Source organism: Camellia sinensis, chromosome 5, assembly GCF_055761805.1.
Source record: "Camellia sinensis isolate YWXY chromosome 5, ASM5576180v1, whole genome shotgun sequence".
NCBI classification, from domain to species: domain Eukaryota; kingdom Viridiplantae; phylum Streptophyta; class Magnoliopsida; order Ericales; family Theaceae; genus Camellia; species Camellia sinensis.
The window spans coordinates 66,001,477-66,073,565 of NC_138965.1; the positions used below are offsets into that span (position 1 = coordinate 66,001,477).

A 72,089-nucleotide genomic window follows, 5' to 3' on the forward strand; every position below is an offset into this window, starting at 1 on the left:
CTTCACATGTGCTGGATTGGACTGATTTAGAGGTAGACATGAATGCCTCGTATGAGGAGGGACTGGTTCAAGTGTTAGATGCTCGGAAACAAGTCTTGCAAGACAAGACTATTCCATTGTTTAAGGTGTTGTGACGACACCACGAGGTTGAGGAGGTGACATGGGAGCATGAGGTCAAGGTCTAAGAGAAGTATCCATACTTGTTTGTGGATGTTTGAGTATTTTGTAATTATTTTGTGTTTTATTGTACTATTTGAACATTATGAATGTTTAGAGATTTGATATCAATACGTATTGAGTTAAGAAGTTGTGATTGTCTATACTATTGAACCTATATTCATGTTGCTGTGGAACTTTGTGATTATGGTTATTGATGCAATTCTATTTCGGGGATGAAATTTCCTAAGGGGGGATGTTATAGCAGCCTGGGTTGAGATTCGACCCTTTTATACTCTTTAATTTAGAGTCTGGTATATATTATTGCTGTATATAATCCTTTTGGTCTTATTGTTGATTTTGAGTGGTTGTTTGGAGTGTTTGGTTTTGTTTGGAACAAGTTAGGATTTAGTGTTTCAAGGGAAATTCTGTCTATTCGTTCATGAGTTCACTTGAGTGATCTTTTGTTTCTTCTAAAATTTGTGTTTACAGTCAGAGCTTTTAGGAGTAGGGTGTTCTTTGCTCGAACGATCTCTTTACAGGCCTAAATTGCTGTAAGTGGGTCATTCTTTGCTCGAGTGGTGATTAGTTCACCTGAGCGATCTGTTCTGCAAGGTTAATGTTTTGGGAGTTTGGTTTCTTTGCTCGAACCATGGTTTGGTTGCTAGAGCAGTGTTCTGCGTATGGCACTCCAACGGTTTTTGTGTATAAAGCTGCGGGGAAAAGATCTTTTCTTTTGCTTTTTGATTTCTCTCTCTCTCTCTCTCTCTCTCAAAGGTCTCTAGACCCAATTTCTTTACTCCATCTCTCTAGTTGTTACCTAAGCATCCCTCTACACTCAAACCCGTTACTCTTGCCACCTTGGTGTTTTAGAATAAAAGATAGAGCTCGGAGTGGTGATCATTTTAATTTGAAAGGTTCTAGTTTTTGCCTCCGTCAACTTTTAGGTTTTGTTCATCTTTCTTTCTACTATTAAGATAGGGACCTTTTTAATATCTTTGCATGATTTTTAACCTAGCTATGTGCTTTTGAGTATAGTAGTGTATGGGGTTATTTGCTTTGATTTGGGTTTCGATTTGGGATTATAAAAGAGGAGTTTTCCTAAAAAATGATATTGGAATAGTTTGGTATTAAAAATTTGGGAAGTTGCTTTTAAAATGTGAAATGTTGAAAAGAATTTTTGTTTGGGGGTATTTGGAAATCTTTGAGCATCCATGATTTGAATGAGAATTGTTGAGATTTGAAATGATATTGTAATAATATCCGTTAGGTTGGAAGTGGAGTTAAACATGTATTGTTACTCCAAGTATTGAAATTCTATATTTATATCTATCTCTTGAATTTATCTTTTGTATAAAGATATTTGTTTTGGGCTATTGGGAGATGATAGTTTTGATTGTGGTAGAAATTGCATGAGAACTAGGTTAACTAAAACCATTCACTCATGCATCCCTCATTGAACATTGTTTCATATTTGTACATTTAAGATGTTTTTTTTTTGATTTATTTTTTATTTTTTTTATAGAGAAAAAAGGGTGCATACCTTGGAGAATTTGGTTAGAGGTTAGATTGTGGTTTATATTATGTTGACATATGTGTCCATTGTGAAAGTCCAAAAATTCGCACGGTTAGGTGTCGATCCTTCTGGTTAGTATCTGTAAAATGACTTTGGTAATGCTTGTATAGGCTACTGATAGACATGTACCTAAAAAGTCCCAGTGTATGTATCCACTGTCCTGTTTTCTATTTTGAAAGTAATGGTTTATTAATTGGTTTATAAACATAGCATTGCATTGTTTGAGAAGGAAAATGCGTCGTTTTGGTAAATGACATTCATGTGCATTCACCATATGATTTTGTTAAGCATCATACAGTGTATTAAATTAATCTCTTCTATGTTTTAGCTCACCATATGTAGAAACCAACTTTCAGGTGCTGATGGTATGCCTCCCTCCAAAGACTTAGCTTGGGAGGATTTTGGAGTTGAAAGTTCATTTATTTTTGTGTGTAAATATCTTTTGTACAAGCCTAGAGCTTTTATTTGTATTGGGTTTGCCCCACTTTTGTTGTAACCAAGTATCGTTTTGGAAATATGTAGCCATTATAGCATGAACTTCTCTTATTTTATTTTATTTTTTATTTTCTTGTTCTATGTGTATTCGTCACATGTTATACATTCACAGTTTAAGGTTAATGAATGTATTAATGCATGTGATGTTATTTTTGTAATACATTAAAGGAAATAATGAGAGAGAGAATGTTTTGATAATATTATTTTTAATGAATGATTGAATCTCACGGGCTTTCATCTTTCTGTTGAGTATTACAAGGGTATTTGTTGAGTGTTATGAATATATTTGTGGGTGAATTATTCTAAGGGTCCTTATAGTTTGGGCCTTGTGTCACTTTAGTCCCTGACTTTTTAATTGTGACACATTTAACCTTGAATTTTGAATCTTGTTCCAAATAAAGACCATTGAAGATGCCATTGTACAATTTTAAGGGTAAAGTCGTCAATTTGATAAAATACAAACTAATTTGAGAAAAATAAATGTCAAAAAAATATTTTTGAATTTTTAAAAATTATTTCTACCTATTAAAGATAAAATTATGTAAAATTAATAAATTTTTCAGACATTTATTTATTTATTTTTTCTACCAAAATAATTTTTATTATGTGTTTGGATGATCATGTAATGGGTGGTTGTTTTTATTTTCATTAAATTAGTTTCTATTTTTTTAAAAGTCAAATATGGCGACAACTTTGATATCATTATTAAACCAATCCATTAAATCAAAAAATCCAAAACTAAAAACATTTCATATATTAAATATATCGATTACACATTGAAAGCCTAACAATCACCCATTACATGATCATTATCCAAACACATAATAAAAATTAATTTGATAAAATAAATAAATAAGTAAATGTCCAAAAAATTTATCAGTTTTATATAATTTTATTTTTGGTAGATAGAAATTATTTTTAAAAATTCAAAAATATTTTGTTGACATTTATTTTTGTCAAATTAGTTTATATTTTATCAAATTGATGGCTTTGCCTTTGAAATTGAGCAATGATATTTTCAATTGTTCTTATTTGGAATAAGATTCAAAATTTAGAGTCAAATGTGTCACAATTGAAAAGTTAAAAACCAAAGTGATACGAGCCCCAAACTATAAAGATTGTTAGTATAATTTACCCTATATCTATTTGTAAATCAAAACACAAAACATGCAGCGGAATAAAATCATCAGATCATACCTTTTGATGATTGAACCTCGTGGATAAATCACGTGCTTCCAGAATCAGATCAATCAATCCCAGCAGTGGGGTGATATTACAATGGTGAATATCACCCACACAAACCACAGTGCAAAATGACTTTGATCGTTGTTTCTTGGGAGAGAGTCAGAATATGGGTTGAAACAGACTCAACGTTGTTTCTCTTGGATTACCCATAACCATATAACAAATATTTAATATATTATAATATCTATCCATATCAGTTAAGATACAGATAATATCTAATATATATATCTATCTATATCAGTTCAAACTGATAACGTCTGTTTCAAGAGTGGTTATCCTAAATAGGTTTGATTTCAAAATCAAAACCTATTTGGATAAGGATTCAAAATCAAATTTTAATGGTCATGCCACATGGGCGCCCATTACTAACATCTCCCACTCGCACATGAGTTGGCATGACACTGCCACATCTCTATCTCAATCTCCCCAAAAACGAACAATCTCATACTAGCCACTGCACCGTGCGACTGCTGAGAACACCTGCATGTGGGAGCTCTATACTAGAAACTCAAAATGAGCCAGCATAGAGACATCAACCCAAAAAGAAAAGAAATAGTGTCTCATATACCCCAGACCCATCTAATTACACCGGTCCAAAAAACATCTCTAATCCCTCAAAAAGAGCATGTTTGACCCTCTCAATTCTTGCAATATATTCACACTCAATTCGCCTCTCATACAGAGCGATGTGAGTTGCCGGCAGTGAATATACAACAGTGGTGTAATACTAGATGATCTTCCCTTTGCACTCATGCCATTTAGTTTAGGATTGACCGCTTTCCCAGTGATGTCCCTTAAGGCCGAATCATGCATGACCGCAGGCAACATACCAAAGTAGCAGAACATCAACCCCTTACCTTATGACATAGTCAAAAGTCACAAAAGGGTACATAAATGAAAGTCATATCAATAATGACTCGTAAGACTCACACGGTGAGGAAGCAGGGATCCATTCTCTCACCTCATTACTCGGTCGCTAAGCACATATAGTATGAATATATGTTACGGTGGAGTAACTCTTCCATAAAGAGTGACGTCATACTCGATACACCGTACAGATATTAGTCTAGTCGCTTTCTAGCGCCTAACCCGAATTCTCTATTTGCTCGCCTTCTAGGCGCCAAATGAGATCTCGTATCTGGCTAATCATAACAGGCACAACATGGAAAGTGGGTACTAACATCCATGTTTGGTCCTTAACACGACCTCATCTTGGTTATAACCAAGGCGACATACATAGTGGATGATTTAAGCCTCTCTTGGCTCCGAATAAAAATAAACCACCAGTCTCATCCTTGCTCGCTCCCAAGCGCCAAGGGCGATTGCTCGTGTGAGTGAGCCAATCTTGCCTGCTGACATCATCATCTGCTAATCATTATGACACAAACCATAATAGTGTCAACATCCCATCATCTCAAAATAAGTGATCGATTTAAAAAAAAAAAAGACCACAGCTTGCGCAATTATGGATTCCAAACATAAGCCATATCAGCACCTCTTGCGATAAGTATATACAACAGAATCCACCATGTGCGCCTCACATGAAATGATTTAAGATCACTATCTCTTGCGCAATAACCTCTCATAAAGATATTTTTGGTGACCAATTTGCGTTCATTCTTAATGCGCCCAACTAGCGCAGATGCGCCCAACTAGCGCATTGAATTTTACAAGGAGCAAATTAATATGCTTCTAATAAAGCATTTTATCCACAGTCTAATGAGCAAGGTCAATGTCTAAACAACTCAGTTAACCATTTATCAAAGATAAAACTTATCATGCCGAATACGCCCACATAGCGTACTTTAGGCTCCCACAACAAAGAAAAAATCAAGGAATATAGGTCATCTGTTTCTCCTAAAGACAATCTGAGGATTCACTCAATAGCTAAGGCTCTGGCTTTTACCGATAGGTAAGTCAATGGGTTTGCAATTTTGCATCTAGAATCGTTCTAGGATATTCCTTATGTAAGTCATTGAAGACAAACCGAGAATTTTCCTAAAACAGTCCCTAAGGATCGTACATCCGAGCATATGAATTACATCACCCATGTCCATCATATCTAAAATGGAGGACTGCCCACCCTAGGTGGCGACAACCTTATAAATTCCTGGCTCATAATGACTAAGTAAGGAAAAACTTCTTTTGGACCATTGATCATGCCTCAGTGGTCTTCATCGATCATCGTTGCCCTATCATGGCTTGACGAAATCTAAGAACCACTGTTTGGATAACTGCTTGTAAAAGATTTATTGGAACTAGCAACCTTTTTGCGCTCCTAACTTTTCACCATAAAAGCAGAAGGTAAATCCCTACGGATCTACTTATCCAATTCTCTAATGAGAAATCGGGTCACAGTGTCCACAAATCAATGTTCCGAACTTATGTCAATTATAGCCTAAGTCAAAATAACCTCACTCCCCAGGAGGAAGTCTTCTCATGGTCTACACTTTCCTCAATGGTGCGACCATTCGGTATCTAGCGAGCCTTATGCCTCAAAAATGACTATCCAAATTACGCATAACTTTATAACAGTTTTGCGTCATAATGGAAAGTCAACCAAATTATAAAAAATGGTTAATCCTCAAAGACTTTGTCTTAAACTGCGCAGCATTGATCCACTTTCAAAAAATAGGGGACTAGAGCCTTAGGCATTATCCTAGGCTCTTTATCATCTTGCGGAGCAATCATGAATGTTTCCCTCTCAATCACCCAGTGATGACGTGGAAAATTTTCACATTTGCTACCACGCAACTAAAAATGTAGAGTATTCTGCTCTAATGGAGTAATCCATTAGTAGACACATCGCTCCCACTGTCCCTAGGATATTGGAAATTTCTTTCCATTCTCAACTAGGCTACATAGAGCGCTATGCTTGGAATTCTCCATCTTATAGAGTTCCGAAAACTCTATTCACGTCACCTTTACTAATAAAACTTTATGTGACTTAGTTACACTACCACAAAGCTGCTTACCTATATGCACATGACCCGGAGGGTTTGCATGACCGCATACAATAATGCGCCACACGACCCTTTGTGTTTACAAGACAGCATACAATAATGCGCTATAGAACCCTAGGTCTTAACTTCGCAATCTTATGAGAAGTAGAATAAAGATAAGCTGCTTAATGGTTACAGATCGCCCATAGATGGCTCTCTGCTAACCCATTACTCAAAATGGAGTGTAAAAACTGATATGGAGGGCACTTAGTTAGGGATATAGGCAACAAACTAGTGCAATTCCCAATTGGGAAACATTTTGCGCCATTATCTACCTAACATTAACAATATTTAATTCCTTATCTCTACTACACCAGTGTGTTGTTGAGTACTACGAATAATCAATGTTCTAAGCATCCATCTCTCTTCACAGAGTTTTTCTGAAAAAATAACTCAAATAGATACTCGCCACCTTGGTCAAAACTAAAAGCACAAAAAACTCTTATCTAATTGATCTCGACCTCATATGTGCAATGTCAAAAATCATCTCAAAACTTTTGACTTATGGGAGATCAAATAGTCTTGACTCAGATGCGTATCGTAATCTATAAATGTGTTGAGATTGAGGCTTAGCTATTGTACCCTCACACATATCTAGTCACAAAATATCATAGTGGACTAAATGCGCCAAAACAAATGACCTTCTGCGGCTTTCCTACTTACTTGTGCGCACCCATTGCGAACAAAGTTACACATTCACATGAGAGCAGGATGTCATAAGCGAGTGGGCCCGAGAAGGCCTACTCAAACCATCATGTCATCATCTCATTAATGTGATTAAGTATAATAAGCCACTGGTTCATGACCAATGTCATAAACTAATTCCAATCATCTTAATGTGTGAGTTCTCGAAGACAAGTTTTAAAGGTTTAGGCCCAACTAGGTAATGACTCACGACTAAGTCATATTCACTAGATCATAAAAAGGATGTCATGGAGATATCAACTGCGCCTAAGTCGCAAATTTAACTAGTAAGTGCTAATCCCCTGCACCTTCAAGTCAATTTTATTCTCCATACACTTTAATACATCTAGTTGAAAGATGACGATACTCCTGTTGCCATCTCTATTTCTCGCTTCATAGTTACTTGCAATTAATTCTACTATCCACAAGAAGGAGAGAATAAGCTATCAACTATGATAGCTCCTGAAGTAACTTAAGCGCGAATTAGGCTAAAGAGTCTAATTCAACACAATGCTCTTACAAGCGATGCGTTAAATTCTTAGAGTCATAACAACCTTGTCAGCCTTAACCTTTTCATTACTATGCTGCAACGTTTGCGCTTAGTGGTAAATGTTATTCAAAACGTTAGCCTTGTAAAGGAATCACACAAAGAAGCACCTCATCCATGTTTCACACTCAAGTGTGGAAACAGTAAGTGTCCACACTTAGACAAGTTGGCAATGCTAATAGATTTTGCAGCCACTAAGCGCTAATCTTTTCACTCAGTGTTAATAGATTTTGCAGCTTCTAAGCGCTAATCTTTTAACTTCACGTGATATTTCAACGCACACTATTATAGTGCATGAAATTTCGCTCAATCCACTCCCAATAATTGGGTAGAGAGCAAAACACTGCTCGTACTGGCTACTCGTCTTACACTTAATGACTAATTTATTTAAGCTCGCATTTCTTGGATGACGTGACTCTTGAATGTTACTTCATCCAATGATGTAACATTATTTACAAGTCAAATTACAAAGTCAATCCGCGCAACTCATTAGTCAAGATCATATACAGATCTATTGAGGGCTTACTAATTTCATAACTCCAAAACTCGCCAACTAAAACTATGTAGCGTGCCGCTAACTATAGCGCACACATTAGTTTTTATTGTGCCAAACAAGGCAACAAAAACACGGCGACTTTGAGTCATGTTTCCTTACTTTGGCTCAATTAAGGTTTGACCTAAAGTCTCCAAGACTTTTTCTCATCTAAAGAATGGGATTAGTTTGTTCACATTTGAACATCTCTACTAAGTCTAGGTCAACCAAATTAACTTCCATAAGCTAAATCAATTTAGAGAGAAATTCGCATTGGGATTAATTTGATTAGCATAATATAATTTTGCCGCAAAAATCTAAATTAAATAGTGACAATATTACACAAGTCGCAAGATCGAAAATCCGCTATGCTCGTAATCATCTCTTGCGCCACAAGTGACAATTATCCAAAATTTAGTTTAATTTATGCGCAAAATATTGGTTTTCGGGAGTTAATCTACAAAGATTTCTCTCAACCGAATAACCTCCCACTGACTATGGCATATACAAAGCATGATAAATTCCATACTATAGCATTTTAATGTAAATCTACAAATAACTCATGCTATATTTATTTAATAATGGAATTCTAATAAATAAATAAATAATCATGCTCTTCTAATTACAACATATTACAAACCCAAAAAAATATGCTGTATTCAATATTTAAATTATGCCATAACAGAAAGTACATCATCCTGAAATTTTCTGGATTTTTTTTGGTATTTTCTGGAATTTTAAATAACTAATTAAACACACATAAAATTAGAAATAAAAAATCCAGAAACTAGTAAACAGAAACAATATTCAGATTATGCCATAATTAAAATGTACATTGTTCTGAAATATTCTGAAATTTTTCTGAAATATTCTGGAATTTTAAATGACTAATAAATACACATAAAATTAGAAATAAAAAATCCAGAAACTGATAAAATGAGACAATATTACCAGTAGATATTAAAACATTTCAGAAGTCCATAATAAAAATTTCAACCCCAGAAAATTATTTATGCAATACCAGCATCATTTTAAAGCATAAAAAATGAATTATTAACACAGAAAAAATATTTTTTATTTTCGTAAAATTTTCAAAATTTTATAGAATGTAGAAAAATTAATTCTGAGTCTAAGGGTACCAACCATGCTTAAAACAAAGCTATAACGAATATATTATGGCCCATTAACGCAATTCAGAATTAAAAAACAAACAAACAGAGCCTTAGAGCCAAGCCAGGCGGGAAAAACGGCTCGGCTCGGCTCGGCGCCGCTCAGCGCAACTCGGCTCAAGGATCGGCTCGGCGCGCGGCTCAGCCTCGGCTCGGCCCGCGGCTCAGCCTCGGCTCGGCGCTCGGCTCCGCACGCGGCGCGCGTGCGGGCGCGGACGGCGCGCCTGCGTAGACAGCACCGCCGACGCGCGCGTGATGACGCGTGCAGGCGCGTCAGAAGGGCATCCGGCGCGTGTAGGCGCGTGGAAGCGCGTGGGCGCGCGTGGCTTCGACGTGGTGGCGCGTGAATGCCACGCGCCGCCTTCCAAGGTACTGACAGTTCCGATTTTTGTACTGCCGGACTCCTTTTTCCAAAATAAAATCATTTATGCTCTAAAAAATGACATTAATGATCATAAAAATGAAATATTTTGGATCTCACTATCTTTTATAAATATACATATGATAAAAGAAAGCACGAAAATATCCATCAATGGCTCTGATACCAATGTAAATCAAAACACAAAACATGCAGCGGAATAAAATCATCAGATCATACCTTTTGATGATTGAACCTCGTGGATAAATCACGTGCTTCCAGAATCAGATCAATCAATCCCAGCAGTGGGGTGATATTACAATGGTGAATATCACCCACACAAACCACAGTGCAAAATGACTTTGATCGTTGTTTCTTGGGAGAGAGTCAGAATATGGGTTGAAACAGACTCAACGTTGTTTCTCTTGGATTACCCATAACCATATAACAAATATTTAATATATTATAATATCTATCCATATCAGTTAAGATACAGATAATATCTAATATATATATCTATCTATATCAGTTCAAACTGATAACGTCTGTTTCAAGAGTGGTTATCCTAAATAGGTTTGATTTCAAAATCAAAACCTATTTGGATAAGGATTCAAAATCAAATTTTAATGGTCATGCCACATGGGCGCCCATTACTAACACTATTGTTATTATTTTGGGACATTACACCAAATACCCAATCGTACTCAATACATGATCAGTGACCAGTTTCACCCACCTTATCCAGGCACAATCACTTATTTGGGCATATTGGTGCAAGTTATTGGCGTGATCCACTTGGTCCATGTACAGAAAAATTCCACGTCATTTAGAGAGACAAATCAACATTTCCTAACATGGAATATTTCATAGAGTTTATCAAATGACCATAGGTATTAATACAAGATAATTTCATACAATTTATCAAACGATCAGCATAAACAAATGGAGTACAAATTGAAAGTAATTAAAATAAAACTCTTTACGAAGAGATTTAGATAAGCATATTGTATACCATCAAAATTGCTTCAAAATAATTCTTCCGTCACCAACTTCAATCATCTGATATTGCTTCATAGATCTCCAAATGTAGTAGTTTAAAATTTTAAGACATAAGATATGTAAGGTTTAATAAAATCTATAACACCTCTCTTTGATGAAATTACTAACTCTCACACTAAATACTCCCAGTATAAACTCAAAATTTTGATCACAAATTAAAAAGAGAAAGAGAGAGCCAAAAGCACAACGAGGGAGAAAGAGAGTTTGATAATGGAAAGGATGAGAGAGGTGATGGCTCAATTTATAGGGCATTAGACTTGGGCCAAAGAAAAGATTTAAAAAAAAAAAAGTAAATAAAAAGGAAAAGAAAAGAGACAAGGAAATAACAAAGGGAACGGAGGTTATGGGGATAGGCATGGCATTATCAAATCAAAAAGACAATAAGCATGGGAAAGAGAATCGGGTGGCCGGCTCATTCAAATATTTTTTTTCCCCTCTTTTTCTTAGTGAAGAAGAAAAATGGGAAATAAGAGAAAATTTGTTTTTAAAAAGAGATGAATAATAATGACGTGAAGATAAAAAGAGAGAAAATAAATATAAGGAAATAAGTAAATTTTTATCTAAAAATCTCACCACTAAATTATTATAATAAACCATCAATACTTTTCACTAAAATATTATTACTTAAAAAATACGAGATTTCACATATGGGGCTCTAGGGATCAATAATTAGTAGAGGCCGATATTTTATCGAGTGAGTAGGAGTGTTCGATTTATAACATTCCCTTACCATACCTAAGATCTCGAGTCAAGACTTTCTGATTCTAACAAAAACATTAGCACAAGTCAGGAGTTTTTAGTTTTTTTAAAAAATTAGGTAGCGACTCCAAATCTGATAATATGGTCTTTATTTGGCTTTTCTTATGATCAGTAGATTTTTCTATAAATTTTCTAGATTTGGATGCTCACTCGCTTCGCATTACACATATTGTAAACGAGACAGAGAGTGAATTGTCAGACCCATCAAATATCCTCTGAAGTGATCCCACAACATGCGAGGGCTGTAATACAGCATACAATGATGCCCAAGTCCTGAATTTTTAATTAAACGACAATGGTTAAATTAAATAAAATAACTAAATCCAAGATAATTGCTAATAGGATATCAATAACTTGTCAATGGGGCAATAAACTGTCTCCCCAACACATATCATATCCAAGATGTAATATAATATTAAGTTCTATTTTAATACGCCCCTGCGTACTCCAAATTACATGTCAGGACTTTATTAGCCATTCGTCAAAGCCATCTACCAATCAAATGTTGGTAGAGCACCATCTAGCCTTGCAGGTAGACCACCCAATAACTTCTCCTTTCACTGTGGTTTTGCGGTGGATTTATAGCTACCGTAATGATATGCTAACAATAAATATAGTGTTAATTGCATTAAGTCCTTAAACTATTTGTAAATATTATTTTACCCTCACATATATAAATATATATATTTGGACCTCTCAACTATAAAAATTTATCACTTTTATCCCTTTTAGACCACCTACAAAAAGGGTTTATTTGTGTGATTTTCAAAATTGAGGGAATTAATATGTATGAGTTCATAAATGGAAGGAAAGTGATATTTATTAATAGTCTATGGGGTCTTGGTGTAATTAACCCATAAGTACATATAAAAATATCTAAGCATAGTAATAAGGAATTGCTCCTCTTCATACCATTATTTTTAATATTATTCCATTCTTCATTTTTCAGCCTTACTTTGGACCCACAATGATCCAAATCGTGCAACTCTTAAATCTTGTAGCGAAAATTGTCTATGAAAAAAAATTAACTTTATTGAATATCAATGAATAGATGAACAAATTAAAATATGGTGCATAGACTGTTGAGATTATTGTTGTGGGCATTTTATCAAATGCCCACAAAATAGAGTATGGTGAATAGTGGTGAGAAAGTGAGCCATTCTCATAATAATGTGATAGATTATAAATCAATTTAAAAAGTAATGTACGACAAATTAATACATTTGTCAAAAATTAACTTATATTTCTAATTGCGATTTGGGTATTCATGTTGGCATGACCCAAGTTATGTTTGGAGAACCAATTATGAATAAGGCCTCGTTTGGTAAGTAATGATTTTAGCCAAAAAGTAAAAATTTCACCAAAAAAACTAAAAAGCTAACAATCTATATTAAAAAGTCAAAAATTTTATTTTCTTTCTACTTTTTACATATCTTTTCGTAAAAAACTAAAAAGTCATCCTAGACATATTAGTTTTTTTTAATGTCATATTTTAGCGAAAAAGTTAAAAAGTTACTAAAATAACCTGTTCCCAAACGAGGCCTAAGGTGGACCTTGAGTTTTATGGAGCTCTTTTACATATTTATATTCACCCTGGGAAAAAAGTTGAGCAAAATGGTAAATACCAATATATATATATATATATATATTATTTTCTAGTAACAATATGCAATTTACTATCATATAAAAATTATCCTTACACAATTTACTTGTATATATAATTAAGATAGGAAAAAATCATTACAAAAATTAAAAAGGCTAAAATTTTGGTCATATTATTTTATAGTTTAGTAAAATCTAGTTTATAATAAGAAATGAAACACCGAGCAAAATATAGTTTCTTAAACATCAGATTTCTCACATTTTTAATCGTAAAATTACCAATGAAACATGCATAATCAAATATGTACCATATATTTTAATGGATAACAAAGCTATTTCATTCAATCTTGTGACATATGTAGACACCCCATTTTCTTTTTTTTTTTGTTAATAATATTATTCTTTATGAATGTTTTGTTTTAAAATGAAATATTCATATTAAATCATATCATTTTGTATAATTCTACTCACACTATACAATTTATCTTCTTGCACCATTTTTCTAGTTACACATTTTACAAAAATTGAAAATTTTTGTTTGCCTCTTTACACTTTTCATAATTTCAAGCTAATCTCATTTACACCCTTAATTTTTTCAAATCCTAATCTTAGGGTAATTCTATTTCTATACACCAATTCCCCTCAATTCACACACTTCATGAAAAATTTCCTTAAATAAAAATTATCTTAGAATGAAAATACAATAATACCCTTATCTTTTTTCACCCAAACCCTAATTCTAAAACATCACAACCATTCGCCAACACTAGTGTCACCTCTCCCCTCTGTCATCCTCTCTTGTTGCCTCTTTTCTTTTCTTCGAGCACCTTTCATCATGAACCATACACTTCCATAAGTCCTATCATTGCGAGCCACCCACTTTTATGAACTCCTTTCGCCGTGAGCAACCTCCACTGAGAACCTCCCACTGCCACTACAAACATATCTCTGCAAAATCAAATTGGTTCAATAGTTGGTATCTGAACCAATATCATTGGTTAGATGGTTGATTTCTTAATGGTGACAATTCTTTTGACACTAGTAGTTCAAACAATAATAAATGTACACTTTGTGTGTGTGTGTGTGTGTAGATCTAGAAGAAGAGGAAGAGGAAGAGGAAGATGCGATGGAAGGGAAAGGTGAAGGGCTTGTGTAGATGTCCCCGAACGTCTCGGGAGGATGAGTCCCGTTCTGTTTGTTTGTGGGTCTACTACAGTTCGGACTCTCAAATTGTCATGGTTCTAAATCTGAACCAAAGAGTCCAAATCCGGCAAATCGTTTTGAGAAAACAGATTTTGAAAGAAGTGCCAAACAGGGACTGCTTTGCCAGATACAGAGTCGCCACCTAAATATTTTATTTTGGGGGAATTTAGGAAACCCTGACTCGTTTGCCCAAGGCCACGTGTCCGTCATCACCAAAGTTGCCTCGGCTCGGGAACTTGGGTACGATTGGGGAAGGTCAGCTATGAGCACCCCCTTTCGCCCGATCAAAGATCGGCCTCTACTGCCATGATATCTTGTTTTGAAAACATTATGTGTTCTTATCCCGATTATTAGCCTAGAATTACTATGTTATGCGCACAGCACAAAAGTATAGACTAGATCGCTTAATTTGGAAATAAGCATTGCATATCCGTTTGTTTTGAAAAATGTTTTGGAATTTGCTACTCGCAAGTAGGCTAAAACACGGATTTCAATGAGCTATTCCAACTCGGACAATCCAACCTTCACCCACAGGCATTCAGGCAATTTATAACACATAAGCATCTAGCCACATGGTAAGCATGCTGTCATGTCAACATCCATACGCATGCGGTATGCTAAAGTATAAATACTTACATAGTACTCCAAGCCAAAACAGGGAACTCGTTAGCAAATCAATGTATGATCCAAGTCCATGTTAAGTGCCTAATGCAACGCATACAAAATGTCACTAGAATAGGCTCGGCTAATCTAGAAGTGGCATGTGAAATGCACCAACATCATGTATTCAAGTTAGATTTGAAATACTAATGCAGTTAGCATGATGCGCCGAGCCCGGTGCATGCAATACTGATGAATGATGCACGCATGCATAGCATAAGGTATGCTAAATTAAACATGACCTATTACTAACCATCAAAGCAGGTAAGTAAAAGGGAGAAAGAAGTGGGGGTTGGAAGACATGCACACACTCACCCACACTTATTACAAATTCGCCCTCGCTCGGAGGGACCGAAAGAATAATACAAATTAACTAACTCGTAAGCTAATTAATTATTACAAATCACCTAATTAATTAACAAATTAACTAAGCTAAGAAAAGCAATAAAAAAGGGGCCTCGGGAAGAGGGTCCAATGCACGCATGCTCGGGTCTTGCTCAGAAGTCCAGTGCCATGCACAAGCCGCCTCTGTTTTCCCTGCTCTGCTTCTCTGAAGACTGCCAAAGTCTCAGGATGTGCTCACTGGATGTTGGGGAATGCCACCGGCTGGAGGGAATCATCATCGGCTGTGATTTGGTGTCGATCGGCCAAAAATGAATCCATCGGCCACCGATGGATTGCCGGTCGGCACTCTGTGCAGTCGATCGGCAAAAGGTTCCTGCAGAATCCGTTTGACAGCAGCAGAGGACAGAGCTTTGCATGGCAATGCAATTCAAGCAATGTATGCACCAACCATATCCCTTATCATGTTTATGACTCAAAGGGACATGATCCTCGATTCTCAGGCCACCAATCATGCATTTCGATGCATGATGGCCCAAAGAATCGAGTGTGCAACTTCAATTTCAAATGTAATGCAATGCAAATAAACAAGCAAAGGGGCTCAACCTCTATCATGCTCAACTCAAGAGGTATAGCATGCATGTTAATGCAATGCAATCCTAAGCATGTGAGCTAGTATGCAACATAGGCAATGCAATGTGTACATGCAAGTATGCAAGCAAGCATACAAGTGGAGGATGCAAACAAGCAAGGAGACGGACTTAAACTAAATTAGGCCACTCTCAAACGAGCCTAAATCAACGGCCAAAGTGCTCAAACATGAGGGCCAACACACATACACGCATGCACATGTTAAGACCTAAACACTTAAGCATCAAAGGATATCCTTTAAGCACACTTCAAGGGGAATAATCACGGGCATATGGCAAGCATTGGAAGCTTTAAAATCATGCTAAATATGATAAGAAATCAATTAAACATGACAAGCCAAGGCATGCAACCAAGGTCCCAAAACTCAAAGTAAGCTAAGGGGCATTAAACTACCCTTGACAAAACCAAACATGGAATGCATTAAACAACTAAAATCAGATTTCTAGCATGTTAAAACAAAGCCAAAAGACTACTTAGATGATATTTAAGAGGCCTAAACATGCAAGCGCACCAAAGAGGCTAAACATGAAGCATGGAATGTCGACCTTTGAACACACTTAAGGGACATCAAATGCAACCACACGAGCATGCTAAGTGGGCTGAAATAACATGGCAAGTGGTTCCAAACCACTGAAATGAGGCAAGGATGCATGCTACACACTCACACCCTTGAAGCCTACAAGCTAAAATGCAAAGAGGCTATGCAATGCATGCTAAAGTCGACCCAAACAACTAAGGACAGACCTTAAACATGGCAAAATAAACATGAAAGCTTCACAAAGCTAAGCCTAAACCATGCTAGAACAGTGGTTTACAACCTAAGACATGTTAAGGCAACAAAATGGCATTACAAGGCATGTATGCTAAGCAAGCATGGTGTACCAAAACCAACTTAAAACAATGCTATATCATGGCATAATAAGCATAAAAAAACAACCAAGGCATGGTCAACATGAGCCTAAGCTAGGTGCTCCCTCAAAAGGCAAAAAAATGATCATTTTCAAGGACAACAAGGAGAGGGGGTGGCCCTCTCCTTCTTGGGACCTCAAGGCACCATCCTCACCTCTGAAATCCCTCAATATTTTAGTGGTGAGGAGGCCCAAACACAATGATCCCGGAGCTCAACCAAAATGGCACAAAATGGAGCCTTTCAAGGCTTAAGAGGGGTCAAACAACCCCAAAGCTTGAAACACCCTTAAACAACTACTTAGAGCAAGTAAAAACACAACTTTTATATGTTGTACACTAAGCTCAAAAATAGATGCAAGATAGGTAAATAAGCTATGCAAAAATGGGAGAAAAGGGACAAGTTTCTTACCCTTGTAGACCCTCTTCACAAATGGTGGACCAGTAGCCTCCTTAGGTCCAAACCAGCTTCAAAACTTCAAAAACAACCCTTTAGAACCTCAGTTCCAAGAGAAAGGTGTAGTAATAGGTGTTTGTGTGCAATACTAAGGCCTAAAACACACACAAATACACCAAGAAAGAGAGATATAGAGATAGGATATATACAAACCCTAACCCTAGAACTCAAAGCTCTGAAAAATAATGCCTAACTTGTCTAATTTTGTCTAACCCTTCAACAAGAGAGAAGAGCCTCTCTTTTGTAGACAAAATGGTCTTGTAAAGCTTCCAAAGGAAGCTAACAAGAGGGCAATCCCTCCATACACGTGTATGGAGGGGGTGAAAGTGTATGCCAGCTGCACAAAAATATCTGCAAAAGCAGATGCAGAGTAGTGGGCCGGCCAAAAATGCAATTGACCAAAAAAAGATAGCCGGCCGGCCATATATAGTGCCGGCCGGCCAAACATTTGGCCGGTGGAAGCAAAACACAGCCGGTGGCCTCAAGCCCTGGCCGGTGATGTGTGGGGATGGCCCACAAGCCATTCCCTGCCCCTCCAAGGCAAAGCACAAGTGTTTGGTACAAAACCAAACACAAAATAGTAGAGTCGAGAGGTCCTGAGGCAAGGTGCGCAGCTGAGACCTCCGGGAACTCAAGACGAACACAAACATGGATGATCACCGAGTGTTCAAACGGTGATGTCCAAGTCTTGAGGATGGTCAAAAATGGGGTGTCTACAACTTGAGAGAGGGCAACGACTCATGGCAAAATGGGATTGAAAAAGAAAAGGTCATGGAATCTAGGATTTTGAAGTTGACGGTGGCTAGAAATTGTGAGTGGGATACAAGGGTTGATTGTGGAGGTCTAGGATGGACAATGATGAGCTGGGAGTGGTGGCAGTGGTAGCGGCAGCAGTAGTAATGAAAGGCTAACAGTGGTGGCAACGGCAGTGAAAAATGGGTGACAGGAAGGAAGAAAAATTAAAGGTTTGAAATTATAGATGAGGGTATTATTAGAATAAAGAGATGACTACTAAGAATTTTTATATTTTTGATGGGTGCACTGAAAATATGTTCATTAAATTTGTGCACTAAGGAGAATCGGTTTGCGCAAATAGAATTGACTGTAATCTCCCAATAACTACCACCACCACCACCACTATTAACCTTCACCACTACTACTAACCTTCTCTACCTTTGCCACCACCCTATAACCACTACATAGTAGTCCTTTTCCACCCTAACAACCTCCTGTTACTCTTTCCTTACTCGTGACCAACTCAGTAGCCCTCTCCAATTATCGATCGACCACAATCACAACCCTCACCTCTGCGAGCAACTGCTATGGCAGTACACTACTATCCTTATCATGATCGCAACCTATCCATCGTTGACATTGCCGCCACCATTGTTGCAGCTCTTATCTGCAACCTGCTGTTGTCGCGATCCATTGCCATCACAACTTGACACCATTATGGACTCCTTACCCCTTGCAATTTCCACTTTTAGATGTAGGGTTTTGAGGAGGGGGAAGAAGAAGAGAGAGAGAGAGAGAATGAGTATGATGAGGAGAATGAGAAGAGATAAAGGATGTAATGGCCTCTATTTTACAAAACCTATTGTATAAAATATAAACGATATTCAATATTCATTTTCTTTAATCGATTGAATTGTACAAGTTGATAAAATCTCCAAATTGACTAACATTCATAAATAATATAAATCTTTCTTCATCATATTTCATTTCAAATACTTCTTTAGATTTACAAAAGATGATTACATGCATTAATACATTGTGGATGTCGATCCTTTTTTTATTTATTATTAGGCCCATTTCCACATTGTGTTTTGCTAACTTGCTTTATCCCATATCAAAAGAGTCGCCACTTTTTATAGAGAATTAAGAAACCTTTAGCAATGAAAACTAAGTAAAAGACCTAATCCTTCATAATCAAAGAATTTTGGGTTCGAGAGTTAAGATACAAAAGGGGAAGGTCATTGAATGAAATCACCCCCTTTAAGATTGGCCTCTACTAACTTTTTATTTTATGATTTTAGAGATTAATTATTTCAAACAAATCATTTTAAGCCCTAAATCTTTTACTAACCTTAAAACTAGGTGACTTGAATATAATAAATATAATTTATTTTATATTCAAATAATAAAGCCATGCTTTTAAAGAAATAATGATTTTTCAACCAAAATAGGTTTTTAGCACAACATGGCCATAAACTTAATCTAAAAGAAACAATATTTATAAAAACATCCAAAACATCCAATTTTGTATAGAAAATCACATAGACTTCGATTATTGAAAAACAATGCAAATAATCAAGCATATGCTACGAACATTTGAGGAAACTTATCTGGATTTCACCGCCAGGAGTCTGTAGACAACCCATTTTGACCACCTTTAAGACTTGGGCACTTCACTCTGAATACTCGATGATGAAATGTTACGCTATGCAATTGTTCAAAATCTTTAGCAAAAGGATTTGGTTTCAAGCTTCAAAACCTAAACCTTGCACCCCCTTTGGACAAAAACCTTATTTTTTCTAGCCCGACCACTCAGAGAATAGCTTGCTAGTAGATGGCCAGTAGGCCATTTTGATTGGGCCGACCGTACACCCTCATGGCTGGCCGGCCATGTTCAGCGTAACAAATATTTTGATAGCTGCCAGCTGCTCCCATATACATGCTTTGAACTAGCTGTCTTCTTTACAGATATTTCCGATGTAATAAGTTGTTTTTCTATAAATAGAACAACCCCCTCCTCATGGTTTGGGGTTAGAAAAATTCTCCAAGAGCCTATAACTTGCCCAACTATCTTCTTTACCCTCTTACAATATAGATACGCAATACATACACCTTACACGCTCAAACTTGAAGCTTTTGCTGAGATTCTTGAACACAATTTCAACTCCTTAAGAGTGTTTAGCTTGTGGTTTGTGAAGTAAGAAGAACATCCTCTATTTCAAGAGGTCATCTTTGAACTCTTCAACCATCTTTTCACTCTCTTTTTCTTGTACTTTCATACTGATTTCAGAGTTGTTTCTAAGCTTAAAGTGTAATTAAAACATTATTAAAAGCTAGTGAGCCAGCCACCATTTCATTGGCTAGTTCACTTGTTGTACACCCCTTTGTTTTTCTTTCATTTTTTTTTTTACTTTCCTTTCACTTTATTTGGTAAATTTCAGTACCTTTTTAGCACTATTTTTAGGTTGCTTTTGTGTGACATGAATTGAATATGGGCCTATAAAAGGGTCCTAGTCCTTCTCGCTACTTGTGTTCTTACTTCCTATGCTTTAAATATCATATTTGTGTTGTTGTAAGTCCTCTCAGATTCGGCGTGTTTAGGATATAGCGGCCAATCCGTTGAGTTAATTGTTTTTAGCTTTCCTTATGTAACTTGGAACCTTGTGGTCATGGGAGGATTAGAGCTTAGGCTTAGCCACTCCGCCACAAGTTCACTTATCTAGTGTAAATTTCTTACTTTCATATAGTTGTTGTCCACCTTGAAGCTAGGTAGTAACTTCCATGTTCAAGGTGTTGAAAAACTCTCTTTTCAATTATTTTCGCAACATGGAAATGGATGTCTCATCCTTGTTCCATGAAAAAGAGGAGTTGTCAACAACTTTGGCTAGTTGTGTGTTTAATCTTTGATAGATAGCTTGCCTTTTATCTTTTTTTCCTTACTTGCTTGGTTGCTCCTAAAGAGCTCTTTCTTGAGAAGTATAGAAAACTCTCTCCTAGTTCCACTTTGAAGCATGGAAATAGATGTTTCATCCTTATACCATGAGTAAGGAGATGAGTTGATAACACTTTTTGAGTTGTTACTTTTGTTCATTTTGGTTGCTCTATGATCATCACGTACTATCTTGTGACTTGATGATTTGTGAGTTAAGAATGTCTATCTCTTCTTTGAATCAATTTCATGATAGGAAGAAGGTAAAGAGCATAGCACTTTGTTTTGTGTTTAGTCAAGTCTTTTCCTTTTGCTCTTATGATCATCATGCAACAAATTTGCAATGATTGATGATTTCGGAAGCAAACCTACTCCCTCCTTGAAAATCCTCATGATAGGAGGGAGCAGGAAGGATGAACAGCTTTTGTAAACTCTCTATTTTGCTCTGTTCCAGTTTTGTTGCAGCAGGGTATTCCTCAGAAACAGTGGCCGGCTAGTCATTATTCTGTACGGTCGACCACTTGATCAGGCCGGCCGACCAAGAATGTTGTACAGCAGTGGTCTTTTCTAGCAAAATAGAGCAGATTTTTTAGAACAAAACAGAACTATTTTCTGACTGTAAACAGAGTAGCTTCTGGTAGCAAACAGAGAGGTTTCCGGAGAATGTTCTCACTTATGCGCATGCGACTTGCCGCTCATTCAAGTATATTCGATTAGATTCGAGATTCATATTATGTAATTAATTAGTTATTCTCATTTGGACTTGTAATAATTAATTAGTTCATTCATTTGTGTTTGTAATAATTAGTTAATTAGGCCATTTAGACCATCTTGTGCGAGGCCAAATTTGTAATATGTGATATATGTCTTCCAAACCCCGTTTCTTTCTCTTTTTTATTTATATGCTTATTGTGGTTGTATGTAGTATCATATTCTCGTTTCATATCAGTGCCATGCTTTGCATCCATTTTTGCACACATTAAGGTTCAGTTCATCATTTTGAAGATCATTTTCATTTCCTACTTGCTTGAATACGTACGTTACCACATGCTTTGAGTTAATCCATATGACATAATAAAATTGAATCTAATAGTTGCATTCTTGTATATGTTGCATTGGTCATGTGCATTGTTAGGGTCATGCATTTTTCTAATTGCTTTCTTTTTCTTTGGCTTACCTCGGAGTACTAGGTAAGCATTTTTGACTTTAGCATATTGGTGTGTGTGATTGTTGCCATGTTTAACATCTTACCATGAGGCTACATGCTTACTCGAAATAAACTGTTTGAATGCCTATGGATGAAGGTTATTTTACTTGCATTGGGGATGATTTTGATCAAATGCATGTACGAGCTCATCTCTTTTCTTTTAAGTTGTGTGCACTCAAAACTCTTTTAAAAACAAATCACATAAAATCAAGTCATTTTCAAAGCAGGAGAAACAATCTATACTTGTGTGCCTCACATAGTAAGTTAGCATAATAAAATCAGAACAAGGGAATATAATGTTGATAAAAATCACATCATGATTCGTAGAGGCCGATCTTTGATCGGGTGAGGGGGGTGCTCAATTCATAACCTTCCCCTCTCATACCTAAGTTCCCGAATTGAGACAACTTTGGCTGTGACAGACAAGTAGCCTTTGGCATGAGTCATGGGTTTCCTAAATTTTTCAAAAATATTTAGGTGGCTACTCTGAAATGTGGCAATGCAATCAATTTTTGGCATCTCTGATGATGAATGGATTTTTTAGGATTTGTTGGATTTGGACTCTCATTTGTTTTTTTTCCCTTCTATTTCACATTGCACTTGTGAAACCATATTTAGAACCACGGGAGTCCGAACTGTAGGGGCTATCATACCCGCGGAGACTACACCCCTCCGAGGAGCACGAAAAACCAGCTACAGTTTTTGGCGACTTTGCTGGAGATTTAGAGAACTTGACTCAGACTTTATGATGTGAAATTTTATCTACATATATATGTTCTTTGCATTGCATTTGCATAGTGGTCTTAAGTCACTATGTTTACCATCTGATATCCTGGATGATTTGCCAGAGACTTGCCAAAAGCTTGCCAAAAGGCTAGTCGGACGTAGGTAATGTCACGTTGGGAACACAACTCTTAGATCTGGGTTACCGCTGTACCGTGTGATCCTCCTTTCACTTTTCGGTGTTAGGTGTGAGAGGTATATTAGATAACCTTGCTGAGGTACCCTTTTCTCCAATTGGCCTAGCGCATATAGTAACGCTATAGTGACTATTCCAACATAGGACATGATGCTCACCCGTATTCAGAATTTGTTGTGATCCTGCTTGTTTGAACTAGTGAAACTCAAGATCATGCCAAAGCTAGGATAGGGTAACCCTACCCCCTCATAGGGGTATTTTGGCTCTGTTTACCTGCTATGTGCTATACTCTGGATCTATACAGGGGTTCTTGAGTTCAGATTATTGGTTCGGTATCAATTTGTATGGGGCAGAATTTAGTTTTATCAGTAAGTAGTACGGTCATACAACTGTGATCATATCTGTTCCAAATTTGGGCCGAGGTATTGTCCAATTTTTTATTATTCTTTTTTTTTTTTTTTAAAAATTTCTTTTGCTAGGTAGTCTTGACATCATAGCTTCAGAGAGAACTGATATCCCCCAAGTTTTGTGGACTCACGCCGATAGACTTTACAAAATCTGAGATCTAATTGACGATAGCCAATGTTAGTCTCTCTCCTGCCAGTTGTTCGAAAGAGAAGAACCAGGCAATTATCGCCAGTACAGAGCACTTATTAATCACCCATTTGTTTCCACCAGCTCAGTTCACCAGTATCTGACTCGCCTAGATCTACAATGGAGCAAAGTGCAGAAGAAGTTACGGCTGTGATGACAGCATTCCAACAGGCCATGGATACACTAAACTAGAAGATAGCTGTGCAAGATCAGACCATTGCTGAAATGCGACGCCCATCTGAGGCATTAACATCTACTACATATCCAGTCTCGACTGCCCAGCCAAATCTTGATCCACCTCCGCTAGCTAATAACCTTCAAGTTCTAGATCCCAAAGAGGTGTTAGCACAGGCTCAACCTTTCAGGCCTTCGGCACAACCTCACGGAGGGCTTCTTCCTTTCGACATCAATGACATCGATCTTGCCAAGATAAAAATAGCCAAGCTGAAGAAGATGCTTAAAAAATCTCAAGGCTTCAATTCCATCCCGGACATTGAAGATGGTTATACTGAGGCTTCTGTGAGATTCCAAGAGAAATTCAAAATGCTGCACATTGACAGATTTGATGGAAGCAGAGATCCTATTGTCCACGTCTGTCTCTTCTCGGTTATCTTCAAATGAATGGGCTTAACGCAGGTTCAAAAATTGTCATTATTTGGAAGGACCTTATCAGAAGTGGCAGCCATCTGGTATGCCAAACTGAAAGACTCGACCAAGCGGAACTGGGAAGAACTATCTGAGGGATTTGTTAATTAGTATTCCTACAATACTTAGATGGAAGTAACGATCAGCAAACTGGAGGTAACCTCTCAAAATCCTAAGGAACCCTTTATTGACTTTGTTGCTAGATGGAGGGAAAATGTAGCCCGAATGACAAACAGGCCTTCAGAGAGGGAACATGTTCGATTGATAGTTCAGAACCTTGAACCAGACTTGTTACAGAGGATGATAGTCGCGCCACTATCTACCTTCGTTGCTGTACATGAATTGGGGGTTCAGATTGAGAGCGCTTTTAAGAAGGGAATTATCCAGAGAATGAGTGAATTGGTAAAGAGGTCGTTTACTAGGGGTACAATGCTAGCAATAGCACTATTCATAAGCCTGTCAAAATTAGTACTGTCACCACCACAGCCAAGATAGCCAATCCATTCGCTGGCACAACCTCACAAACCACCGGCCCAGCCCAAAACCAATTTAGAACCTTCACCCCTCTTCAAGAGAGTCCAACTCATGCTCTCAAAGTTTTGATGGACAAAGGGCATCTTAAGCCCCTTGATCATCGACCTCTCCCTAACCCATTTCCAGCCAAACATGAACCCACTCAATACCGTATCTTCCACCAACAGCATGGTCACCCCACTGACTGTTGCTTTCACCTTCATCATGAGATCCAAGATCTCATCGACAATAAGATCATAGCTTCACCCCCAAAGCCAAATGTAACCATTAACCCACTCCTGTCTACAACCAAGTTACCCCACCCAGAAATATCAACCTCATCCAAACACTATCGCCCACCTTCAACCCTAGCATATATATCACCCCATCCCATTTTCCTAAACCCAAGGTGGTTATTCCTGAAGGCACAGACTTGTACATGGTGGATATAAGACCCAGAACCCAATTAAAGCCTATGGTGGCGGTAGTTGAAGAAAAGGGAAATTCACTAAAAGAAGGGTTGTTTGATACCTAGATTGCGGAGAAAGGACCATCACCCATGGAGGAGTATGATCCCAGTCAATATATGGTGTCTTTCGACTAACTAAATCCAACGATAATACTACCGGACTCTCTCTGCATCAATGCTATTGAAGAAAATGGGCCTGAACAAAGTCTTGATGACTAGCCTGAACAAAATCTTGATGACTTAGCAGAGATAGAGGAAGACTTAGAGAACCTCTATTTCTTTGAGGAAGAGGATGTAGGAAGCGTGCAGATCAGATGGTGTGATTCGAGCCAGCTTGAATCTAGAATTGGGTAGTTAAGCAGTGAAGAGGAATTTGACATAGAGGAACAGACAAAAAAGACAATCAAGATTGAAGGAAAGAAGACCGAAGAAAAGGGTCTAAAAGAAGGATAAATTGACGGGAACAACAAATCTTTGGACATTACTATTGCCGAAAGGAAACAAGTGATGGAACAGTTCCAAGAGGACATTGAGTTAGGGGAGAGCGATGTCAAAATTAAAGAAAAGGCTGAATGGGAATTCGGTAACAGAGAGAAGATGGCGAGGAAACTGAAACATTATCGAGAGGCAGAAATAGAGTCAGCCTTAGAGGAAAAGTTGCGTGCCGACAGAGCATGTACTAAAACAAGAAAGAAGGAGATCCTTTCAAGGATCTACCTAAACTCGCCATATCTACCTAATGGTGGAAGGCGTGATGTGAACATGATTTGGGTAGAGCCAAACAGTGGCCCAACAATGACCGCGAGAGATTGGTGGGAGGACAAGGATCTAAGCTTTGCTTGTACCGATGAAGGGTGGGGGACCATCACCCCTGACAATACATGGTATACGGAAGAGTTCAACCATATGAGAAGAAGTGGTCGTTATTTTGAACTCCCATCCCTAGACCAAGGAGAACCCTCTGGGAAAAAGGCCGAGAAGATGAAAGAGAATGAGATAGAAGAAGATCTGGTGTTGAGGCAACTCAAGAAAATCCAGGAAGATATTTCAATTTGGGGACTGCTGGTGGTTTCCCGGGCAGGCAGGCATTGCTGGAGGCCCTAAATAAGACCAAGCTATCCATAGACGTCACGGTCGACCAATTAGTGTATTTGATCACATCTAGGAATGTTACTCCATTGTTGTCTTTCACAGACAAAGAGTTGCCACCCGAGGGGGCCAACCACAACAAACCTCTCTATGTAACCTTGGAAAGCCAAAATAAGTGGATCTCAGTAGTGTTGGTGGACACCGGCTTGGCAATCAATGAATGGCCGGCGCAGACTGCTTATGCAATAGGTTTGAAGCCAGTTGACTTCACGCTTACGTCTCAAGCCACCCGAGCTTACGATAATACCTACCGCAATGTCATGGGAATCTTTAAGAACCAGATACTGATTGATCTATCTGAACATGAGGTTGAATTCCGTATGATGGATGTGCTAGCAACCTTCAATCTACTCTTGGGCAGACCTTGGCTGCACCAAATGAAAGCGGTTTCTTCAACGGTACAACAACTGGTGAAGTATCCGTTCAAAAAGTAGATTGCGATTGTTTATGGCAATTCTTCAATTCACCCTCCCCCAGGAACCACCACACCCTTGTTGGAAATACTGCATGGATAAGAGGATGTGTTCCTGTTTCGGTTCACCTTAGCAGATCCATGATTAGTGCAGATTATCTTGGCAGAGGATGGGGGGACTATGTGAGCGCCCGATCTATATATATGATGAACAAGCAAGGACACATTCCCGGATTGGGACTAAGTAAAAGTAGGAATCAGGGAAATACTGTTGCCAAAAAAGTAAGCCATAACCCTTATGCTTTTGGGTTGGGGTATGAGCCAACTGTAGAGGATTAGAAGAGAAAGGGAGATGGATTGAAGGAGAGAATTAAAGCAAAGAAAGCCGGGAGGTAATTTGAGTTAGTCCACAAATCGATCATGGAGACCCTAAATGAACGCTTTGTCCATGATGGAGAAGACTTCCCTTTCTGTGGATTCTTGAAACCGTGGGTCGAATGGGAAATGAAGAAGAGATACCTTGGGCTTGAGATCGTTTTCAATCACCAGTTGTCAGACAGCGAGGAGGAGAGGATTGACCCAAGGGTCGGTATAGGGTAAGACAGAAGTGCAAGCTCAGATAGCGATGAAGAGGAATTATTGGGGATAGCACTGGCTGACCTCCTATCAAATTCCAATGCCGGGGCTGAGCCTCTTAACTTGGGAGATATTGTTATTATCTCTGTGATCGAGGATAAACTAGCGGCGGATTATACCAATCTCATTTTGGACGCAGCCTGGGCTCTACGCCTAGTTTGGCAATTCGAGAGGGGCTCTAGTGACAGTTCTGAATCGGATGATGAGCCTGAGTCTGATTCCACCAAGTCTGTTGAGTCGGAGTTAGATTCGAGTCAGTCTGAGGAGATTGAGTCTAGCACTTCCAAGGGTGGTAACCTGGGTGCCAAAGTCCTGTCTAGGTCTTCTGTCAGTTTTTCTTTTGAGTCAACTGTAGCAGAGGACCCTGGCTTTATCAATGAGAACACAATGGACTTCGTTTACTTCTTTGTGCCTTTAGTTTGCTGCACTGATATTGATTTTCAAAATTTTGACCTAAACGAAGAGGAAAAAATTCCTTAGGCTTTGAAAAACTTGATTGACCAAGAGGAAGAGAGGCATGTTAAGCCCTGCATAGATGAGATCATTGCAATTAACATGGGTACTGAGAAAGATCCATGCTTAGTCCAAATTGGTTCCACGTTGTCTTCAGAGGAATACAAGCATTTAATTGCTTTGTTAAAAGATTTCAGAGATATTTTTGCGTGGTCCTACAAAGACATACCTAGAATCGATTCTGTGATTGTATAGCACAAGATCCCTCTTGACCCGGAGGCTTGACCGGTCAAGCAGAAACTTCGCAGAATTCGTCCAGATTGGGCACTGAAAATTAAGGAGGAAGTCACCAAATAGATCAATACAGGATTCCTAATGGTATGCGAATATCCGACTTGGTTGGCCAACATCGTTCCGGTTCTGAAGAAAGACGGTAGAATCCGAGTTTGCGTTGACTTCAGGGATTTGAATAAGGGTAGTCTAAAGGATGACTTTTTGTTGCCACACATTGATGAGTTGGTAGACTTTATTTCCAACCATGCCTTGTTATCGTTTATGGATGGATTTTTGGGGTACAACCAGATCTTGATGGTGCTTGAGGATAGAGAAAAGACTACTTTCACCACGCCATGGTGTACCTACTGTTATAGGGTCATGCCATTCGTGTTGAAGAACGCCAGGGCTACATATCAGATGGCTGCAACCACAATACAGCATGATATGATCCATAAAAAAGTCGAGGTGTATGTGGATGACATGATTGTAAAATCCAAAGAGCAAGAAGGCCACTATATCGCGCTAGAGAAGTTCTTTAAGAGGATCATGGAGTACAGGCTGAGGTTGAACCCACCGAAGTGCACTTTTGGGGTGACTGCAGGGAAAATGTTGGGTTTCCTGATTACACAGAGGGGAATTGAAGTAGATCCATCCAAGATCAAGGCCATCTTAGAATTGCCACCACCAAGCACTTAGAATGAGGTGCGCGACTTTCTGGGAAGAGTGCAATTCATAAGACGGTTTATCTCTAAACTAACCTTGACTTGTGAACCACTACTTGGTCTCTTGAAAAAGGGAAGGAAGTTCTAGTGAGACGATCAATGTCAATTCGCCTTTGAAGAAGTTAAGCTGTACCTTCAGAATCTACTTATATTGTCACCACCAGAGCTGGGGAAGCCACTGATCATGTATCTGTCGGTAACAGAGTCAACCATGGGATGCATGCCAGCATAAGAATCAGAAGCTGAGGTGGAAAAGGCTAATTACTATCTGAGCAAGAAGATGTTGGAATGTGAGACCCATTACACTCCTCTAGAGAAGGCTTGCTTAGCTTTGGTGTAGGCCACTAGGAAGTTAAGGCACTACCTATTAGATCACTCCGTAATTCTAGTTTTGAGATTGGATCCCATTAAATATCTCTTTGAGAAACCGGCACTTATGGGTAGGCTAGCTCGTTGGTTGCTTCTTCTCTCTGAATTTGACTTCAAGTACATCGCTTACAAGTCAGTCAACGGAAGAGCTGTAGTGGAATTTCTGGCAGGCCACCTAGTAGAAGGAGCGGAAGAAGTAGAGTACCTGTTCCAAGATGAGGAGATCCTACAGGTAGAAGAGGAGATGGGGACAATGTACTTTGATGGAGCGGCTAATGAATATGGTTATGGGATAAGCGTGTTGCTTATAGCACTTGATGATTCCTATATACCCATAGTTTTCAAACTCCGGTTCAAAGTATCCAACAACAAAGCAGAGCATGAGGCGTGTATTACTGGATTAGAAGTTGCCCTAGAACTAGGGGCAATAAGGTTGGACATCATCGGAGACTCGAACCTGGTTTTTTCTCAAGCCAATGGAGATTGAAAGGTCAAATAAGAGAAAATGAAAGTTTATCACCAGACCCTGGACATTTTGATTCCAAGGTTTGAAAAATTGACATTTACGCACTTGCTAAGAGAGAACAATCGGTTTGCTGACGCGCTGGCAACTCTATCCTCTATGGTAGACATACCGATCGGGGTTAAGATGCTTTCGATTATCATTGAATAGAAGTATGCGCCTGCTTATGAGACAATACTCGCAATAGACGACGTTTAGGATGAGAATCCTTAGTATCATGACATTTGGAACTTCCTGGAGAAGGACACATACCCACAAGGGGAAATTGCCAAGGATAAATGAGGAATACAGCGTCTAAACGTCCAAGTATGTTGTATAAAAAAGGGCATCTAGGAATGCACAAGCTCTGTGTTGAAGAGAAAAAGTTAAAACGTCTCATGGAGGCCATCCACGGAGGAGAATGTAGAGTACACATGAATGGCGTGATGCTGGCTAGGAAAATCCTCATGCAAGTTTACTATTGGTTAACCATAGAGGATGATTGTATCAATTTTGTTCGGTGATGCCACAAGTGTCAAATCCATGCCAATCGCATGAATATCCCACCATCAATGGTCTACAATATGACTTCACCATGGCCTTTCTCAGTCTGGGGAATTGACATCATCAGAGTCGTCTCGCCAAAGGGCTTGAAGGGATACAATTTCATTCTAGTAACAATTGACTATTTCACTAAGTGGATGGAGGCGCAGTCATATTCTATGTTGAAAGTATCGCATGTGGCCAAGTTTATCAAGAATAACATCATCTGCAGGCATGGAGTGCCAAATGAGATAATCTCGGACAATGGCTCACACTTCAAAAAGGAGGTGGTGGATTTGCTTGAAAAGTACAACGCGGCTTTCACAAGTCATCAACATACAAGCCGCAGACCAATGGAGCTGTTGAAGCCGCAAACAAGAATATCAAGAACATTCTTCAAAAGATGGTGGAAACATACGAGGACTAGCTAAACAAACTGCCTTTTGCACTTTGGGTTTATAGAACGTTGATTCAAACATCTACAAGGGCAACGCCCTACTATTTGGTATATGGGATGGAAGCTGTTTTGCCGATTGAGATTGAAATACCGTCGCTGAGAATTATGGCTGAGTGTCAGATAACATAGGCAGATTGGCAGCAGAACAGGTTCGAAGAATTGATGCTATTTGATGAGAGAAAGTTGAAGGCGTTTTATTACATTTAGGGATATCAGTTCAGAATCACTAGAGCCATCAACGAGAAAGTCAAGTCCAGAAACCTCAAAGAAGGAGATATAGTGCTCAAAGACAACCGAGCTCCCGTCCATGACCCTAGGGGTAAGTTTCAACCTAATTGGACCGGTCCCTATATCATCAAATCTATCTGGTCAAGAGGAGCCATCATTCTCATGGATTTAGATGGCTTAGATTTCTTACAACCGATTGACATGATAAGTTAAAGAAATACTATCATTGAGAGGTTCGCTCGGCCGAAAACCCGAAAAGGCGACCTAGGCAAAAGTTAGAGCATGAAAAATTGGAAAAAAAGAAAAATAGAGCTTGCAAGGTTGAAAACCTAAAAGGGCGCCTTTGGCAAATGTTAGAGCGCAGAAGGAAAGAGTTAATACCCAAGGGAAACTTAACCGAACTACGTAAGGCCTAATTCCAATCTTTAGGATACGTAGACAACTTCATTCTGAAGTTCAGCGCTAACTATTTTCAACTCAACTGTCTTATCCATTGTTTGATCGGTCAATCTCACCATCTGGCATTTGACAGAAGATCCAGTTGCAAGATAAAGCAAGGGGCAGAACAATAGTGAAGATGAATGCAGTTGTGTGCAGTTATGATCTTCTTAATTCGGGGCTGTGCGTCTTAAAGATTGATTCCATCTGTATTTGGTGCAAAAATTTGTTTTGGAAAGTTTTAACGAAGTTTATTTTTTCAAAATTTTGCTTTTTGCAACACAGGCCTTTTTTTGGACCAAGAAGAAAAAAATTTACCACTCACAACTTTAATTACATGATTTCAACACAAGTAGACCCTCTAACTCTTAAGTTAAATCAACGTTGCTTATATATCATAAAACTTGAAAAGAAAAGTCAAAGCAATAAACTAGGGGCACAGATAAGTCAGGTGGTGGTCCTTTGCCTCTTGCCGCACTCGCAGAAGTCTCTGCCGCCAAGGATGGTCCGATCTGTGTCTTGTCCTCAAACCAAGCCAAGCACTCAGTAGAAAGGGTACAACTGAAGTCAGCACCAGGGGCCAGAAGCTCTTTTATCCTCCAAGCAGTGAGGTATCGGGCCAAGTACGAAGCACAGATTAGAAATAGAGCAAGGTATTCCACCCCCTCATCTGAAGGAGTCTGATCATGTCCAAACTGGTATCTGAACCGGAATGGGAAGTAGAAAACACAGTGTGTAAGGCTAATCAACTGTATACCTGGCTGGCGGGACATGCTATAGCTTATCTTGGACAAGTTAAGCCAGGGGCATCACCAAGCGATGTCAGTCACGGATCTACTGCACATCTAGTGGCACCATAATCCCTCCATGGGAAAGCTCACAAGCTACAGGCAAAAGAAGTAGGACCTGGCCGAATACTAAGGGCAAGGGCCCACCACTTTCAACCTATCCCATCAACCACACTTGTGAAGGGATAAAAAAATAAGAGAGATTAAAGAATAGAGAGATGTGCGTTGAGGGAAAAGTAAGGAAAGGACTTTGAGAGAAAAAGAGATTGAGCGCCAAAGTGATGCGAGAAATCAAAAATGAAAAAGAGTGGGAAACAATACCTTAAGGGCTTGTTTGTTTTGAAGGATAATTGATGGGATTGGACTATTAGTCTGGAGGGACTAATAGTCCGTTGTTTGGTATGGATTTTTTGGTCCGGACTAATAATTCCCCTGGACTATTAATCCTATATTCATTGGCTTATTGTATCCGCGGGGGGGGGGGGGGGGCCTGGGACAGAATTCTTGGGACAACATATCCCATGGGATTAGCCATGTTTATTACATCTTTGACCCTATCTCTTTCTTTTATCTTTTGCCCATTTTGCTTTCGCTGCAGGAGCTTCATTTCACTGCAGGAGCATGCTCAGGAGCTTCATTTCCTGCGCAGGAGCTTTATTTCATCTTTAAAGTAAAAAAAATAAAATAAAATTCATCTAATGGTATTAATTATATTTGGTGCATGAAGTCAAAAAAAATTCATATTTGGTGCATTCATGGTATCAATTATACTTAATAAAGTAAAAAAAAAATTAAAAATCTCAATTACAAATTAAAATAAATTTATGTAATATTTATTAATATTCTATTTATTTAATATTTTAAAAGTTCTAGTAAACAAATTAAATAAAATTTATAATTCAGATTTAATATTCTTATTATTTAGTAAATAATTCAAAAGGGTAAAATAGTCTTTTGAACATTTATCCTTCTCCATAATATCCCAAACAAACATGGGATTCAATAGAATAGTCCAATCTAGACCTCTAATCCCATGACTAAACAAACATAGGATATAAATCCAGTCCAACCAAATAGTCTAGGGACAATGTATCACAGGACTAACAGTCTGATAGATTACAATCCCCCTTATCCAGTCCGTCCAAACAAACGCACCCTAAGAAGTAGTGGACTCCCCGCAAATTGAGAAGTCTCTCGCCAATGGAAAGCATCCAAACCCATTATGGTTTTAGCCAGTGCCAAGCCTATACAGCTTCGATACTCCTTGGGGCATTAAGCCACTTCAATCAATCGGATGCTGACTCTGCTACCACTAGGGGCAAGTAGGTAATGGGTGAGGAAGCATATGTAGAGAGCATGTTGGCAATAACCTCACCAAAGTAGATCACGCCTATTTTCGAAGTTGGAAAAATGGTGAATCAGGTCAAGACTGTTAAACTCCCCATCATGAGCCAAAGACTTAACCTCGTTAAAAGAGAGGCCACACATCCGTTCAAGCGCCTGTGCATGGCCAAAAAGGGGTTGAGGCATAATTTCCTCGTTGTGCCTGAACTCCATTAATGCTTGAAATTCTTCAAGAGTAAGACACATCTCTTGCGATTCGAAGCGAAATACATGAGTAACCGGGTCCTAACAGTGGGCAGTAGTATGGAGGAATGGAAAACAAAGAGGAATGTGGCTCAAGGAAAAGGAGCGTTTATGTTGAAACCATTGAAATTCACCCTTTTCGTGCCATCTAAAGTGGTCGTCCAATCCTTAAGCCTCTCAACAAGGAAAATCTCCATTTTCAAAGAAAACTAGCAGAAAGATGATGTTCTGTCGAAGAAGCAGCAAAAGAAGACCTTTATGGAGGATAAGGGTGTGTGAGTGGCTGACAGTTGTTGCGAGCTATCCAGTCATAATTCTCAACCAGCCGGTCACTTACTCAACTGGTCGTACATTTTATTGGCCTACCGGCCAAGTATGTGACCAAATAGTTTGGCAACAGTGTTATGTTTGCCCTCTTTGTTTTCGAGTCTTGTTTTGGAGTCTTTTATTTCTGGCAAGTGTAAATAGGTGTGTTTAAGTTGTTTTTACTTCATTTTTCCTTTATTGAGTATTATTTTTTATTTTGGTTGGTTGTAAACTCAATATTCGGTTAAGAACTCATTCAAATACAAGCACACTCAGTTTCAAATTCAGATACAATCATTTTTTTATGCAAGTATTGTGCCATTCTCGAGATGCTACACAAAACAAAAATTCCTTCTTTTTATAAAATGCAAGGTTTGACCTCAATCATAGTTGTTACAAAAGAGAAAATACAAGTTTTCATAAAGCAAAAAGTAAAGAACCTATCTAAAGCTACGCAATTTCTGTACTACAAAGCAAAAGAAAAGAAAAAAAGAAGAGTCCAAAAGCAATGTCCGCCAGGCCAGGTGCGTTGGGAAGCCCTCTTCATCCTCTTACGAGGACGAGACTCAGGATCACTGTTGCCATCAACACCACTATCACCAGAAGAATGTGACTCCAAGCCAGAATCATCATCCTCATCTTTGGACTCAAAGTGCTCACTCACGATCTCCTCGGTGTATCTGGTCTCAGTATCCTCGCCAGTCAAGGTCCTCTCAATGGATGAAGAAGCCCCCTGCGCTCAGGACTCGTTGTCTTTACTCTCACTTCGGCTATGACTCCGAGCACCTTTGCTTCCACCTCTACCTTTGCCCTCACCCCTGCTGTGTACAAGAGCCCATCTGTCTTCCCTCCCTGCAGCTCGAAGGGGTGCCACAGGTGCCACTGGTGTAAGCGAAGGCTAAAAAGAGTTTGTAAGAAACAGAGCATCAGTACAGCTTGGTGCAGAAATAGTATGAATATGGAAAAAGGAAATCAGTGTGTGTCAGATGAGTAAAATGAGGTAGCTGATAACCGTGGAAGGCGAGCAGGGCGTCCCTCCTCTGTACCATATGGACCAAAGAGTCGACCAACTGACTGCCCACGTAATCCATTAACACTTACAAATGAGTTTGAACATCAGTACACAGGAAAGGGAATATGAAATACAAACTACGAAACAAAGTATATACCTGCTGCACGTCGGGGTCCTTGACATACTCACGCTCCTCTAGGTGCTCAATCGAAATCTGGTGGGCTATCCTGTTCGGGCGCTAGTATGTGATCGTAGTCAGGATCACGGGGAGACCAACTATATGAACAGCTGGGGCAACCCCTCTAACATCATGCTCAACCACACGAGCGACACAGGCGCTACATGTGCAAGCTCTTATCAGAGGCAGTATAAGGTAGGTCCGAATAAAAGCGGTGTAGTCCCCAACTCCGCTAAACATATCAGCATTCTGTTCCGCCATGAATTGCATGATAGCCTCAACAGGAAGACTATCGGTGGTCCTCATAGATAGTGGAGGAGAAGTGGAACAATGGGGTCCGGTAGGCCTAGGGTCTGGAAAACGAAACGCTCCTCTAGATACCAGGCCCTGCAGAATAGACCCTCCAATAAAATTTGTAACCAGGAGGTATCCCAGGACCCGTCGTACTCATCCCTCGTCCCCACAGGCATGACCACCCACGACTGCCACGTGACCTGCAAACAGAGGATTCATAGTTGAAGTCAGTTGTCAGAGTATGGAATGGAATCAATAAAGATGGAATGAAATGGGTATGAGTTTTAGATTACCTCGCGTGCCGTAACTGTATCGAAGAAGTGGTGCTAGTAGGTGAAAGTGGTGACACTACGGCACTGAAGGTTGCATCTGTCATCATATAACCTCGAGTGAGGCACAACCGCTGCCACCTCATCTCTTGAAACTGGGGCAAGAGCAGGAAAGTAAGCATATACCCAGAGCTACAAGAAGCGAACAATTTGTGAGTCAACAAGTTGTAAACATAAATAAAGGCAGAAAATGTAAAGCAGAAAGCATAATTTACAACAGAATTTGAAAGTAAAAGTATAGGGCATACCTCCCAGGCTCTCTAGTAACCGCCAACCATGTTTCCCTTCTTGCGGGAACCGGAGCTCATGTAGCCGTACAAGGTGGCGAGGCTAGCACCACCCCAATCATAGTAGTGCACCCGGGGCAACACCACCAAAGCGCTGAGCAGATAGATCAGAAATCCGCTGGTGTACTGCTCCATCTGCTCCTCAATGTCTGGTTGGCTCCCATCAAAGTGGTCATAAAACTAGCTATAGCACACCATGGATGGCCTATGTGAGAACCCGAATATACAAATCAAGTAAATAATTAAATAATAATAATATTACAATCCCAAATATTTTGGTGGTAAATCCAAAAGTGCAAATTAAATATTTGGAAGGTCTTTTAATTAATTTTTAAACCTAAAATAAATTTATGGTGAAAGTATTTAATTTAGAGGCAAGATTTATTATTTAAAAAAAAAAATAGAGGGTAAGTTTGTAAGTATATTTTGCTATATTAATAGTTATATTTTATTTAAATTAATGGGTTAGAAAATAAAATAATATAAAGAGATAATAAACTAGAGCCTTTTGTTTAGATACATAACCCTAGGTTGCCTAATACATTCTATAGCAACAGCAGGAGGCAGCCATGGGGAGAGAGAGAGATTAAGGGAAAAGAAGAAGAAAAAAAGGGGGTTGCAAAGAAGGATGGATTTTTGGGTGTGTACTAGGTCTTTATCTTTCTCCTTCCTTAAGGTTTTGTTCTTTATCCTTACTCTATGATTATTTAGTTCATTGATGGAGAGGTTGTAGGTTTATGTATTGTGTATATAGATATCCTATTAAGAAACTTGAGGAGCTAAATTTATGTGTAAAGATTGGGTGTAATTTTTAGTGCAAAAAGTATGCACAGAATCGTAAACTTTAAAAATCAAGAAACCATATCAAACGAATTAATTTTGAACTGAACTTTTTACAGTAGATCAATTACATATTGAATTGCATATCTGAATTTTTTCATAATTTTTGGGAGTCAAAATCCATATAAATTGAGGTATTCAAATCTGTCCAGGAAACCAGTCCGAAACAGTAAATTCGGGAGTGTTGTTCTCTTTGGGTATAAATCCAAAAATTATCAAATTAGTGTCATTAGAACCGGTTACGAGTCTAGTTTCATACGTTTTTTTCCTTGCATTGATTTCTCATGTATATTAAGAGAACCGTCAATTTATTTAAAGTGCTGCAGAAAACAACCTGTTTGGATATAATAAATTGTAGAGAATTATTTCGATAAGAAAATCAAGTGAAACCAATTGGGTTTGAAACTTAGGATATATTAGATCATATCTGGAGGTTATTATAATTTTTTGAATAGCGTGGAGTGGGTGTTGTAATTTTCAAAGTTAGCGAATAGGTTGGGAAGGCTTGTTTGAAATTCTGTTTTATCTTAAAGTCACAATTAATTAAGTTTTGACCGGAACCCATGTCTTGGGTGATTTTAAACCTTGAAGAACATGAACTTAGGTAATATTTAAGAGTAACGGTGAGTTGGGTTGAGCCGTGTTAGTGCGCTTTAGTTGAGGTTACTTAGTTCCTATTTTTTTTAGTATTTTTAAATTAGTTGTGACGTGTAGTTTTTATACTTGGTTCAGGGCACTAGTTGGACTTTTACACTCTATTCGAGGATTATATTATTTCGTTTTCAGGTGAGTAGTTCATGCTACATATTTTTATAAATGTTCCCCTACCCTGAACTGTTGGAAAATTAAATTGTTGTTTTAAGACTAAACTGTTTTGATAAATTATTATATTATCAATGGAATCAAATTATTTCTGAAACATGTGTGAACTTGGCATACTGTAAACTATTTGTTTTGGTCACTAGGGAATAGATCCGGGTTGGGTCGTGATGACTCTAGTGCTTAACGATTGTAAGGAAAAGACCTTTAAAAACAACTAGGTGACCTTCAATCGGATCGTCTTTGAGAAAAGGCCCAGGTGCCACCCTGAGGATGACTCTTAGTTCGGTATTGGATCCAACAGGGCTTATAGCCTTGAGAACTTTGTGGCATATTATTTATTTTTATTAGTACCCAGAAAATTATTAGTGTTCATGTTATAATCTGTTTTAAGTGGAAAATGTCGTTTATCATGTTCTTGCGAGACATGAGTATTTTAAGTGTTGAATTGTGAAACTTTCTTTTTGAAACAGATTGTATTTACCAAGCTGTATGCCAATCTAGTTTCTGTGATATATATCTTATTTTGGAATTAAACCCTGTTTTCAAAACTGTATTTACTATCCATGTTGCTATTCACTGAGCTATCAGCTGACTTAGTTGTTTACCATTTCCAGGTGTTAGAAGGACTTAGAGTGGACTCATGGCGTAGCGGGGACTCAATTGCATGGACCTCTAGGGCATTTATTTAATTTGTTTTAGGTTGCTTTGTCGAGTTTTGTGCATACATTGTGGTTGGGTTTTATTTAGAATTATTTTATTTTGTGGGCAGTTTGTGTCCCATTTAGTATATATATATTTTTAGGAAGTTGGTTATGACTTGTTTTTCACTTGTGGTATGTCACTGGATTGAGTGTTGATTTATTTATTTCTTGGCTATCATCACATTTATTCTTTATGGTTTTGGATTCATGTTTTGGCTTACGTGTGCCTTGGGCTAAGTCCCTGTGGGCCACGACCGGTCATGCCCGGATTTGGGGTGTGAGAATTGTGGTATCAGAGCTATAGTTTATCGAGTTACATATCTTGCATTTCATCATTTAGACGAGGTCCGAGTCCTTATAGTCCTTAGTAGTGTGTGGTTGAGTTAATTTTGTTTAAACTTATGTTGAATCTTTCTTGATTTCATTTTGAAGGTTAAGAGTTGGTACCTAGATATTTACACGGATTTTCGATTCTTTGTGAGCCTTAGATGTTTGTATTACCGTGTGTAATCCATTAGGAGAAACAGTAGTGTGTAGAGATGTCTGTAGATCTTGTCAGATAAAGATGGATGGCAGGATTTTTCTAGTGGATTTGATTTCTTTAGAGATGAAAGATTTTGATGTGATTTTGGAGATGGATTTGTTGACGAAGCATCATACCTCTGTTGATTGTTTTATAAAAATGGTAGTTTTTGCTATGCCAAGACAACTTGAGTTTTTCTTTTAGGGAGATAGGAAAGGGTCTTCTATCCGTTTTATTTCTTCTCTTCAGGCTAACCAAATGTTGAGAAAAGGGTGTCATGCTTACTTAGCTTGTGTGGTGAGTATCGAACTTCTGCAATAAAAGTTAGAGGAGCTGCCTATAGTGAGTGAATGTGTTGATGTTTTTCTAGAGGATCTAGCTGGTCTTCCTCTAGACCGTGAGGTCAAATTTTCCATTGACTTGATCCCTAATACAACACCTATCTCTAAAGCACCCTATAGAATGGCACCGTTGGAGTTGAGGGAGTTACAAACTCAGTTACACGAGTTGCTAGACAAAGGTTTTATTAGGCCTAGTGTTTCACCTTGGGGAGCACCTGTGTTGTTTGTGAAGAAGAATGATGGGTCTATGAGTTTGTGTATTGATTATAGAGAACCGAACAAAGTCATAGTGAAGAATATGTATCCTTTGCCACGTATTGATGACCTATTTGACCAATTGCAAGGAGCTTAGGTATTCTCTAAGATTGACTTGAGGTTAGGCAATCACTAGTTGAAGGTAAGGGATGAGATGTTCCTAAGACTGCTTTTAGAACCCGTTATGGGCATTATGAGTTCTTGGTGATGCCTTTTGGTCTCACAAATGCACTAGCCGCATTCATGGATTTAATGAACGGAGTATTTAAGCCCCAACTGGATAAATTTGTGGTAGTGTTTATTGATGACATCCTAATTTATTCGAGGAGTAAGGAGGAGCATGAGCAGCATTTAAGGGTAGTACTACAGATCCTTAGGGAGAAAAGACTGTATGCAAAATTTAAGAAGTGTGAATTCTGGTTGAGCAATGTATCCTTTTTGGGTCATGTAGTGAGTAAAGATGGGGTATCTGTGGATAGCACCAAGGTGACAGCAATTGTTGATTGGCCACGACCTACTTCTGTGACAGAGGTACGTAGCTTTCTAGGGCTTGCTGGGTATTACAGACGGTTTGTGGAAGGATTCTCCCGTATTGCTTTGCCACTTATCAATCTCACCAGGAAAGGGGTAAAGTTTGAGTGGAATGATGATTCTGAGCGTAGTTTCCAAGAGTTTAAACAGAGATTGACATCAGCTCCAATCGTTGCCTTACCTATAGATGGAGGTGGTTTTGTGATTTCTAGTGATGCTTCACGACAGGGTTTAGGATGTGTGCTCATGCAGCATGGGAAGGTGATTGCTTATGGGTCACGACAGTTGAAAGAACATGAGAGAAACTATCCTACGCACGACTTAGAGTTAGCAGCAGTGATTTTCGCTCTTAAGATCTGGCGGCATTATTTGTATGGAGAGTTATGTGAGATTTACACTGATCATAAGAGTTTGAAGTATATTTTCACATAGAAGGAACTAAATTTGAGGCAAAGAAGATAGCTTGAGTTACTAAAAGATTATGATGTGAATATTTTATATCATCCGGGGAAGGCAAATGTGGTTGCAGATGCCTTGAGTAGGAAGGTCGCAGTTGGAGATGTAGCTGCTTTGTCTATTGAGAGTTGTTTGGTGGAAGACATGAGACGTTTGAGGCTTGAGGTTGTTACACCTGGTAATAGGGCTTATTGTAGTCAATTGACAGTTCAGCCGACCTTGAGAGAACGGATTCGTTTAGCACAGGAGATTGACCCCCAGTGTGAGCGTATTAAAGGAGAGATGGCAGAGGGTAAGCACGTAGACTTTGTGGTTAGTGATGATGGGTTTCTTAGATTCCATAGCCGAATTTGTGTTCCTGCTAGTGGTGATTTGAGGAAGGAGATTATGACGGAGGCACATAGTTCTAGTTACAACATTCATCCTGGAAGCACTAAGATGTATCGGGATCTTCATGAATATTTTTGGTGGAATGGTATGAAGGGAGATATTGCAGAATTTGTGGCTCAGTGTTTGGTGTGTCAAGAGGTTAAAGTAGAATATCAGAAACTCGCGGGGAAACTAAAACCCTTACCTATACCAGAGTGGAAGTGGGATCACATTACCATGGACTTTGTGTGCGGATTACCTCGTACTAGTAGTAATCATGATGCAGTTTGGGTAGTTGTGGATAGATTAACCAAGTGAGCACATTTTATTGCAGTACAGATGAACTATTCTCTAGCTCGATTTGCACAGTTGTATGTGAAGGAGATTGTTAGATTGCTTGGTGCACCTGTGTCAATAGTGTTAGATCGGGACCCTCGTTTTGTGTCTAAGTTTTGGGGTGTGTTACAGTCAGTTATGGGTACTTGATTAAATTTTAGTTCAGCTTATCACCCTTAGATAGATGGGCAATCAGAGAGGACTATTCAAACCCTTGAGGATATGTTGAGGGCTTGTGCTTTGGAGTAGAGAGGTAATTGGGATGATTATTTGCCGCTCATGGAGTTTGCCTATAATAATAGTTATCATTCTAGTTTGGGAGTAGTTCCTTATGAGGCTTTGTATGGAAGGAAGTGTAGGTCTCCTTTGTGTTGGTATGAGGTTGGTGAAAGGCAAATGTTGGGACTTGATTTGGTGGAGGATGCTACACGGAAAATTATCACCATCAGAGAGAGATTATTGACTGCTCAGAGTAGACAAAAAAGTTATGCTGATCATCGTAGGAGAGACCTAGAGTTTCATGTGGGGGATATGGTATTCTTGAAAGTATCACCATGGAAAGGAGTGATCAGGTTTGGAAAGAAAGGAAAGTTGAGTTCTAGATACATTGGTCCATTTGAGGTATTAGAGAAGGTTGGTGAGGTTGCGTACCGTGTTGCTCTACCCCCTAGGTTGGCAGGAGTGCATAATGTGTTTCACGTGTCTATGCTGAGCAAATATGTGGACAGTCCGTTGCATGTGATAGATTATGAGCCGCTTCAGATTAGAGAGGATTTTTCGTATAAGGAGATGCCTGTTCAGATTTTGGATTCGAAAGAGAAAATGATGGGTACAAAGGCCATTAAATTGGTTAAGGTACTGTGGCGTAATCATCTAGTTGAAGAGGCGACTTGGGAACGCGAGGATGAGATGCACGAGAAGTACCCACATCTATTCTCATGATTTACTCAGGTGAGTTTCGAGGACGAAACTTTTCTTTTAGGAGGGGAGAATGTGAGAACCCGAATATACAAATCAAGTAAATAATTAAATAATAATAATATTACAATCTCAAATATTTTGGTGGTAAATCCTAAAGTGGAAATTAAATATTTGGAAGATCTTTTAATTAATTTTTAAACCTAAAATGAATTTATGGTGAAAGTATTTAATTTAGAGGCAAGATTTATTATTTTAAAAAAAATAGAGGGTAAGTTTGTAAGTATATTTTGCTATATTAATAGTTATATTTTATTTAAATTAATGGGTTAGAAAATAAAATAATATAAAGAGATAATAAACTAGAGCTTTTTGTTTAGATACATAACCCTAGGTTGCCTAATACATTCTATAGCAACAGCAGGAGGCAGCCACGGGGAGAGAGAGAGATTGAGAGAAAAGAAGAAGAAAACAAGGGGGTTGCAAAAGGATGGATTTTTGGGTGTGTACTAGGTCTTTATCTTTCTTCTTCCTTAAGGTTTTGTTCTTTATCCTTACTCTATGATTATTTAGTTCATTGATGGAGATGTTGTAGGTTTATGTATTGTGTATATAGATATCCTATTAAGAAACTTGAGGAGCTAAATTTATGTGTAAAGACTGGGTGTAATTTTTAGTCTAAAAATTCTGCACAGAATCGCAAACTTTAAAAATCAAGAAACCATATCAAACGAATTAATTTTGAACTGAAATTTTTACAGTAGATCAATTACATATTGAATTGCATATCTGAAGTTTTTCATAATTTTTGGGAGTCAAAATCCATATGAATTGAGGTATTCAAATCTGTCCAGGAAACCAGTACGAAACAGTAAATTCGGGAGTGTTGTTCTCTTTGGGTATAAATCCAAAAATTATCAAATTAGTGTCATTTGAACCGGTTACGAGTCTAGTGTCGTACGTTTTTGGCCTTGCATTGATTGCTCGTGTATATTAAGAGAACCGTCAATTTCTTTAAAGTGCTGCAGAAAACAACCTGTTTGGATATAATAAATTGTAGATAATTATTTCGATAAGCAAATCAAGTGTAACCAAATGGGTTTGAAACTTAGGATATATTAGATCCTATCTGGAGGTTATTGGAATTTTTAGAATAGCGTGGAGTGGGTTTGGTAATTTTCAAAGTTAGCGAATAGGTTGGGAAGGCTTGTTTGAAATTCTGTTTTATCTTAAAGTCACAATTAATTAGGTTTTGACCGGAACCCATGTCTTGGGTGATTTTAAACCTTGAAGAACATGAACTTAGGTAATATTTAAGAGTAACGGTGAGTTGGGTTGAGCCGTGTTAGTGCGCTTTAGTTGAGCTTACTTAGTTCCTATTTTTTTTAGTATTTTTAAATTAGTTGTGACGTGTAATTTTTATACTTGGTTCAGGGCACCAGTTGGACTTTTACACTCTATTCGAGGATTATATTATTTTGTTTTCAGGTGAGTAGTTCATGCTACATATTTTTATAAATGTTCTCCTACCCTGAACTGTTAGAAAATTAAATTGTTGTTTTAAGACTAAACTGTTTTGATAAATTATTATATTATCAATGGAATCAAATTATTTCTGAAACATATGTGAACTTGGCATACTGTAAACTATTTGTTTTGGTCTCATGTTTATAATGATGAACCACCATGCTTTGCGAAACTGATGTGTATTGATTATTGGGACCATGTGTGTATTTAGTCCAGGGAAATTATTCCACTGTGTGTGGTGACTCTGGCCACTAGGGAACAGATTCGGGTTGGGCCGTGATGACTCTAGTGTTCCACGATTGTAAGGAAAAGACCTTTAAAAACAACTAGGTGACCTTCAATCGGATCGTCTTTGAGAAAAGGCCCAGGTGCCACCCTGAGGATGACTCTTTGTTCGGTATTGGATCCAACGGGGCTCATAGCCTTGAGAACTATGTGGCATATTATTTGTTTTTATTGGTACCAGAAAATTATTGGTGTTCATGTTATAATCTATTTTAAGTGGAAAATGTCGTTTATCATGTTCTTGCGAGACATGAGTATTTTAAGTGTTGAGTTGTGGAACTTTCTTTTTGAAACAGATTGTATTTACCAAACTGTATGCCAATCTAGTTTCTGTGATATATATCTTATTTGAATTGAACCCTGTTTTCAAAACTGTATTTACTATCCATGTTGCTACTCACTGAGCTATCAGCTAACTTAGTTGTTTACCATTTCCAGGCGTTAGAAGGACTTAGAGTGGACTCATGGCGTAGCGGGGACTCAATTGCATGGACCTCTAGGGCATTTATTTAATTTTTTTTAGGTTGCTTTGTCGAGTTTTGTGCATACATTGTGGTTGAGTTTTATTTAGAATTATTTTATTTTGTGGGCGGTTTGTGTCCCATTTAGTATATATATATTTTTAGGAAGTTGGTTATGACTTGTTTTTCACTTGTGGCATGTCACTGGATTGAGTGTTGATTTATTTATTTCTGGGCTATCATCAGATTTATTCTTTATGGTTTTGGATTCATGTTTAGGCTTACGTGTGCCTTGGGCTAAGTCCCTGTGGGCCACGACCGGTCATGCCCAGATTTGGGGTGTGACAGCCTATCCAATGGAGGGCATGCTCCAAGCTGATGGATCCAGGCGGCCTGCCACTAGCCCATGTCTAGATTGAAGGGGATTGGATCATCCTCTATTCATAGCCCCGTGATCATGGAGAAGTCGTAGGGCGTCATCGTCATCTCCCCGGTAGTAGACAAGTGGAAGGAGTTGGTGTGTCCCACAAATTTTCCACCGGGGCACTGAGCAATGGCCGGCTCGCTTGCAGCCATGAGAGCCCGGAGCAGAATAAGTCGAAGCCCGCCTCATCAATCATCTCTCAGACTCGAGCGGAAAGCTCTTGGTACTAGTCCCTTGCTGTCACCAAGCTGAAACCTCTCTAGGCATAGGCCTCTCCTTGTGTTGAAAGAGGAATTTGTTAAATGCACGGCCAGTTAAAAGATTGTAATGAATGTCAAAGTAAGAAAAGTGCCTGAAAAGGGATGAAAGTTCTTATCTCAGAAGCATCATGGGAGAGGTGCGAGGTGCACTCTTGCAAGAAGAAGTCCTCAGGCACGCCCCGGGCAAAGTCCTTAAATCTCAACATGCCACCAGAGGCCATCGCGTGTGTACGCGGTGGTAGGTAGCTGGGTTGAAAGGCCTCACCCTCAACAATGGTTACTCAGGCTCAGGCTCTGGAGGGCAAATCTCCTCTGCGGCGATATCCACGGCGATATCCTCTACCGCCCGTCTACCTCCTCTATTATCGGCTCCTCTACCTCTACCACAGACGGAGGAATAGGTACCTCGGGAGGGGCATCATCACATGGAATATCATTGGTCATGGAGAATGTGGTGGGTGGTGAGAGAAAAGCAAGAAAAATGAGAGAAATAGGAAAAACCCCAAAAATCATACCCTAGGATAGAGAAAGTGAGGGAAAAAGTGAAAATGCAAGAGTGAGTTCATGGAAACCAAGGAAAACCCATGAAAACAAGCAAAAAACAATGAGAAACCCCAAAACTCAACCAAATAAAAATCTAATCGGTTCAAAACATAGAGGGCCAAAAGGGTTTTACGAAAAACGTTTGCGTGGGTCGTTGGATAAAGTGAGTAGGATGAAAATCTAGAGAGAGAGCACCCAGAGAGAGGGAGAAGGTTTTCGGATGGGTTGGGTGTGACATGAGGAGCCAAAATGTATTTTTAATGAGCCACAGGTTGAAAACCCGTAACTATCCCCGACTTGAACACGTTTGGCAAGCTGGCCAAACTGTTGTATGGCCGGCTCCTCTTTTGGTCGGCCGCCTGTTTCAATGTGTTTTGAGATATGTTTCTGGAAATTTACCTATTTTGGGCATGGTTGTTTCGGTATTCATCTTCAAAATTCAAAAATTGGAGTATTTAAGGTTGCTTCAATTACAGAAAATTCTGAAATTTCGTTCTGGATGCACCGTTCTAGGTCCCACCATGTCTCCTAAGTATGAATGTGTTTCAACCTCAAGCTTAAGGAGGTTTTACCCTCTTTTCAGTATGTGAGAACCTTTTGACTATGAGTTAAAGGTGGAAGTTTAAAAAAAAAAGAAAAGAAAAAGGAGGATCCCCGGCAGAATAGGGTTGTTCGTCGCCACTTTCCCCATGAGGTGGTTTCAAAGCCACCGCTTTTTATCTTTTCTATTATGTTGCATGGAACATGTATCACATTGTATTTCACATTAACTACAACAATTATCTTGCTTCCAAGTGCATCGTATCTATTTATCTTATTGTGTCTACCCTTATCAACCGACGGTGTGATTTGGCTTGTTGCATGCATTAAGTTTGTTCATCCTTTCTATGCGGGCATAGGTTGGCTTTTACTCCTTTTTTTACCCTTTCTACGCGAAGCGTAGTTCGGCTTGCATCTTTCACCCTCTTTGCGTAAAACGTAGTTTGGCTTACATCTTTCACCCTCTCTATGTGAAACGTAGTTTGGCTTGCATCTCACATCCTCTCTACGTGAAACATAGTTTGGATTTTATGTTCTCACCCTTTCTGCGCGAAGTGTAGTTTGACTTGCACCATCCACCCTTATTGTGTGAAGCCTAGTTTGGCATAGAGCTTTAACCCTTTCTGTGTGAAGCGTAGTTTGGCTTGCACCCCCCACCTTTTCTATGCAAAGCGTACTTTCGCATGGAGCTTTTACCCTTTTTGTGCGAAGCGTAGTTTGGCTTATACCCCTTTTACCCTTTCTGTGCGAAGCATAGTTTGGCTTGCACCATTCACCCTTTTTGCGCAAAGCGTAGTTTGGCATGGAGTTTTTGCCCTTTCTGTGCGAAGCGTAGTTGGGTTTACCTTCTCTCTCTCCGTATGAGATATGGTTAAATATGCTTGTTGGTTATGCCACCTTTGTATTCCTTTCACGTGAAACGTGTTAGGATGTTGATTTACCTGGTTATAACCTTTCGTCTCTCCATATGAGATACGGTTAAATATGCTTGTTAGTTGTATCACCATTCCCTCCTTTCGCGTGAAACACGTCAGGATTTTGATTTGAAGTCAGTTCAAACCTTCCATCTCTCCATATGAGATACAGTTAGATACGCCTGTTGGTTACACCATCTTTCTTCCTTTCACGTGAAACGTGTTTTGGACTTGTCGTTTGCTTACTCCTTTCTGTGTGAGGCATGGTTAGACTTGTTATGATTTAGGCGTGAGGCTTGTTTCATCCATATGCTATCATCTATTTATTACTCATTGCATTGTCTTATATGATCATGGATTTTCAAAAATAATTGGCTTCGTGAAGCGTGTAAGTCCAGTTTCCAAGTGTATTCTTGAGCATGCCATTTGCATCCTGCCCTTGAAATACGCTGGTTTGATTCTTTACAAAGGGATACGTAGCAACTTTAGATTTCAACTAATTGCATTTACATTTTGTTTATTTGCCTAAGTCTTACGGCCTTGTCAAATGGGTCGTCTTTGGGCTTTGACATTCACTCACGTCATGAATGACTTTGAGCTCTGTTAAAGAGGGGCAATTATAGACACCCTAATTTGACCGCCCTTAAGACTTGGGCACTTCACTATGAACACTCGATGATGAAATGTTATGCTGTGCAATTGTTCAAAATCTTCAGCAAAAGGATTCAGTTTCAAGCTTCAAAACCTAAACCTTGCACCCCTTTTGGGCCAAAACCTTATTTTCTCTAGCCCGACCACTTAGAGAATAGCTAGCCAGCAGATGGCCGATAGGTTATTTTGATTGGGCCAGCCATACACCCTCATGGCCGACCTGCCATGTTTAGCATAGTAGATATTTTGACAGCTGTCAGCTGCTCCCAGGCACATGCTTTGGACCAACTGTCTTCTTTATAGATATTTCTGACGTGAGATGCTATTTTTCTATAAATACAACACCCCCCTCATGGTTTGGGGTTAGAACAATTCTCCAAGAGCCTATAGCTTGCCCAACTATCTTCTCTATCCTCTTACAATATAGATACACAAACTTGAAGCTTTTACTGAAATTCTCGAACACAATTTCAGCTCCTTGAGAGTGTTTAGCTTGTGGTTTGTAAACTAAGAAGAACATCCTGTCTTTCAAAAGGTGATCTTTGAACTCTTGAACCATCTTTTCTCTCTCTTTTTCTTGTACTTTCATACTATTTTCAGAGTTGTTTTTAAGCTTAAAGTGTAATTAAAACTTTGTTAAAAGTGAGTGAGCTAGCCACCATTTCGTTGGCTACTTCATTTGTTGTGCACCCCTTTGTTGTTCTTTCATTTCTTTTACTTTCCTTTCACTTTATTTGGCAAATTTTAGTACCTTTTATCACTATTTTTGGGTTGCTTTTGTGTAATATAAATTGAATATGGGCTTATAAAAGGGTTCTAGTCCTCCCCGCTACTTGTGTTCTTACTCCCTATGGTTTAAATATCATATTTGTGTTGTTATAAGTCCTCTCAGATTTGGTGTGTTTAGGATATAGCGGCCAATCCGTTGAGTTGATCGTTTTTATCTTTCCTTATGTAACTTGGAACCCTGTGGTCATGGGATGATTAGAGCTTAGGCTTAGCCACCCCGCCACAAGTTCACTTATCTAGTGTAAATTTCTTGTTTTCATATAGTTGTTGTTCACCTTGAAGCTAGGTAGTAGCTTCCGTGTTCAAAGTGTTGAAAAACTCTCTTTTCGATCATTTTCGTAACATGGACATGGATGTCTCATCCTTATTCTATGAACAAGAGGAGTTGTCAACAACTTTGGCTAGTTGTGTGTTTAAGCTTTGATAGATAGCTTGCCTTTTGTCTTTTTTTTCCTTACATGCTTTGTTGCTCTTAAAGAGCTCTTTCTTGAGAAGTGTAGAAAACTCTCTCCTAGTTCCACTTTGAAGCATGGAAATGGATGTTTCATTCTTATTACAAGAAAAGTGGATCTGAATTGTGTTGCCTGGGACTGATGTGGGGTGGAACCCCTCTATCTTTTGTTGTCCCGAGTCTCCTCCTAAACCTCTTGACTCATCTACCTGGAGCCCCCCATCCACTCATCCTCTACTTGGATCACTGTCTCTAGGTGAGCCACTGTCTCCACAAGGCGACCGTAATCCCTAATCATAGACCCAACCACCTTGAAAAGGAACCTGGTTCTCAACCTCTTTTCGAACGCGTTCCTCCGTTGCAACAAATTCCAGTGCAAATCTAGATAGGCTAGTAAAAGCAGCCTCAAACTTAGCTACTAGTGTTTAGCTGCTTGAGCTTCAAGAATTGAACTCTCAACTTCTCTCTACCAGTGGAAGGTAAAAACTTGTCTTGGAAGGCATTGACAAAGGCCTCCCAAGTCACCCCTAATGCGCCCTTGTGCATACTTCCGCCATTGACCCGTATCTCCCTTCAGCTGGAAGGATGCCAAGGCCACCCTCAAGCCGTTGTCCTCAATGCGAAACATCTCGAACGTCTTCAACATGTAGAATGTCCATGGATTCCTACAAAGCTCTATCCATTTCATAGGCCAAAGCGCCCATGGCTTGTTGCCTGCTGGCTTGCCCGCGTTAGCCTGACCAACTTCCTCTTCTTGTGCCGGAATATTATCCGGTAAAGGCACCTCCTACCGCCTAGGCCTACCACGCCTACCACTACCATGTCCACTTCCTGACATCCTAACAAAGGTAAAACAATGGGTTAGGACATTTACAAATGTGCCAACGCTAATTCACTCACGTCTTAATACAGTGGACGACAATTAATTCAATCCACATAAGCACCTAATCACATAAACACAAACAAACTTTCTTTCTAGATACTGACCGTCCCACGACATTGCCAAAGTTCTAGTTAGAAATAGCAATGATCAAGTGCTCTTCTAATAGAACTTCTAGAAACTCATAGGCCCAATCAATATCTAAGAAATTTCATCTCATACTCATTTAGTCACATAAACATGATATCACATAGCATACCAAGTCTACTTCTAATATCATCTAGCGAGATAACCCATTATGGTAAAAACCACATTCCACGATTCCAAGGTATTCAAATCCGGTTACTCTGATACCAAGTTGTAACGACTTGAAATAACTCACAATAGCCCATCTCGTAATATTCTTTACAAATGATCAATGGCATCATATCTTCTATTCCATTTATAAATTTGACCATACAAAAGATGACATATGCAGTATACATTCGTAAATCATAGATCTTGAATCTATTGCATATGACCTGGACGCATGAATTTAAAAGTAAAAATAAAATCAAGTAATTATATGCCCCAATAGCAACATCTTTCCAAGTTGATGCTTGGTTACAACAAAATGAGTTCAACTCAATAGAATTGAAGCCCAAGGCTTATACAAAAATAATTACACCAAATAAACAAAAAAAGCTCTTGGCTCCAAGTCCTTCCAAGCTATGTCCTTGGTGGGGGCATATCATCAGCACCAGAAAGTTGTTTTCTACGTAGGGTAAGCCAAAGCCGACTAGAAATACTTTAACGCAATATATGAATCTTAACAAAGTCATAAAGTGAATGCACATACATGCCATTTGTCAAACGTTTCTCATTTCCATGTCAAAACCATGCAATGCCAGATTATAAATCCATTCATGAAAGTAATCCTTTTATAACAAAAAACAAGCCAGTGAATACAAAACATTGGGAATCTCTAAGTACGTGTCTACTAGTAAGCTATACAAGCACTACAAAATCCATTTTACCGGTACTAATCGAAAGGATCAGCACTTAACCACACAGGTTTTTGGACTTCCACCAAGGACACATAGGCCAACATAATAACCATAACCACACCCCCCTAACCAGATTCACCAAGTTATTTACCCCTTTTCTCAAAACAAACATTTTCAATGTTTTAGAATGTAACAGTGCTCAATGCAAGATGAATGAATTATTAGTTTCAATTCACCTAATCCTCACGCAATTTCTATAACAATTAGAACTATCCTTCACCAATAGCTCAAAATCGATATTTCTATACAACAAATATAATCTCTTCATTTTCAAAATGGGAGTGATATTACATATCCAACCCCACTATCATCATCAACATATACATTGGTCCATTCCTACCAATCCCAACATCATTTTCTATTTTCTTTCACAAAAACAATTATCCATAATTTTAGAACAAAAACCCCCCCTTTATTTACAAAATCAATTTTAAGTAAGGAAATCCACCATTTTAACATATTCCCATAACCTTTCTCAAGAACCCATTTGAAAATCCCTCTTTTTCAATTCAAAACCAAACCCTAGGTTTAACCCCAAATCTCCAAATCATTATATTCTATCAATAGACAAATAACTAAGGTAAAAATCATACCAAAGGTTGAAGAAATCACAACCTTAAAGTAGAAGACAAGGGAGAACAAAACTTGTACTTTGGCAAAGCCGAAAATGATAAGTGCTCCGATTAAAATTTAGCCCTCGGCGTGCTCTACCTTTTTCTCCAAAGAGCTGGGGTTAGGAAATCAATGGATTGGGAGTATTTAGAGCTTCAATGCAAGAACTAGAGAGAGAGAGAGAGAGAGTGATCTAGGATTTTTAAGAGAGAGAGAGAGAGATGAAAAAGTGACTCAAAATACGTTTTTCTCGGACTAATATACGTGCAGACCGCTTGAGCGACCAAAACACCTCTCGAGCGTCAAACACAATAAGTGATACTGCTCGAGCGACCGAAAACACCGCTTGAGCACACAATGACTCCCTCCCAGAAGTTCAGACCTGCAAAAGACCGCTCGAGCGAAGATACCACACTTCCAGTAGTTTTGCAAACTGTAAAAAACTGCTCGAGCGAACAGGCAAAAATCTAGACGACAAATCTTTAGAAAAATCTAACTCCAAACCTATTCCAAACACAACCATAACTTCCAAATAATCAAACTCAACTAGCAACACAATGAAAATGAGATGAACAATAGTTAAGGACATGGATTTTCGGATTCAAAAGCAATAAATGGGTCGGGTCTAAACTGGAACCGTTATATAGAGGAATTAGATACTGTGAAAGATTTGAAATTGAAAGCCAAAGTTCAAACCAAAGACCAAGAAAGACAAATTGAAAGGGAAGAATACAAATCTGAAATACAAAGTGAAAACCAAATTAATTGTATCAGCATACGCAGCGGAAACAAAAAGAACAGTTCGATGAATCAATTTCGAGGACGAAATTTTAAAAGAAGAGAAGATTGTAACACCCAGAATAATGCCATTTATGATAATTAATATTAAGTATCTTTAATACCTTAAACCAAAATTAAGTTATTTGATTATACAAAATAATTAACTAAATACTTGAAAGAGAATATAGTGAATAATATGTGTACATAAATTCTTTTGTTAAATAATCATTAATATATATATATATTTAATTAAATTTAAGTACCTTAAATTATCAAGGAATAGAAATATAAAATAATGAATATAAATTAATTGGAAATGAATACAATTGGTTAGGAATGTGAAGGAAATACATATGTCAAAAATTATAAGACTCAAGAAAATTAGATTAAGTTCAAGAAAAGTCTTTGTATAAATTTTAATGGATTCAAATTAAGCCAATGAATGACTTCGAACTTAAAATTTAAACGTTTGTATGTCTTAAAAATAGTAATTGAGAAGCTTAATAGCATTAATTTGAATTGTAGGATATTTTGGACACTCCATTAGAAAATTAATTAGAATTAATGAAATTAAGTAAGGTTGAATTAGCTTAATTAAGATTAAATTAGTAATAGAAATCAAGAATTAATTCTAAGTGATTGGAGCTAGAGCTGATTAATTAATTAGAATTCATATTTTATTTACAATATGCGTATAGTGATCTATTTATTAGGGGATTTTATAACGATCCCAGTTCTTCCTCCTTTGGTTGTTGTATCCGGACTTGGTTCTGTGGGTGTCGGTTGTTGTTTATATCTTGTTTTCGTCCTTCAATACTTTATATTTGAGTTATAGGATGTTTTGGGCTGGATTGTTACAGGTTGGGGGTGATTGGGAGCAAATGGTTGCTGCCTAGAATTTTGGTTCTTCGCTCGAGTGAGGCTTTTATCGCTCGAGTGAGCTCTGTGTTTTAGCTCCTTCGCTCGAGCCAGGGTTCCTTTGCTCGAGCGTGTGTCTGCATCTGGGTTTGGACCTGAGAGTTGCATTTCTTGGCTCGAGCGAGCTTTCCTTAGCTCGAGCGAGCTGTATGTTTTGGGTTTCTTCGCTCGAGCGAGGCTTTCTACGCTCGAGCGAGGGTCCTTTGTGTCTGGTCGCTCGAGCGACCACTTCTTTGCTCGAGCGAGCCTCTGTTATATAAGCACACAGCAGCAGTTTCCTCTTCACTTTTCATCCTCTCTTTTCATACAAACCCTAGACCAGCTGCATCTTCTCTCTCTATATACCTTCTCTCTAGGGATTGATCTACTTATAGTGTGTTTCTACCCTAACCTCTTTGTAAGAAAGATAGAGGGTGACTTGGGCTTCCTTTTAATCTGAAAATTTGTGGGTTTGGAGCACTTTGGATTTTCACCATTTTCTTCATTTGGTCTCTCCATTTCGAGGTAGGGATAACCTACTCCATCTTATGAGTTTTGGCATAAGTTTTATGCATTTTGATTAGTTGGTGGTGTTTGGTAATTTTGGAAAAAGTTAGGGTTTGTTATGTAATTTATAAAAGGGGGGTTTTCAAATATTAAAACCCATGTGTATGAGAGGCATGGGAAAATGGAATTATTGTTGTTAGATTGGTGAAATCGAACCTTAGGGTTGATATTGAGAAAAGGGGAATAATGTCCTAACTATTGTAATAAATTAATTTGTAAAATTAATTTGGGAAATCATGGGATTGAATGGTGTGGTTGGATAAATTAGTCACTCACCTATGGAAAATGTTATTATATCTATTTGATGCATTTATTTCTTATTTAGAAATAACTACTTTGGGCTATCGATAGAGGATAGTCTTGATTGTTGTAGACACTGTATGTTGATTAGGGAAAACTGAAACTAATCACATTGAATAAGTTATTGAATATGACGGTTGGAATAATACATCGAATATGTGCATTGATTGATCCTTGTATATGATGAGTGTTTATATACATGGTATGTGTGTATTGTGTGGGAGGAGATAGGGGATGTACTCCAGGGTTTGAGGGGAGATAGGGGATGGACTCTCAAACCTGTTTGGGAGGAGATAGGGGATGGACTCCATTAGTACAGCAAATTTGTGTACTTACTGAAGTATGGAAGTGTTTGAATGTGAGAATAGTCTCATGTAAATTGGGAAATATGGAAGCGTTATAATATGAGTTATAATCTCATTGAATTGTTTGGCCAGGTTCTGAGCCAGGATTATGAATTGAAATTATATAAATAAAGAAATATGAAATGAAACATGGACTTTGTGTCATGGAATTGGATTATGTGGTAAATTGGTTTATAAGGGTTAACCATCTGTCGAATGCTATTGTTTTAGTTAATTCTCATAATTGGTTTAGTGTATCTCTACTGCGCATTGGCTCAACCTATATGGGACATCATTTTCAAGTTCAGGTGATATGCTACCTCCAAGGACATAGCTTGGGGGGTTTTGGAAGTTGAAGACTCTCTTTAGTTATTTTGATATTACATGTAAATTCAAGTCAAGGGCTTAAAGTGTATTTGAGTTAGTACTCTCTTTTGTACCCAAGTGTTGGCTTGGAAAGTTGTAAGCCCATAGGGCATTTACTTTTGTTGTCAACATATAATACTTTTGTACTTAACTACTCTGATGAATGGAAATATGTTTTATTCTCTTATATCTATGCATGTCAAGAATGTTCAGTTTTATGTATTATTTTGAGGGCATTACAGATTTTATTTTTAATAAAAAAATTGAAAGCCAAGATGATTTAAGAAACCTCAAGTGATGAGTTTAATTGAATCAATTTAATATATAGAACCTTATGAAAGTGTAAGTAAAAATTTGATTCAGATTAATAATAATTGGAATGATTACATCAAGTGTTAATTATTATTAGTTAAGACTAAGTGATGTTTAATTAAGCTAATATGTAATTAGTATGCTAATTTAATCCTACTCAAATTAATTAATACATTGGTGAACATTGAGAGAGTTCTAGAATATTTGAGAACCTAACTGAGTCTTTAGCTATTGAGTTATGCAAGGGACCCCAGATGAATTACCAAATATTCTACCAGTATTTGGTAATTCATTTGGGGTCTATAGCATTTTCCTTAGCTATTTATGTATATGAATAAGAGAGGGAATGTTTTATTCCATTTGTTTTACTAGAGAGTTAGAAAACTCAACTGTGTGTGTGAGAGAGAGAGAGAGAGAGAGCTCATTGTGCCGAAGATACCCACTTTTACAAATTTTGAGTTTCAATTGTACATGATCATGGATTTCTAAAAAATTTGAAAGATTGATTTCATGTTTTGAAATAAGAAGAGCAAAGTTTTGGAAAACTATGAGTTTTTGAACATTTTGAACTTAATCTTGAAATTAAAAGAGTTTTGATGTAAATGGTTTCAAATTGATCATGTTTTCTTAATTATTAAAGAGTTTGTATGTTTTTAGATAAGTCATGTATGAATTCAAGTTTTGGAAACGTTTTTTTGGATGTTTAATTCATATTTCAGAGTTTATGAGTTTGACATTGGGTTTGATATGAAAAAAATGAATTAAATCTAAATTTGGACAAATTAAGAAATAAATTATGATTTAAGTTTGACAATCAAGAATTGGTTTGATTTTCATCTTAATTTCATACATGCAAATGTTTTCTAAATTTCAATTGCAAGATTTGACATGCAAATATTTTTTAAGAGTTATAGCTTTAATTTCATGTTTTCTAAGAAAAAAGGAAGAAAAGTTTTGAAATTATTATATTCATGAAGTTATGGTTTTAATCTCGACAAATCAAAGAGGTTTTTATATTAGGATTTGAAAAATTAGTCATGGTTCATATTTTTTAATGAAATTACATGTTTAAGTTGAGTCAAGTATGAGCCTAAGTTTTGAAAATCATTTTTCATGATTTTCATAACCCATAAAACTACAGACTGCTGCCGCTCGAGTGAACATTAAGGCCCTCCAGAATCTATTTTTGTAGACCAAGTTCTGAGAACCCGGGGTTACCGCTCAAGCAACCACAGGTCCGCTTGAGCGAACTACTCTCCTTTAGCATATTTTAGAAAATTGTTTTAAGCTCATATTTTTGTTCTCATCCTTTTACGAGCATTTTTAAAGTATGAATTAGGCCTCATTAAGGATTATTAGGTTAGAATTCTACATAAGTCAATTGGTTAAGAAAGGAAAGCAATAATTTAATTAAGAGTTAATTATGGTAAAAATCAACATAAGTTAATTCAGTTGACTTGGTTAAAAAGGAAAGAATATGTTCAATTGATTGTAATTCATTATGAATGTTTGAATGTGAAATGTGTAGGTTGGACCGTCAAGGACTAGCAACCGCATAAGCCCACTATGAGTAATATCTCTATAAAGATATGTTCGAAATGTGTTCTGAAAATTGTTATATGAATGATATTATGAAATGTTATATTATATGAATGAAAGAATATCCTTTTTATTAAATGTATTCGTGGCATCTTTTAGTGAGGCCCTCCTGCCTGGGGGATATAATACCATGGCCCTTCGATTATTGGATTTACAGAGATCTCTGATGTTAGACCTTCATGGTCCCTTCATTAGAGCTATATGGTCCCTTTGTTAGACCTATTTGGTCCCTTCGACAGACCTATATGATCCCTTCATTAGATCTTTATGATCCATTCGAACAAACCTTGATAGTCCCTTTGACTAAGGCCTATTGGCCCCTGTGTCACTTTATTGGATGTTACCACGTAAAATGCTTTGATAATGGACTTTGATACAACAAATGTTTTGTTTGAATTCATTATATGATGCGCTTTGGAATAATAAAACATGTTATGAATTACATTGGATTTCATTCATTGACTTCTTTATTTTGGTATGACTCATTGAGCTTTAGCTCACCCCCTTCCCCTATATGTATGTAGGTTTTCAGCAAGAGGTTCAAGCTTAGAGTTTTTCTTTCGTCAACCTTTGTGAAGCTTTGGGAAATGTCACCTAAGCCAAGGCCCTTGTTTGCCTCCTCTAGAAAGTGTTTGACAAGTCATGAGTTTGGAACTTGTAATGTGTATATTGTTCTTGATGTAATATATTTGCTATGTATATATAATAATATATGTGTGTGTGTGTGTTTGTTATATCATTTATGCACTGCTTAATGGATAACATTATTTTTGATTGCTTCCACTTCAAGCCCCATTATATTAAATATTTTTAATTTGTCAAGGAGGTCGTAGGTAGTCTATTATTACTGGTTGGTCACCACTCTAACCTTTAGAGGCAGGTTGGGGTCGTGGTATGTGTGTGTGTGTGTGTGTGTGTGTGTGTGTGTGTGTGTGTTTGTTATATCATTTATGCACTGCTTAATGGATAAAATTATTTTTGATTCTTTGTTATATCATTTATGCACTGCTTAATGGATAAAATTATTTTTGATTGCTTCCACTTCAAGCCCCATTATATTAAATATTTTTAATTTGTCAAGGAGGCCGTAGGTAGTCTATTATTATTGGCTGGTCACCACTCTAACCTTCAGAGGCAGGTTGGGGTCGTGACATGAGTGGTACCAGAAGTAATAACGAACTCCCACCAAATTCTGCAGTTCTACAGGCGTAAGCCTCATCTAAACCAATTAGGGTCTCTACTAAGACCAACCCAATAAAGTGCTTCCTATCTTTAACTTGCATGGCCATGTTGACCAAGATAGGGCTAATTTCCTTATTATTTGACGCCACTAAGAATCGGGCAAGTAGGCATATACAAAGAGTAGTCTGCCTATACTCCTGAAACATTCAATCCGTTGGGTCCTGCCTACCAATGAATTTATCAATCAAAGTAATGACTGATAGTTTACCATTCTGAACGCAAGCCTTGGCCTCACCTAGGGGGCAACCCATAGATTTCACTGAGTAACTTGGTATAGCTTGTTAATGGAGTTGGCCAAACCAAATTAGCTCTTGGAGGACACTCTAATAGGGCTTCAAATTTCTCAAAAGTGGGGGAGAGTTCTTGTTGTACAAACCAGAAGCCATAGACATTCGGATCCCAAAGCCGAGTTGCCGCAAGACGGAAAGTCGATGTTCAACTTGCTAAGAGGAAATATGGAGTTTAAGCCATAACTACAAAAGTTGACCGTTCGGTACCATCCAAACAGTCTATCCATATGGACAAACCATCCCTGGAATACATGACTACGTGCTAAAGAAGAATGAAGCCTGGTGTCAAAGGTTGATTGGAAAGGGGTTGTGTGAATAAACCTTCATGCAAGGTGGACTATTTATAGGCCAAAACAGAGGGATGGGCAGCTTAACAAGCAAAACCCTAAAACCTGAATGCTACTGAATGACGTGTGTGTGCACATCCATGGCATGTGGGTACATCTTGTGCTCATAAAGAAGTTTGGCCTATTCGGAGGCACGACACATGACATCCCAAAGATAATAGGGGCATCTCGGTATCAATGTCAGAGTCCTGTTAGGTTGTTAGGTTGTTAGGTTGTTTGTTCAGCATTTTTGAGTTGTAATTTTGGTTTCATTATTTCTTTTAGGTTTCATTCAAAGATTCATTACTAAATCCACATAATAAACACAAAAGGTCAAGCATTTGAAAGAAATACTCAAAAGTTTGGCAAAAGGAAAGTTGGAATTCATAGCATACACTATAAACTTTGAAACTATAAAAAAGTTTTTTTTTTTTTTACAAAAATGGGGCATCCCCCAAGGGCATCCTATACAAATGTTTCCAAAAAATAAAAATCAAAATACAAAAGGTAAAAAAGCAAAAGAATCCTAAAGCTATGGTGAATGGACCCAACCAAACTCTTTGAGGGCGCTTTGAACCACCCTGAGACAGATCCTCTCCATCTCTATCATCGCCCTCATCACTGCTAGGATCGTAATCATCGTCAGAATCGCTTCCTCCCGTAGCGTGGGATGCAGAGGCACCTCCTACATGCCCAGATGGGCCAGTCTCCTGTAAAGAATCAAAAAGGAATCAAAACACACTAGAATCTTAAGAATAGTTAGAATCACCAGAATAGATAGAAAGAGAGGCACCTGAATCGGGGCCCAGGCGCTCGTTGCAAACTCCCAGATCAACACTACCATTCCTACCATTGTCCTATAGTAGTCCTCGACATGTGCACTAGTAACCTGTAAAGGAGAGAACCAAAAGATCAGTATAGAATAGAGACAGGATACGGGGACAAAAATGGTAAAAATAGAAAGATACCTGCTTGACTGAGGTAGGGATATGATAGGGCAATATGGCTAGCTCAAGGATGGGTACTGTAGTTGTGCAAGCCCTCAACCGCTACGATAGCACCAACACCCTCGGCCGACACTGCACCTAGGACCGAAACTTGACCTCGCCCTCAACCTCGGGCAGCGGGGAAAATGGAAGGACCCTCTACAACTCCTACTAATCGTCTTCTCGACCAAACGCACTCCATGTAGTCTCGATCCACTAGCAATCCCTTAGGATCGGTGCCGCCTTGAACAAGGAGATTCTCCTCCTTGGTAAAAGTATCCCCGCTCTTATGCTGGCAAGAGGAGATACCGGAATCCATGGTTGGGCTTTGCCCAAAGATTGGTACCAAACCCTTTTATCCAAGTACAAAACACAACAGAATGGCCCCTCTAACAGGAGCCTCTTTAGGGTAGCTACCCGGATGGCCGGGTGCTAGACCTCACCAGCGGAGGGCGCAGCTGCCCAAGGACGCCACATGATCTAAAAAAAAAAGTTCGATAATTAATATATAAATAGAAAAGTATCAAGGCAATCAGAGTAGGGATGAGTTAAAAGGACTCGTATAGTCATGGGTGATGCTACCGAGCATCTGTCGATATTCACCAGCAGTAGAAAAGATGGGAGATGTTGCCGATCCCTATAACACCTCTGGTATCAAACTACTCGAGGAAAGATGTCTAGAGAGACACATCGCACCCCAGGGCTCACCTCTGGAAAATACTCGAAGAACCACTTCTATAGGCAAGCACAAATAATAAATAGTCAGGAAAACAAGCAACAGACAGATGGTATAAATAATAAATAGTCAGTATGGACAGACAGATATGCACAAAGCAAGAAAAATAGTAAGCAGTGTACCACCCATAGGCACCAATGTTTGCTAAGCCTGGTACTACAGTTATGCGAGACAACACTCACATAACCGTATGTGGTAGCCAAAGCGGAGCTGCCAAGTCGTAGTCCCCGATCCGATCTATGTCCACCATGGTGACTAAGAAGTGAACATGGACCCTGTTAGACCTATTCACAAATAGAACACTCCTGAATAGGTATAACAAAATCCTCTGGTATAATGGTTGATGTGGATGTGAGTGATCGATCAGCGATGTCAGAAATGATCATGGAACCACTGGTATGGAACTAGACCACTCTCATGAAGTGGGGCTACACCCAGATAGGCGGGAAAGGTCTCAGTCAAGCGGGATGGGGAGGCCATTGACTAGAAGGCCTGACAACATCGTGAAATCCTCTGGCATCATGGTCATCTCATTGAAGCTCGAAAAGTGAAAGGAGTCTGTGGTGTCCCACCATTGCTCCATCAAGGCCGCGAAAAGGCCATAACTAACTCATGTGTCGCTCAAGGACTCACACAAAGGCCCAAAATTGTATCCATCTACTAGGAGTCTGACGGTCTTAGAAAGGGACAAGTACCACTCTACTATGCCAAATAGAGAGCCAAAGCCACAGACAAGATAGAAGCACTCTTGTAAGGAAAAACAGAAATGTGTAAATCATCGAGAAAGAAAGTGAAAGCATAACAATAGTGCAAAGCGAAGAAATAAGGCCATACACTGAAGCCCATATGGGACACATGCTACTTTGGCTCCTGAAGAACCACCGAGCGAGGACTACCCTCCTCTAGCTCAAGGAATTTGCTCCATCCCGACCTACGAAGCATGGACGAGAGGTACATAAGTAGCAGGATCAAAAGGAGGAACTACCTAACCATCAATGAGTCTGTCACAAACAATGCAATGGTCAAACAATGAGAAATAATGAGAAAGGTGGTAATCATAGTGCAATAGTATAGAAAATGGGTCGAAAATCCGAAATGCATAGGTATTTTTGGGAAATATGGGACAATTATGATGATAGGATAACACGCATTGACATCCTCAAGACACAGGTACATCCTAAACTCAAGCTCAAGCATCGGCACGCCTTTTGAGGCACATCATGTTAATTGTAAAATCAATCATCTATCTCATGGCATCGCACAGCACTAGCACACGAATCATCTATATCATAGACCCTTAACTTCCCCCAAGTAGGGTTGTTAATTGGAAAGGAAAAATGTTTTCAAAATCACACTTAGCACTAGAAATTGCATAGTCAAAGTTCCTACCACGGTAACTCAAAAGTTAGAAAAATTGAAAACTTAAACTTTGAAAATTGGCACCACTTGGATAATTCTGAAAATTTTTGGAAGAGACTGGGAACCACTTGGAATCCAATAAACCCCATGCCTCGTTGATACAAGCATGGAATGGCCCTCAATAAACCCACATGTCTCGTCGATATGAGTATGGAATAGTACCTGATAAACCCACATGCCTTGTTGATACGAGCATGGAAGTGCACTCAATAAACCACCACATCTCGTCAATATGAGTATGGAATGGCACTTAATAAACCCCCATGTCTCATGGACACGAGCATAGAATGGAACTCGATAAGATCCCATGCCTCATCAATACAAGCATGGAATGACACTCAATACACCCTCGTGCCTTGTCGATACGAGCATGGAATGGCACCCGATGAACCCCCATGCCTCATCTGACACGAGCATGGAAAGGTATCTATTAAACCTCCATGGATCATCGATATGAGCATAGAATGGCACCAATTTATTAACCCCCATGTCTCATCTAACACAAGCATGGATGTCACCGATTCATAAATCCTTATGCCTCGTTTGACATGATGCCATGGAATGGCATCTATTGGCATCATAATGGCATCACTCTGACCACATTGTGGTGTGCATTATTGTTTGGAATAGTGTTCTTTGAAAAATTGGCAAGACTGGAACAACTTGGAAAGAAATGGAAAGGAATTTGGCATAAGCTTTGGCATGGTAAAGTGAGTACGGTAGGTATCACCTGCCCTCTTTTTTTTTAAGATTGTATAATTGGATGAATACTTGAGTGCTTATTGCACACACTCACTTACATATGAATCACTGCACAACTGCTCCTGAACTACACTAATCTAATTCCTTACATCAAGGGTATGCAGGCAACCTGCGGATTCGATCACTTGCATTAATGACTGGCACTGCTTTGAGCCTTAGGGTCATGTCAATTAGGATAGTCACGGATCTTTGACATTCACTCCACATCACTTCATGATTGTTGAGTTCTGTCAAAGAATGGCAATTGTAGACATCCCATTTTAACTGACCCTAAAGACTTTCGGCCTTTACAAGCCTCCCGATGATGAAATGGTAATTACTTCATCTTTGGACATTCAATGTTGTTTGGAGTTGCTAAATAAAGCCTGTTTTGGCCAAAAATTAACTTTTGCCAAAACCCATTTTTAACTAGAAACTAACTTTTTAACCTTGTGAAAGAGAAAAAGGCTTGGTTGTACTTTGATCAAATTTATTTTCAAAATTAGTGATCAGCTTTATCAAAAACACCAATCAAAAGGAAATTCGGCTTTATTTGAGCCACAAGCAAGCCAAGGGCATGTGTAACGCCCCGATATTTATACCATATTATTTGTTACCAATCCATTATTATTAACCAATTTCATGATATTCATATAAAGAAGAAATAAAAGTAAACAATTTCATAAGCCGAAGTTTGTCACATTCTCATAGATTCCTCTTCAAATTCATTGTTATAACTTACAATACACTGAAATATAAAAATATACATCTAATTTGCCATAAGGGCTTACACCTTTCAAGACTAAGGGCCTTGATTTCAACAAATAAAATCCTAACTCGACAAATAAGCTCAATAGCTATAGGCAAACAACATCAAAGAAGTTTCAACTCTCCATGTTGAATTCCATTCACTTTTCAACAATATCATGGTTCACATTCATCACCTAGAATTTTAGGATATTCAACCCATAAAAAGGGAGTGAGTTTTTACGCCCAGTAAGAAATAAACTTAACAACATATATGTATATTCAATATGATTATGCTCATGTAATGCCATGTCATGCATGCAGTCACGACCCAAACCCGCCCCTATGGTTTTAGATCGTAACCGGTCTGTAATCCCAGATTACCCGGCCTCAAAAATAGAATTAATAGAATTTATAATACAATATATAGGGCCACAAGCAGAAGCAGAATATAACTACTTGTCCATTGAGCTGTGCATACATGACATGATCAAAACATACATGCTATATCTCAAAACAGACCATAATACGCTCAAAAGATCATCTTATAGATACAAAACCCAAGGTCAAAAAGTTAAACATAACAAACTGCACAAAACCAAAGCTTCTCGAGCTTGGCCAAAATAAAAACTATCGTCCTCGACGCGGAGGCATAACACAGGCGGCTACACAAAAGGCTAACTCCAAAGTAGTCTCTAATGCGGAAGTTCTTGATGCTCATCTACATACATAACTATAAATAGAGTGAGCTGGAAACCCAATGAGTAACCTCAATGTAAAGGGGTTAAATGCATAAGTCTCATAATTTATCAGAATAATTCAAAAGGTTCTTGTCATAATTGATGGCTGTTACGACAAATGTAATAATGAATACAATTACCAAATCTTTCATAAATTATCACATTGTGAAGTGCCCAAAGGCCTTATATTACTTATCGAAATACCATATGGAACATTCATATTGAATGAGTTCATTCGGAACACCCATATTGGTGACTCGTACGGAACATCACATTTGATGACATTGACTTGTGCATCAATTAGATGACTTATATAGAACATTAGATTGATGGCTATATACAGAATGCAGAACATCATACTTGATGGCTTATACAGAATGAGCTCATACAAAATATCTTATACGTGTAGATTCCATACAGAACAATTATCATCGAAGTCATACAGAACAATCATCAAGATCGATATCATACAGAATGTTTACAACGGTTCATTAATTTTTATAGAACATCACTTGCAGATCATAGACAAAATATTAGTTATCGAATGATCAAAGCACATTTTCATGTCATCGTTCAAAAGGAAACTCATTCATTCTTAGAAAATCATATTTTTGGAAAGCTTATCTCATTTTTCACAAATCGAAGTTGAGCATAGCTTAGTGTCTCAAAGTACTCATTCAAAAATCTTGTCAAATCTCATAATTTGTACCAAGTATAGGTTTCATAGACTATCGTCTAGCAAGACTAATTTTAAAGTAGCACATATAAAAATACTGTTACAAAGACATTACTCACCTCGAGTAGGTTGATGTTCTTCCACAATATTTAAACCTACACAACTCACATATACACATATTCGAACACATTGTTCGAATCATATAATTCATCTTCTCTTTCTAATTCAATCATTCATGTGGATTTCTCACTTATTAGTTCCTTATTGAGTCATAATTCATGCTTAAAATGCTCTAGAGAAGATGAGAACGAATATATGAACATAGGAGAACTTGTCAAAATATGCTGAAACAGGGGTCTTTGCTCGAGCCAACTATTGGTCGCTCAAGCAGTCATAGAGGTCTGCAAAAGTACTGGATGGGTCTAATCTGCGCTCAAGCCAACACTTGGTCGCTCAAGCGGTCCAACTATATACAAAGGTTCACTTAAGCGCACACTTGGTCGTTCGAGTTGTCTGTAAAGACTACAAAAGTACTGGGAGCTCGTCAAGTTAGCTCAAGAGGTCTATAGATTTTCTGAGTTTTCTATGTTGCTCTTTGAAGTTCAAAAATGCATCTCTCATGCTCAAAGCTTGCATGGTTTATAGAAATATGTAGAAACTCATTATAATGCATAAATTCATGGAAATTATGAAACCACATACTAAAATCCCTTTCAATTTTCCAAAACAAAGTTCAAAACTCCGTGTTCTTGACTTGCACATAATGAATTAACTTTCTTTCTTTTTCAAACTCATGAATTTGATAACTTTGAGCTCAAAGGCTCCATGCATGTACAAAATTCCTTTCCAAAACATGAATTTAGGAATCAACATATGATGGATGAAACTTGCATGTATAAATTAACCCATAATTCTTGCACTAACTTGATCAAATCAAGCTACTCTTTCAATCTCTACACTTTCTTTCTCTAGAATATGAGTTTTCTCTGTCTCTGTAGAGCTCTCCCTCAGATTTCTTGAACTCAAATGAAGAGGTACAATGAGCTCAAATGAGCTTATGACACAAATATATAGTTGGAGTGACTTAATACAATAATTACAACATTAGGCCAATTAAGCACAACTTAGTTAATTAATCTGAATCAATTTTTGATCAAACTTGCCATAAGGTTCTAAAAATTCCAATTAGTCTAATCATGTACTCAATTACGGTTTCTGACGCTGTTAAGGCCTTCAATTTCAAATTCAGAGTAGAAGTCATAACAGATTTTTCTACAATCAACAGATAGTTTCCAAATTGAATAGATATACTCAAATAAATCACATGGCACATATCACAATTAATAAATAACACATAATTAAATAATTACAATCAAGATATGCATGTTGGGGTCATTACACATACAACCTAACTTTGTTTGCAAACTCAATTGTGAAAGGCATAATTTGTAACCCATATTTAACCCAACTCATTAACCATTGTGATAACCAAGAACTTTCATTTTTGTAATAAACTCCACGGTACATATCTTAAACACTCCCCACATTTACCAGCCACCAAGTATGGTAAGGCAAGTGGACACCTCTTACTTTTTGAAAACCTCCACATTCACCAGCCACCAAGCACAGAGAGGCAATTGCTGTAACGCTCTAAAAAATAAACCCATCATAACATACATTCACGATAAATAGAAGAGATTTCGTATTACAATCATCAAAGTATTCTTACAAAAGGTATTACATGTTGACAACAAAAGTAAATGCCCTATAGGCTTACAACTTTCCAAGTCAACACTTGGTTACAAAAAAGGAGAGTACTAACTCTATACAAAATAAGCCCTTGCCCTGATATGCATGTAATACAACAAAAACAACAAAAAGGAGTCTGACAGCCTCAAGCCTCCCAAGCTATGTCCTTGGAGGTGGCATAACACCTGTACCTGAAAATGATGTCCCATATAGGATGAGCCAATGCCCAGTAGAGATATGCTAAACATAATGTGAGCAATAACTAAAACATTAGCACTTGATAAACGTTTAACTCATATAAACCAGCATACAGTAATATCCAGTTCCATAATCCTTCACTTAACAAAAACTCAACTTATAAACACGGCTCAGAACCTGGCCAAACAACTTAAGTGAGACTACATCTCATGCCAACAATACTTCAAACTATCATTTCACGGAAATTGTGTCTGCGGGATTCGGTACCCATGTGTAATTATTTTCTTATGGCCATTTTACGAAAATTTCATCCGCGGGATTCGGCACCTATGTATAATTATTTTCGAATTGCCATTTTACGGAGATTTCATCCACGAGATTCGGCACCCATGTATTCAAATACTCATCATATACAATGACCAATCAATACACAAATTCGTTGTATTATTCCAACCGTCATACTCAATGACATACTCAAATTGATTAGTTTTAATTCACCTAATCATCATGCAGTGTCTACAACAATCAAGACTATACTCCACCGATAGCCTCAAACAGTTATTTCTAAACAGATAATAAATGTCATTAATTACACTAATGACCCAAATATACCCAAACATGGCATTTTCCCCCTTTCCTTAACATTGACCCAAAGGTCTAAATATTATCAACAACATCAATAACCTCCTTCTTAGACCCAAAACACATATGCTTGAATCAAAAGAACAAAACTCCTCTTTCCAATATAACACATCTCAAACCCTAACTTCCCAAATCAAACCATTTATACAAAAAGCTCAACATTTAGGTTAAAGCTCATAAAAATGTGTAGTTATCCCTACCTCAAAAGATGAGACCAAATGGAGAAGTTGAAGAAAACTTGAAGTGCTCCAAACCAAGGGATTTTCGGATGGATAGGTAGCCCACACCAAGCTCTACGATTTTTACAAAGGGACAAGGATGGAAGATCACTCAAACTAGATCAAACCTTAGAGAGAAGTTGTGTTTTTAGAGAGAGGAGCTCTCCAATAAAAGTTTTGAAAAGTAAGAGAGAGAGAGTGTGTGTAAAAAGTGATTTAAAATATCACAGTCCAGATCTGATATACGCATGACCCGCTCGAGCGGAGAATAGGACGCTCGAGCGTCAAACACAAAAACTTGATCCGCTCAAGCGCAAAAAGACCCGCTCAAGCGCCAAGGTACAAAACAAAACACCACCCGCTCGAGCGCAAAAAGTGAATCCGCTCGAGCATAGATTACATCTTCCCAAAACTCTTATAGACATTGAACACCCGATCGAGCGCAGAGATACCCGCTCGAGCGTAATTAAACCCGCTCGAGCGTGAAAAACACATCTGCAGTAGTTTTGCAGACACACAAGATACTGAAAGTGTACAAACTCCGCTCAAGCGCAAAGGGACCCGCTCGAGTGGATCACCCAAAACCTGGGCAACAACACTTGAGACCAAAACTCAACCCACCTGTTCGAAACACGCCCAACACATCCTAAAACTCAAATACATGGAATTAAAGGATGACAACAAGACATAAACAACAACCAACTCTACGGAACCTAAGTCCGGATACCACATTCAAAGGAGAAAGAACCAGGATCGCTATAACCTTCCCCCCTTAAGGAATTTCGTCCCCGAAATTAAGTACAAGTTTTCAAAAACAAGTTTTTCTCAATTCTCAATAACATTACCAACCAACATTCCAAAACCTGACCCATTACCGGTCATCCCATCTCTTTTCAAGAGGCAAATCACAATATATAACTCAATATGCATTTTAACATGCTTTCCTTGAAATTCAACAAATTTCAATACATAATCCACACTTCAATTTCACATTCAATGCCAATAATATATTTGCATTTCTAAAATAAAATTAACATATGCAATGTTAAAATAAACTTCCATTTCAAGGCAAGTTCCATAATACTTCCATAAATCAAAACATATACAATGTTTTACAACTTAAGACATTTTCCATGCTCTCAAAGTTCATCAATATTACAAAATTCTCAATACATGATTACACATCAACAAACATATCTGGATATTTTTCACGGACCTCCAACTCACGTTCCCAAGTGGCTTCTTCCACTCCGTGATGTTTCCACAAAACCTTTACCAAGGGAATGGTCTTGCCTCGCAAGTCTTGCCCCCACTCATCCAAGACCCGAACTGGTCTCTCCTCATACGAGACATCCTCATCTACCTCTAAGTCAGTCCAATCCAATACATGCGATGGATCCAGCTCGTACTTCCGAAGCATACTGACATGAAACACATCATGTACCCCGGACAACTGCAGCGGCAAAGCTAAACGGTAGGCAACCTCACCAATCCTCTCAAGGATCTCAAAAGGGCCTATAAACCGAGGGGACAACTTCCCACTCTTCCCAAACCTCATCAATCCCCGTCTAGGTGATATTTTCAGAAAAACATGATCACCCGCCTCAAATGCTAAAGGCCTCCTCCTACGGTCGGCATAACTCTTTTGGCGACTCTGGGCTGTAACAACCCTCCTACGGATAGGCTCAACTTTCTCCGTCGTTTCCCTCACCAACTCCGGGCCCAACAAAGGTGCATCACCCACCTCGGCCCAACAAACTGGAGACCTACACGGTCGACCATACAAGGCCTCAAACGGTGCCATACCGATACTGGATTGAAAACTGTTGTTGTAGGCAAACTCCACCAAGGGCAAGTGCCTCTCCCACGACTCACTAAAGTCAGGGACACAACCTCGAAGCATATCCTCAAGGATCCGAATAGTACGCTCGGACTGCCCATTAGTCTGAGGGTGATAAGCCGTGCTAAAGGTCAATCTAGTGCCCAAGGCACTCTGCAAACTCTGCCACAACCTAGTAGTAAAACGTGGATCTCTATCTGAGACGATCGACACTGGGACCCCGTGCAACCTCACTATGTCCCGAATATACAAGTCGGCAAGATGATCTACCAAATCTCTCACGCGCATAGGGATAAAATGCGCCGACTTAGTCAACCGGTCTACTACCACCCAAATAGCATCACTACCCCACTGAGTCCTCGAAAGACCTACAACGAAGTCCAAAGTGACATGCTCCCACTTCCACTCGGCAATAGGCAAGGGTTGCAACAAACCCGCTGGCCTCTGATGTCCGGCCTTCACTTGCTAACAAGTAAGGCACTTACACACAAAAAATCTTCCACATCTCTCTTCATACCCCGCCACCAAAACTGGCAACCCAGATCACGATACATCTTAGTGCCTCCCGGATGTACAGCAAGGCGTGAATGGTGAAACTCTCAGAGTACTTCCTCTTGGTAAGACTCCGGCACAAACAAACGGTCTCGGTATCTCACACTCAAGTCGGAATACACCGTCAAACCCTTCTCAGCCTTCCCGTTGAAGATCTTCTCTCGGAGGGATTCTACCTCAAGGTCACCTCCCTATGCCTCTAGCACTCGATTCACAAGTGTGGGTTGCGCAACTACAGAAAACAAGGCCGTAGCCTCAACGGATTCACCCAGAAGCAAATCAAACTCGCCAAGTGCACCCAACATCTCCCACTCCCGGATGGCTATACAAGCTACATCACTAATGGATTTCCTACTAAGGGTATCAGCCAGAATATTGGCCTTTCCCAGGCGATAGTGCAACTCGAAGTCATAGTCCTCAATGAACTCCATCCACCTCTACCTCAAATTCAAGTCTCTCTGTGTAAACAGGTACTTCAAACTCTTATGATCCGAGAATACCTCGAATCTCTCACCATAAAGGTAGTGCCTCCAAATCTTCAAGACAAAAATTGCTGCTGCTAGTTCTAGGTCGTGAGTAGGGTAATTCCTCTCGTGAATCCTTAACTGACATGAGCCATAGGCTACCACTTTCCCCTCTTGCATCAACAAACAACCCAAACCCTCTCGTGAGGCATCACAATAAACCGCATAACCCAAACCTCTCTTCGGAATAATCAACACTAGAGCGGTGGTAAGTCTAACTTTCAACTCCTGGAACGACTTTTCACAAGTCTCACTCCACACAAATTTGACCCCTTTCCGCGTCAATCTAGTCAATGGTGAAGCTAGCCTGGAGAAATCTTTCACATACCGACAGTAATACCTAGCTAATCCCAGAAAACTGCGGATCTCAAAAACATTCTTAAGTTGTGCCCAATCTTGCACTGCCTCAATCTTGGATGTATCAACAGACACCCCTTCCCCGGAAACCACATGGCCTAAGAACTTGACCTCTTCTAGCCAGAACTCACACTTCCCAAACTTGGCATACAGCCTCTGGGCTTTAAGCAACTCAAGCACCACTCTCAAGTGTTCCTCGTGCTCCTCCTCCGAAGGCGAATAAATCAGGATGTCATCCACGAAGACGACTACAAAACGATCTAAGAATTCTTGAAATATCCGGTTCATCAAGTCCATAAACACTGCCGGTGCATTGGTGAGCCCAAAAGGCATCGCCAGAAACTCATAGTGGCCATACCGCGTATGGAATGCCGTATTCAGAATATCCTCCTCCCTGACCCTCAACTGATGGTAACCCGATCTTAAGTCTATCTTAGAGAAACAACGGAATCCTTTCAACTGGTCAAACAGATCATCTATACGGGGGCATAGGGTATTTGTTCTTAATCGTAGCCTGATTCAATTTCCGATAATCGATACAAAGTCTCAAGGCACCATCTTTGTTTTTAGCAAAGAGGGCCGGTGCTCCTCACGGCGAAACACTAGGGTAAATGAAGCCCTTATCCAGCAACTCCTGGAGTTGAATCTTCAACTCACTCAACTCGACTGGGACAAAATGGTAAGGTGCCATGGAAATCGGCGTTATGCCGGGCGCTAAGTCAATAGAGAACTCGATCTCTCGATGTGGTGGCAAACTCACAAGATCCTCGGGAAAAACGTCCGAGTACTCACAAACCACTCTCTGCAATATAGTCTGGGTCTCATCACACTCACCACTCATAAAGCTAGCGAGAAGACCACTAAGCTCACTCCGCCCTCGCGGATCATACACCTGTGGCAACACACTACCAACCCGATCCCCCAAGAAATGAAAACAATCCCCGCTCAAGGTACATACTGTGACCCGCTAGCGGTAACAATCAACAACTGCCCGGTATGACGATAGCCAGTCCATACCCAAAATAACATCAAAACCCGACATAGCCACAACTACAAATGAAAATGGAAGTCGGCAGCTGGCGACCT

General features: G+C 38.7%; 1 protein-coding gene across 1 annotated transcript; it reads left to right on the top strand.

Annotated features, from left to right (window-relative positions):
- Window positions 1–39,728: 39,728 nt before the first annotated feature.
- LOC145791461 (putative mitochondrial protein AtMg00860) lies at window positions 39,729–59,223 on the top strand. The gene is made up of 3 exons (XM_082871812.1): window positions 39,729–39,786; window positions 40,314–40,654; window positions 59,164–59,223. Exons 1-3 carry the CDS (start codon window positions 39,729–39,731, stop codon window positions 59,221–59,223), a joined length of 459 nt encoding a protein of 152 aa, XP_082727938.1.
- The last annotated feature ends 12,866 nt before the right edge of the window (window positions 59,224–72,089 follow it).

Bases quoted from the DNA above. Each gene is read 5' to 3' on its own strand.
- LOC145791461 (XM_082871812.1), top strand. From the start codon at position 39,729: ATGGCACCGTTGGAGTTGAGGGAGTTACAAACTCAGTTACACGAGTTG. The intron at 39,787-40,313 runs GTTTTATTAGGC...TGGGTCATGTAG, and splicing joins ACACGAGTTGCTAGACAAAG to TGAGTAAAGATGGGGTATCT. The intron at 40,655-59,163 runs GTGATTGCTTAT...TATTTCTTTTAG, and splicing joins TGCTCATGCAGCATGGGAAG to GTTTCATTCAAAGATTCATT.